The sequence below is a fragment of the Eriocheir sinensis genome, chromosome 39, assembly GCF_024679095.1.
Source record: "Eriocheir sinensis breed Jianghai 21 chromosome 39, ASM2467909v1, whole genome shotgun sequence".
Taxonomy (NCBI): Eukaryota; Metazoa; Arthropoda; class Malacostraca; order Decapoda; family Varunidae; genus Eriocheir; species Eriocheir sinensis.
This window is the reverse complement of record NC_066547.1, coordinates 1,563,985-1,635,791: the sequence shown is the minus strand read 5'-3', so window position 1 is coordinate 1,635,791 and position 71,807 is coordinate 1,563,985. Positions and strand designations below refer to the sequence as shown.

At 47.1% G+C, this 71,807-nt stretch overlaps 1 protein-coding gene across 1 annotated transcript; it reads right to left on the bottom strand.

Annotated features, from left to right (window-relative positions):
- Positions 1 to 16,570: 16,570 nt before the first annotated feature.
- LOC127009115 (rho family-interacting cell polarization regulator 1-like) lies at positions 16,571 to 55,900 on the bottom strand. Its single transcript, XM_050881900.1, has 7 exons — positions 55,891 to 55,900; positions 53,502 to 53,549; positions 52,207 to 52,284; positions 50,257 to 50,595; positions 49,712 to 49,735; positions 19,648 to 19,819; positions 16,571 to 16,577 (listed from the first exon to the last, which is right to left on the bottom strand). Exons 1-7 carry the CDS (start codon positions 55,898 to 55,900, stop codon positions 16,571 to 16,573), a joined length of 678 nt encoding a protein of 225 aa, XP_050737857.1.
- Positions 55,901 to 71,807: the final 15,907 nt, after the last annotated feature.

Below are 71,807 nucleotides of genomic sequence, written 5' to 3'. Positions count from 1 at the left end.
TTAATAATAGGCATAAAGAAGTCACAAGGGGGATGAGTAGGAGGAATATGCCCAGAATCGTCCAGGGTGGAGTTCTTACAGAAAGTTTGAGCGAAGAGTTCAGCCTTAGAGACAGATGAGACGGTAGTGATGCCATCATGGTTAAGGAGAGGAGGGCAAGAGGAAGAAGTGAAATTGGAGGAGATATTTTTGGCTAGATGCCAGAAGTCACGGGAAGAGTTAGAGAGAGGAAGGTTTTGGCATTTTCTCTTAATGAAGGAGTTTTGGGTAAGTCGGAGAATAGATTTGGCATGATTCCGGGCAAAAATATTAAGATGATGGTTGGCAGGAGTCCGAAGGCTCTGATACCTTTTGTGAGCTGCCTCTCTATATTTAATAGCACGAGAACAAGCATGATTAAACCAAGGCTTTTTAGCATGAGGAGGAGAGAAAGAACGTGGAATGTATGCTTCCATTCCAGAGACAATCACCTCTATGATGCGCTGGCCACACACAGAGGGGTCTCTCTCCTGGAAGCAGTAATCATTCAATGGGAAATCGGAAAAGCACATCCTCAGGTCGTCCCACCGAGCTGAAGCAAAATGCCAGAAGCATCGCCTGCTCGGTGGGTCCAGAGGATGTACAGGAGCGATAGGACAGGATACAGAAATAAGGTTGTGGTCGGAGAAGCCCAACGGAGAGAACAGTTTGGCAGAGTAAGCAGAAGGGTTAGAGGTAAGGAAGAAATCTAGTAAGTTGGGCCTGCCTCCAAGACGGTCGGGGATACGTGTAGGGTGCTGAACCAACTGCTCTAGGTCATTGAGGAGAGCAAAGTTGTAGGCTTGTTCACCAGGCTGGTCAGTGAAAGCTGGTGGTGAACACTGAAATCTCCCAAGATGGAGATTTCAGCGAACGGAAAGTAGGTCAGGATGTGCTCCACTTTAGAGTTCAAGTAGTCAAAGAATTTTACATAGTTAGCAGAGTTAGGTGAGAGATAAACAGCACAGATGTATTTAGTAGTAAAATGACAATGAAGTCTTAGCTAGATGGTGGAAAATTCTGAGTAGTCGAGGTCGTGGGCACGAGAGCAAGTGATGACATTGCGCACGTAGGCGCAACATCCAGCTTTGGATTGAAATTTAGGATTGATATAGTAGGAGAGAACAGAGTAGAGATTGCTGTCAGTAGCCTCAGAAACCTGTGTTCCGGTGAGGAAGAGAAGGTGAGGTTTAGAGGAGGAGAGATGATGTTCCACGGAATGAAAATTAGAACGAAGACCACGAATGTTGCAGAAATTGAGAAGAAAAAGGCTCGATGAGTCATCAAGACACCTCTTAGGTCGGCAGCCAGAGGGGGAGTCCTTCCTTGGGGAATCTGTGGTCCCCCCCAGGCGGGGACTCCGAGGCATGGTTATTGAACGCCATTTTGAATTCTGAATTTTGGGAAAAGGTGTGTGTGTTGTGTGAATGTAGTGTGGTGTGGATAGAAGAGGATCTGTCTTTAGAGAGCATGCTGAACTACTCTCCGGTGTTGATGAGACAATAGGGAAACGGTTAGTGAGGTAATGGGAAGAGTCTTTGGAGTGTGTGTGTGTGTGTGAGAGAGAGAGAGAGAGAGAGAGAGAGAGAGAGAGAGAGAGAGAGAGAGAGAGAGAGAGAGAGAGAGAGAGAGAGAGAGAGAGAGAGAGAGAGAGAGAGAGAGAGAGAGAGAGAGAGAGAGAGAGAGAGAGAGAGAGAGAGAGAGAGAGAGAAGGAAAAAAGGAAGAAAGAACAAAAAAGAGGAGCATGTATTGAAATCTCCCTCTCGTGTTCTATTTCTACATTTTTTTATATTTTTGTGTGTGTGTGTGTGTGTGTGTGTGTGTGTGTGTGTGTGTGTGTGTGTGTGAGAGAGAGAGAGAGAGAGAGAGAGAGAGAGAGAGAGAGAGAGAGAGAGAGAGAGAGAGAGAGAGAGAGAGAGAGAGAGAGAGAGAGAGAGAGAGAGAGAGAGAGAGAGAGAGAGAGAGAGAGAGAGAGAGAGAGAGAGAGAGAGAGAGAGAGAGAGAGAGAGAGAGATACAATCAGACAGGGGATAGGGTGGGGTTAGCAGCTTCAGAAAGGAGGAGGAGGAGGAGAGGTGGGGTGGTGTCATCATGGAGGAGAGCATGTTTTGAAAGAGTACTGTATTGAAAGATTCTGCAGCCCCCCTCCCTCCTACCCACACACACACGGACACACGTTACACACATAGCTGGACGTTATCGCGATAAGTTATCGCGATACTTTATCGCTGATAATAAAATCGGGTTATCGGCCATCCGCTACTTATTTAAATATATATATATATATATATATATATATATATATATATATATATATATATATATATATATATATATATATATATATATATATATATATATATATATATATATATACATATATATATCGGTATCTACGCTACTTTTGTAACTAAACTAGCGATAATCGTTACTTTTTTCCGCCTCTCAGAATAAAAAAAAACGTTGTTTCCTCCCTACTGCGCATGCGTGGTCCGGGCACCCTGTGTTGTATGAAAAAACTTCGGGGTATGAAATATCTTCGGTGAAGAGATATCATACTTAGATCATCAATATTAAAACACTAGGTTATTTTTTATGTTAGACTCAAAAATCGATATATCAAAGAGATAAATCATTTAACTTTGCCCCAAAAAAGATTATTCACTGCCTCAAATTTGATATTCCGTATTCGTTTGTGACCATGCCATGGTATTGAAGGCACCCGGTGTTTGTTATTTGAGAACTTATCAAATAAAGCTGGCGTTTTGTTTACAAACACTGGTCTCTAGGATTTACGCATGTTCAGACCAGTAAGCGTATTTTGTTCAGTCTCACAAAGCTTTTTAACACATTACGAGTTGCTAGAAGGCTGAATCAGACATACAGTACTACCATCCTCGTTGTTTCTAGAATGACTCTCTGTACATATAAATACAACTCGTACAGAGTGTCGTTCTAGAAACAGCGGGGATGGTGGTAGTGGTACTGTATGTTAGATTCAGCCTTCCAGCAATTTTTAATTACGGTTAAAAAGCTTTGTGAGACTGTACAGGTCTAGGCTTGCTGGTCTGAGCATGCGCAGTTCACGAGAGACCAGTGTTTGTAAACAAAAGCGCCAGCTTTTGACCAAGGAGACTATATAGTCTCTTTGCTTTTGACGGTGGGGACGCCAAATAACACAACACCGGTTCAGGCGTTTCTAGTAATACCGTCTATATATACGTGTCAACGTGTGTTTTTCAGGTTTTGTAAGTTTTCTAAAATACAGATAATGAAAATTTGAATTCATCTATGTTTTTTTTCATTTGAAATATCAATATAGTATCGTTTTCGCCTATCGGATTTATCGCTAGCTAGTATCTGAATTATGGATTTATATCGGCTATCGGTTATCGCCTAGATTTGTGTCTCCAGTTAACGAATATCGGTTATCACGGATAGGGTTGTCCATTATCAGTTATCGGTTATCGGGAATAAGGTTTTCTGTTATCGTACCCAGCTATGGTTACACATCTCTGCAATTTTTCTTTGTGGGTGTACGAGAGAGAGAGAGAGAGAGAGAGAGAGAGAGAGAGAGAGAGAGAGAGAGAGAGAGAGAGAGAGAGAGAGAGAGAGAGAGAGAGAGAGAGAGAGAGAGAGAGAGAGAGAGAGAGAGAGAGAGAGAGAGAGAGAGAGAGAGAGAGAGAGAGAGAGAGAGAGAGAGAGAACATAAGAACATAGGGAAACTGGAAGAGGCCGAGTGGCCTACACAGGGCAGCTCCAGAATTAGTCACGATGGGTGAGGTGTAGTTTCAGGGGTTACAGGTAGACTGGTAGAGACTTGATCATCGTTTACCTTCGGTAACCTACACACACACACCTTACTACCACCTGTCATCCTCGTCCATGTAGCTATCCAGTCTTCTCTTAAAACAAGCTATCGTCCCTGTACTAACTATGTGATTGCTGAGTCTATTCCATTCCCCCACCACCCTATTACTAAATAAATGCTTGCCTATGTCTCTCCTAAATTTATACTTCTCTAATTTAAATCCATTACTGCGTGTTCTATCCCGCTGGCTAATTCTCAGTACTTTACTTACATTGCCTTTATTGTAACCCTTGACCCATTTGAATACTTCTATCAGATATCCCCGCACACTTCGTCTTTCTAGCGAATGTAGGTTGAGATGGTTCATCCTATCTTGATACGGGAGGTTCCTCAGCCCCTGAATCATCTTGGTCATCCTCCTCTGAACTGATTTTAGCAAGTTGATGTCCATTCTGTTGTGTGGGCACCAAAACTGGACAGCATAATCTAAGTGTGGCATAACTAACGCTAAATAGAGTCTGAGGATGATCTCTGCACTCCTGTTGATTACCGTCCTGTTAATAAAGCCTAATACCCTGTTAGCCCTATTCCTCGCACTAATACATAGCTTCCTTAGTTTTAGGTCAGAGTTCACTAACACTCCCACATCCCTTTCACACTCTGATCTGCCTATCGCTGTGGAGTCTAAACTATACCCGTGTAAGGGGTTGCGTGTTCCTACACTAAGTACGCTACACTTGGCGATGTTAAAATTCATCTGCCATTTCTCTGATCAAGCTGACAGTTTGTTGAGATCCTCCTGCAGAGAGAGAGAGAGAGAGAGAGAGAGAGAGAGAGAGAGAGAGAGAGAGAGAGAGAGAGAGAGAGAGAGAGAGAGAGAGAGAGAGAGAGAGAGAGAGAGAGAGAGAGAGAGAGAGAGAGAGAGAGAGAGAGAGAGAGAGAGAGAGAGAGAGAGAGAGAGAGAGAGAGAGAGAGAGAGAGAGAGAGAGAGAGAGAGAGAGAGAGAGAGTAATAATAATAATAATAATAATAATAATAATAATAATAATAATAATAATAATAATAATAATAATAAGTTTATTTCCACCAGAAGTGGTTATTCTTACATCCAAATACATAAAAAGTACATAGGTTATTGCAATGAAATAATTAGTTATTCATCAGTTGTTTGAGTTTCGATTAAGTAAGAACTCTTTCAGAATATATTTGAATTTATGCAAGGTGTGGGCAGTGCTTATATGTGTTGGCAGGGAGTTCCAAAGTTTAGGCCCGTGTACAGAAAGTTGTCTGGCTCCTGTGTCTGTGTGTGTTCTTGGTACATACAGATTACCCTGCTGGCGTGTTGTGCTGCTGGTGATGCTGTTTACAGAGGGGAGAGGCATTAGATATTCAGGGTATTGACCGTGTAGATGTTTATATATTTTCACTGCTGTGTCAAAAGTTATTTGTTGTGAAACATTGAGCCAATTGAGTTCCTTAATTATCGGAGTTACATGATCATATTTCTGGGCCTTCCCTTCTACGATTTTGGCAGCGAAGTTCTGTAGTTTCTGTACTTTAGTTAGCAGCGTATTGTTAGTTGTCCCCCATATAGTATTACAATAGTTTAGTATACTTATGACTCTACCATAAGCTGCCTTGTGGGTTTATCAAAACATTGTTTTATTCTATTTGCATACATAAGTGTTCCTTAGATTTTCTTACTGATTTCGGTTATATGGTGATCAAACACTAAATATTGGTATATATACAATCCTAATTTTTTTACATTGTTTGAGGGTTCGATCTTACTGTCATGGAAGAGAATGGTTGTGTTATCAGGTATTCTTGAGAGAGAGAGAGAGAGAGAGAGAGAGAGAGAGAGAGAGAGAGAGAGAGATAGAGAGAGAGAGAGAGAGAGAGAGAGAGAGAGAGAGAGAGAGAGAGAGAGAGAGAGAGAGAGAGAGAGAGAGAGAGAGAGAGAGAGAGAGAGAGAGAGAGAGAGAGAGAGAGAGAGAGAGAGAGAGAGAGAGAGAGAGAGAGAGAGAGAGAGAGAGAGAGAGAGAGAGAGAGAGAGAGAGAGAGAGAGAGAGAGAGAGAGAGAGAGAGAGAGAGAGAGAGAGAGAGAGAGAGAGAGAGAGAGAGAGAGAGAGAGAGAGAGATTTACATAGAATTACATAGATAACCAGACCACACAGGCCCTAAGGCCCAAACTAGGTGGTCTGTCCTAAGCCTAAGTGACAGCTGTTATGCGGCCATAATAACGTTGAAACTAACCTAGTGAACATTGAGTTGGAGGAAATAGCGGTCAAGATTATTCTCAAACGATGCAGTCGAGTTACACTGTACCACTGATGGTGGTAATCTGTTCCAATCTCTAACGACAGCATTAGTGAAGAAGAATTTTGTGCAATCTGAATGAACTTGTCTACATTTGAGTTTAGCGCCATTATTTTTTTCGTTCGCGTCGAATCATCCATCACAAACAGCTAGGTCGGATCCACGTTGGTAAAACCGTTAAGTATTTTAAAGCACTCGATCAGTTTTCTTCTTAGGCGGCGTTTTTCAAGAAAAAAACAGGTTTAGATGTGACAGCCTTTCCTCGTAGGGTTTGTTTCGTAATGAAGGAATCTACGCTGAACACATTCTAATTTAGCAATGTCAGTCGCATGGTGGGGAGACCAAAACTGCACGGCATACTCCAAATGAGGTCTGACGAAACTATTATACAAAGGTAGTATAACATATTTATTCTTGAATGAAAAATTTCTCTTAATCAAATCCATCATCCTGTTTGCTTTTTTAACGGACTCGTTACACTGCTGGGAAAACTTGAGGTTAGACGCGACTGTGACGCCAAGATCTTTGACCGAGTGAACGCTTTTAACTTTAACGCCGCACATTTCATAGTCCTTCATTATATTTCTAGATCCAGCCTGCAGAATCTGGCACTTGTTTTTGTTAAAAGGCATTTCCCATTTTATTGACAATCTGATATTTTACGCAAATCTTCTTGTAGGCTCTGCCTGTCACATTCTGTAAGTACCGCATTGCCGATTTTCGTGTCGTCCGCAAATTCATTAATGAAATTATTGAGACCAAGGTCAATGTCGTTGATGTAAATGACGAAGAGAACGGGTCCCAGGACAGAGCCTTGGGGGACACCACAAGTGACTGGCATCCACTCAGAGGTCACTCCATTTATTACAACTCTTTGCTTTCTATTGCTTAGCCAGTGCTTGATCATTCGTGAAGCTTACCCCCGATACCTATTTCCTTGATTTTATGAAGCAACTTGTAGTGTGGGACTTTATCAAACGCCTTCTGGAAGTCCAAATAGATAATATCAAGTGATTTAGAAACATCATAGACTGCAAAAAGCTCGTTATAGAACGTTAATAGATTCGACACACAAAATCTTTTGTTACGGAAGCCATGTTGCGAGTCCATGATTAGCGAATTACACTCTAGGTAGTTAACTACTTTATCTCGAATAATTGTCTCAAATAATTTACCAATAATTCAAGTTAAGCTGATTGGCCTGTAATTATCCGGTAATTTTCGGTCGCCTTTTCTGAAAATGGGTGCTACGTTAGCCATTTTCCAATCACTAGGAACGATACCATGGTGCAAAGACATATTAAACAGCACTGTTAAAGGTCTGAGTATCTCTCTTGATATTTCTTTAAGTAATTTTGGATATATTTTATCGGGTCCTGGACTTTTGTTAGTTTTAAGTGACTGCAGCGCTTTGAGAACCTCATCTGTACTGATTTCAAAGTCAGGGAGGGAATGACTGGGATTTTCAATTAGGAACAGCAGCAGTATAGGTAGAATTACTATTAAAAACCGAGGCGAAATAAGAATTTAACGTGTTCGCTGTGCGTTGGCTGTCTGTCACGATGTTGCCCGAATTATCAGTTAATGGGCCAATCCCACTTCGAATCTCTTTTTTTGTTGTTTACATATCTAAAAAAAACTTTTAGGATCTGACTTGCAATTTACCGCAATATTTACTTCGTACCTCTGTTTCGCCTGTTTGATTAAACTTTTGACTTGTCGTCCTGCTTCGTAGTACCGTGTACTATTTTCGGTAGAGTTATCGGTTTTCTTTTACCTATATAACAAGTTCCTCTTTTGGAGAGCAAGTTTGATTTCAATATTAAACCACGGAGGATTTTTAACTTTTCGGTGCTTTTCACAAGATTGCACGGATTTATTTTGTTCAGCTAGTAATTGAACTTTAAAATCTTGCCAAGATTCTTCGTAGTCGATGTTGGATACTAATTAAAAGTTCGTTAATGACTGTCTTATTCTTTCAAAATCCGCTCTTTTAAAATTGGGAACCAATATCTTATTCTATGCAATCCTTGTTTGAGCTCTTATGTCGAGACGCACCAGTCTATGATCGCATGATCCGAGGTGTTCGCCAACGCTAACATTGTCAACTAAGTTCTCTTGGGTTACTAATACAAGATCAAGAATATTATTATCGCGCGTTGGTTCACTAACCATTTGGCTAAAGCAGTTATTTTCAACGAAGTCTAGCATCCTGTGCGATTCCCCCTCGGATCCCGTGAGTGTCTGCCAGTCTACAGTATATGCGGTAGATTAAAATCGCCCAAAATCAATGCATCACTGTTTCGAAGTGTTCTTTGCAAAACGCTATACATTATTTCATCATCCTCGCGTGATTGGCCTGGAGGCCTATAAGTGACGGATATGTTGATTTTAAATTGATCGGTATTTGTACTCACGCTCACGTGTTCTACATTACTGTCCTTTGGTGTTTTATCAACGGGCTGTAAGCTACTTTTGACGTAAAGAGCCACTCCCCCACCTCTGCGATTACGAGAGAGAGAGAGAGAGAGAGAGAGAGAGAGAGAGAGAGAGAGAGAGAGAGAGAGAGAGAGAGAGAGAGAGAGAGAGAGAGAGAGAGAGAGAGAGAGAGAGAGAGATAGATAGACAGAGAGAGAGAGAGAGACAGAGAGAGAGAGAGAGAGAGAGAGAGAGAGAGAGAGAGAGAGAGAGAGAGAGAGAGAGAGAGAGAGAGAGAGAGAGAGAGAGAGAGAGAGAGAGAGAGAGAGAGAGAGAGAGAGAGAGAGAGAGAGAGAGATCAGATTATGCCAGACTGCGGTGGCACCAGCGAGTTCTGCGAAGGCGGACTTGTCAACTCTGAATTATCCACCAAACCTGTTTCTATCTATATTCCTTGACTTGCTAAACTACTGATGTGACAGACTTTTTAACACCAATAGAAATCATATGGAACCTTAAGCATTTTAAAAAGCACTAGGTTCAACTGGCACCATATGGTATAAAAGGAGTTAAATTTATCGAACAAGCTTAACCTAACCTCCTCACCCTGTCAAACATGGTGCTGCCCTCTAGGTGAAATTTGGATAACTAGTCTGCTTCCTCCATCTCGTGGGCAACGTTGCCCCTCCTACTTTTCTAGATTTCTTGGACGTGTCTCTGGGGAAGCGCAAGCCGCTAGGGTAGGCCTATATATAGAACAGTGGCAGGGTAGGTGGGTGTAGGAGGAAAGGGAATGCTGTGTAAACAAATGGATACTCTAACTGTGGCAGGATATTTTAAATATTAATTCATGACTGAACGTAATATTACTAATATATAATATCAATCTAATCTATCTCATATTATTAATATGGCCTGGTCGTAAATATGAGAGGTTGTAAGTCACATACGTTGTAAATCAAGGACTATCTGTAACAGAAAAGTTCATGGATGAAATATTTTTTTACATATAAAATTACATTCTAAATTATGGCAATGGATAAAAACTACTATATTTTAAATAAGTGTCTACTGTATAGACCTAGCTCTGCTTGAAAAATGCTGAGGGGAAAATATAAGTAGCCTTACCAGTATTGGTGAGCAGTGCTACACATTCTTCGAAGGAACCAAATACGTCTTTCTCTTCACAGTAATGTCTGCTGATGTCCGCATTCCATTTATGCAAATTATGTATTCCTCCCATAATACTAAAACAGCCACCAATCTGCAAAATCAACAATCTTACTTACTATACCCTATTTTACTTGCTATAACCTTCAAGCATATTTAGTGTTGTATAAGGTTATTCAGTATTGTATAACTACCAGGCATGTAGGCAGGAGGTAAAACTGTTCAAGCAAAGTCCCCTTCCCCAATAAAGATTGACTCTTGGATAATTGTTTATTGTTTATTCATTTATTTATTTCTGGAAGCATTTGTACATTGCTAAGACAGAATACTACAATGATGTCTGAAATGACTGGGGAACTAAGGACCCTGTCACACGACCTCCTTTCATTCACTTGGACTCACACTCCACAGTCTTTCTCCTCCCTCTTGCACACCTTCCACTAGAAGCAGCTCTCTCCCTCTGCCTTGTATGAGAGAGAGAGAGAGAGACAGAGAGAGAGAGAGAGAGAGAGAGAGAGAGAGAGAGAGAGAGAGAGAGAGAGAGAGAGAGAGAGAGAGAGAGAGAGAGAGAGAGAGAGAGAGAGAGAGAGAGAGAGAGAGAGAGAGAGAGAGAGAGAGAGAGAGAGAGATTTACATAGAAATTCAGACCACACAGACCGTATGGTCCAGACTAGGTGGTCTGTCCATAAACTTAAGTGATTCTACATTAGTCGCATAGCTCCAAACCTTTGCATTTCTACTATAGTTAATATTAAGTTGGAGGAAATGTCGGTTGAGCTTGTTTTTAAGGAGTCAATCGTGTTGCACTGGATCACTAAAGGTGGGAGTTTATTCCATTCTTGCACTACAACGTTGGTGAAGAAAAATTTGGTGCCGTCTGAATTTACTTGTTTAAATTTAAGTTTTGTGCCATTATTTCTCATTTGCAAAGTGTCATCGATCATAAACAATTTTGATTTGTCTACATTTGTGAAGCCATTATGTATTTTGAAACATTCGATCAGTTTTCCTCGGAGGCGACGTTTTTCAAGAAAGAACAAGTTGAGAGTTGAGAGCCTTTCATCATAGGGTTTGTTGCACAAGGAAGGGATCATTTTTGTTGCCCGACATTGAACACCTTCTAATCTAGCATTGTCCTTTGCATGGTGGGGAGACCAAAACTGTACCGCGTATTCCAAGTGAGGTCTGACTAAACTACTGTAAACCGGAAGTACAATATCTTCATTTCTGAATAAAAAGTTTCTTTTAATGAAGCCCAGCATTCTGTTCTCCTTATTTGCTGCATCGATGCATTGCTGTAAGAACTTGAGGTTTGACACAATTTTGACAACCAGGTCCTAGACGCATTGAACGCTTTTGAGTTTAACGCCACATATTTCGTAATCAAACCTCTTATTTTCTTGTTCCAACTTGAAGAGCCTGGTACGTATCTACTTAAGAGTTTGGGAAAGATATAGGAGTAGGTAAAGTATTTCATATGAGACAAGGGTGTGTGACCATCGAGAGGAAATATGCATATTGAATCAGTAGGGAGGAGACTGAAAAATGTATAAAAGCAGCAGCATAATATCTTTGAGGTGATATCAGCTGGATAGAGTACTTTTAGGGAAAGACATATAAAAGCAGTTTTAAGATATGTAATGAAAATGTGTAAGAACCACATTTCATTTCAATATACTCCCATACGACCTCTGCGTGTAACGGAACACACAAGAAATTAATCCAGACAAGAAAAAGTTTTGCCGGCGCCAGGGATCGAACCCGCGACCAGCGAGATGGCAAAGTCACTCCTTAACCAGCCGGCCAAAGAGGTACCCCTCTCACAGAGTGAGTTATGGGAGGCTCGCCCATCAGGTGGGTCATAGCACTACGTACATGACTTCTCCGTTTCTAGATTAATTCCTGTGTATTTGTCACTGAAGCTTCCCATTTTCTATGTACTCTTCGGAGAGCATGGGCCATCACTCTTCTTGTTATCCACTCAGGGAGACACAACTGAAACACAGGAGAGGATCCCACTGCTGCCACCAGTAATGACCGAATTTCACTTTACTATAATCCCACATGACCTCTGCGTGTAATGAAACACACGACTAATTAACTGAGAAAATGACTGGTTTTGCCAGCGCTGGGGATCGAACCCGCGTCCAGTGAGATGGGAAAGCCACTCAACCAGGCGGCCAAAGAGGTACCCGCCTCGCGGAGTGAGTTATGGTAGGCCCGCCCATCAGGCGGATAATAGCACTACAAATGGAATACTCATGATTAGAATAAAAGGCATACTTGTGGAATATAAAGAACAGCAAATGGGCAAAGAAATGCGGTTGTATGATACATAAAGTTTGCCAGTTAGGTGGGAGTATTAACCTTTTAAAGATAGGCAGAATGTGGTTAAATGGAGACTAACAAACAGAAAGAGAGGGGTTTGAGAGGAATGGGTGAAAGTGAAAAAAGGAGACAGATAAAGCAGTGCAAGATAAAGAACTGATCAAGTGGAAGAATAAGACGGAAAGTTATTAAACTCTGGACTGATACTAGAAGAAAGAGGTCCCAAAGTATGAAGAATGGTATGAGGAAAGCCTGGGAGGTGATCTTCTTTTCCAAGCTAGAGCACATTGTTTGGATGTGAATGCAAAGAACCACACACAGTCTGAGTCCCGTAGCAAAATGTGTCAGATGTGTGACAGGAGTGTGGATGAGACTGTGGAGCATGTTAGAAGTATAATAGAGAGAAAAAAATGATGTCAAGTGTTTTTCACTGAGATGGGAGGTGAAGTGGATGTATTTTTTGAGAAGACTAAAAGAAACTGAATGATGTTGATGATGGGGCTGAGTGGAAAGACAAATGGACCTGTGACATCAATATTAATGTGGAACAGGTTTCAAGTGTCAATGTGTATAGTGTAACTTGAGAAAAAAACGTGTTCTGATAAGGGAAAAAGATGAGATGAATAAATATAGCACTATAGTCTTATTGAGTATAAACAATATGGGTATCAGAACAAAGTGTATCAAGTACAGTGTTATTGAGTAGTTAAGTATAGCAATGGGGTGATTTAGACAATTATATAGAACTGAAAATGGTGGGTAGAATGTTTGTAAAAAGAATGAAAGTGATCAAAATTTAGGATTTGGTATGAAGAAACCAATAAAATGGTCTATGAGAATAAAGGAACTAAGATAGGGAGACCTTAAAACCAGAACTCCATGAAACTCATTGATCCTCTTGAGAGGGTTAGAAAATGAAATTATAAATGAATAATTCCATGACACCTGAAACTTATACAAAAGAAGATTTAATTAGATTTCTGTTAGATTTTTGTACAGCTAAGGAAGGTATCATAGTCAGTGGTTTCAATTTGCCACTACTACTAAAAAAAAATGCGTTTCAGGGGCCTTGACACACAGTTTTTCGAATATAACATTTTAACAAAGCGTCGGACAAGGCTGGTATTTTGGGAGACGATGATTGAGACCCCGACCTAATTGGCAAAAATAGGCTGAGGTGCAAAATGTTGATGATTACGACATTTGTAGGAGTAACTTTAAGGTAAACTTCACTAAAATATACAGGCACCAGTAGCGAGGCAAGGTGCCGTCATCATGTATGCACCGCCTCTCGTTCAAGTCGTGACGTCAATGTGACGTTTCACTATGAAGTAGTAGTAATCACTGACTCAACCGGTAGTTCTCACACACACACACACACACACACTACGTAGTTCAGTCCATATACATAGTGATGATGCTCATTTGAAAATATCATATATTTGCGAAAAAGTTTCACTCGCAGGAAATTACTTATCCTTTGCACGGAAAATACGGTCTTTTGTACAACATGCTGTAAGTATATAACATAGTGGAGTGGCTGAACTTTTGTTGCTGTGTTTGTGTGTGTGTGTGTGTGTGAGAGAGAGAGAGAGAGAGAGAGAGAGAGAGAGAGAGAGAGAGAGAGAGAGAGAGAGAGAGAGAGAGAGAGAGAGAGAGAGAGAGAGAGAGAGAGAGAGAGAGAGAGAGAGAGAGAGAGAGAGAGAGAGAGAGAGAGAGAGAGAGAGAAACTGCCGGTTGAGTAGATGACCACTACGTCATAGTTACAAGTCACATGGACGTCACGAATGAGAGGCCGAATGATGACGGCACCTAGCCTTGCTACTGGTGCCTGTATATTTTAGTGAAGTTTACCTTAAAGTTATTCTTACAAATGTCGTAGTCATCAACATTTGGCACCAAAGCCTATTTTTGTCAATAAGTCGGGGTCTCAATCATCGTCTCCCAAAATACCATCCTTGTCCGACGCTTTGTTAAAATGTTATATTCGAAAAACTGTGTGTCAAGGCCCCTGAGACGCATAGTAAGTACTTTTCAACTAGCATTTTCAGTGCAGATAATTTATCTACACAACCCTTCCATTTCCTAAAAACCCTTGGTGTTGATTTGCTCTAACCTATCAATGTTTCTGTGTGTGTAAGGATGCCACACCATGGAGCAGTATTTTAGTGTTGGTCTCACAAGTGTGTTATACGATAAGTGTTTTATGTCAGGAGTACAGTTATGCAAATTTCTCCTCAGGAACCTATGTAAGTGTTCAGTTGACTGTGGCACTGATATGTTCTATGTGAGTGTTGAATTTTAAGTTAGTGGAGAGGTGGACACTGAGGAAATTGTGTGTGTGTATAGATTCAAGGTCTATATGTGGAGAGTGTACATGTGCTGGATGGGGTTGTGAGCTCTCGTGAATCTTAACAGTTTACATTTGTCAGGGCGGAAATTCATAAACCAGGTGCGTTCCCACTGCTGGAGGAAGTCCAAGTATTTTTGTAGAAGTCTGCAGTCGTCAGTAGTTTTTACTGTTCTAAACAGTAAACTATCGTTGGCAAACAGTCTAGTGGAAGAGTTAGGCGTTCAGAGAGGAAGATTCTTAATGAACAGGAGGAAGGGGACCTAGAACAGTGCTTTGTGGGACACCTGAAGAAACAGCGACAGTGTCAGATGATGATCCAATTAGAAAATGTTGAGTCCTGATAGTGATAAATACATTGATCCAGTGAGAATTGGTTCTGAAATACCGTAGTATATCAATTTTAATGTGCGGGACTTTGTCGAAGGCTTTAGCAAAATCTAAAACAATAGTGTCAACTTGTTTAATGTAACGTTGGTCAAGTAGCCTCATTATGTCATGAAATGTAGTAATGAGTTGCAATTCACATGAGTGTTTAAGTCGAAAGCCGTGTTGTGAGTCAGTAAGGATGTTGTTTGTGTCAAGGAGATTCATAACGTGTTTATGTATTCAAAAATCATACATGGAATCAATGTTAGTGAGATGGGGCGATAATTGGCTGGGTCAGTCCGGTCACCTGTCTTAAATAAAGGTTTGATGTTTGCCAAAAGCCAGTCAGAAAGTAATGATGTGGATGATATGGATTGGATGAAGGAAGGCGGGAATGTTGTCGGGCCCAGTGGATTTACTAGTGTCAAGCCCTTCAAGTAATATTTTAATACCGTTAGTGGTAATGTTAAGGGGGGCTATTGGAGGAAGGGGCTGTGTGGCATGTTTGGTGTTAGATTCTGTTCTTGTGTGTAACCTACACTAATTGGAACTGTGGTGACTATTTGTTCCGTGTTGTGGGCTGGTTACTACTGTGATATTGTTGTCTTTCAGTGATGTAATAGTGTTAGTGTCATGTTTACGCGCCTTAAAAGAATTTGAAAAAAAGTTTCGTATGTTGTTTCTTACATTGCCTGCGAGGTAAGTTGCTATGTGTTTGTGTTTCGCTAATTTTATGTTTTTGGCAAGTGTCTTTTGGTGTTTTTTTGTAAGCGGTCCAATCGTCTGTTGTGTTGTATGTCTGCGTACATCTGTAGAGTCTTGTGATGCTGTCTGCATAGATACCTGGAAAACCAGGGAAGGGTGTACCTATAAGAAAGTGTTTTATGTGGTATGTGTGTTCAATGTGGCGTGTGCAATGAGTTTCAGGTTGTTCTATTTATCTCCTCACTCCCTCTCACAAGCACCCCATCTCTCCTCTTCATGCTAGAAATGTCACTCTTTCCTCCCCCATTCCTCTGTTACCTTCTTTCCAGAAAAGCTTTTTGTTGCAATATTATCAGGTACTAAGATAATACTCATAATTTTGTAAATGATCTCTATGTAATTAGCCATACATATATTTATGCAAGAAATTTTGGAGCCTTCTTTGACCCTGAACTCAATTTTGGATGGGAAATTAATATGGTTGTTAGACTAGTATTTCCCAAAGGAAGATCTTGCAACATGAAGAACTGGGGACTTCATTGTGCCCATGGAAGGGGGTTGGAAGAGGAAAGACATGTACCAAGGTAAGGAAATCATGAACATGAAGAACTAGGGACTTCCTTGTTCCCATGGGAGGGGAGGAAGGGGAAAGACATGTACCAAGGTAAGGAAATCATGCAACATGAACTGGAAACTTCCTCTGTGCCCTTGGGAGGGGAAGAAAGGGAAAGACATGTACCAAGGTAAGGAATCAAAATCTTACAACATCTAGAACTGAGGACTTCCTCAGAGCCCTTGGGAGGGGAAAATTTAAGTTAAAAGATGTATCAGGGAAGATCTTACAACATTAATTATTGCAAACTAACTTGGTGCCCTTGGTAGGGAAGAAAAATAAATACAAATGGATAGTTCCCTGGGACCTAATATATTCTTAAATTGCTATTTTTCCAGTTAGAGACTTCCTGAAGATAATCAAACCACCCATATCATAGTGTAATGTAATTATGATTATTCTGAGTTGCTACACTAACGGGGCATGTAGTCTAAGTAAATGTCAAACATATTATCATTATACAAAACCTTAGCAGCTTCTCTGGGAGAGGGTTAATAACCTCACAGTGTCAATTTTCATAAAAATACAAATGGAGTCGTCTTTAACCAAGCAGAATGTCGTTAACAAAAAATTACCCTTATGTGGCAGTTTTGAGCTTAAAATATAGCGGATGCTCAATTTTGATTCAGAAATGTCCTGTGGCCAGGAGATGGACCTGACCACCTCATATAAAAGAATGCAATCTCTCAAGCAGTTATCATATCAGGGCCGTAAATTATATATATATATATATATATATATATATATATATATATATATATATATATATATATATATATATATATATATATATATATATATATATGGGGTTGAGTGTGCAGGAGCTGCCTTGTATAGGCCAACCGGCCTCTTGCAGACTCCTTACGTTCTTATGTTCTTATACAGAGAGAGAGAGAGAGAGAGAGAGAGAGAGAGAGAGAGAGAGAGAGAGAGAGAGAGAGAGAGAGAGAGAGAGAGAGAGAGAGAGAGAGAGAGAGAGAGAGAGAGAGAGAGAGAGAGAGAGAGAGAGAGAGTTCCCCCAATATTTTCTATATCAGCTTCAAAATGCCTTTAAAGGTGCTTATCTAACAAAATAAAAATGCACATCTGCATACTCAATTCGCTCGCCCTCATACCCCCCCCACCCACCCCGCCTCCTCATGAACCTATGATGCCCTATAGCACCCCCCCCCCCCTCAAAAAGAAAAAATCTGCCAAAATTACGGGTCTCATAGGCTATGCATATCAAGACATTTTTTTTTCTTCTAATATAGCAAGATGCTATTTTCCGTAAATTTACTGATGATTCTCTGCATGAAAGCTATTTATTGGTCCTTTAATTCACCTATTAAAAAACAGAGCGCTGTACTGTATTCATTGCTGTTTTCCCATGAAAGAATAAAACAATATGCCATCCCATGCTGGAAAACACTGGGAGGACAGCCAGGTACACTCGACCAGCTGCGTACACGGATCCATGAACCTTGCAGTCCGCCTTTTTGTTTGTAAACAAAACGGGCGGCTAAGGATAGGAGGGCGCGGCGGAACACGACACCGGTGTTGTGTTATTTGGCGTCCCCATCGTCAAAAGCATGTTTACAAACACTAGTCTGTCGTGAACTTCGCATGCTCAGACCAGCGTAGACTGAACAGTCTCACAAAGCTTTTAACCGTAATTAAGAGTTGGTGGCAGGCTGCATCAGACATACACATTATTATTATCCTCGCTGTTTCTAGAACGACACTCTGTACGAGTTGTATTTATAAGTACAGAGTGTCGTTCTAGAAACAGCGAGGATGGTGGTATTGTATGTCTGATTCAGCCTTCCAGCAACTCTTAATGTGTTAAAGAGCTTTGTGAAACTGTACAGGGCTACGGTTACTGGTCTGAGCATGCGCAGTTCACGAGAGACCAGTGTTTGTAAACAAAAGCGCCAGCTTTTGACGATGGGACACCAAATAACGCAACACTGGTTCAGGCGTTTCTAGTATTACCATCCATATGTAGGCTACGTGTCAACGTGTGGTTTTCAGTTTTTGTAAGTTTTCTAAAATACAGATAATGAAAATTCGAATTCATCTATGTTTTTCTATTTGAAATATCAATATAGTATCGTTTTCGCCTATCGGACTTATCGCTAGCTAGTATCGGAACTGTGGATTTATATCGGATATCGGTTATCGGTTATCGCCTACATTTGTCTCCAGTTAACGAATATCGGTTATCACCGATAAGGTTTTTCATTATCAGTTATCGGTTATCGGGAATAATGTTTTCGGTCATCGTGCCCAGCTATGCCTATAGATTCCGTGCACGCCCACTACAGACGAAACCCTTTCCTAATCAACAGTTTCAAATCAACAATTAACGTGTTCCCCAGCTTAACCAGCAATACGAGTCTTGACTTTTGCTTGCAGCATGACCTTGAATGTGTCGATTCCCCTCACACACACACACACACACACACACACACACACACATGCACACTTTGCACACACACATGCACACTTTACACACACACACACACACACACACACACACACACACACACGCACACACACACACACACACTCACTCACTTTATAAACCCACACACTTTAGAGAGAGAGAGAGAGAGAGAGAGAGAGAGAGAGAGAGAGAGAGAGAGAGAGAGAGAGAGAGAGAGAGAGAGAGAGAGAGAGAGAGAGAGAGAGAGAGAGAGAGAGAGAGAGAGAGAGAGAGAGAGAGAGAGAGAGAGAGATATAGATAGATATATATATATATATATATATATATATATATATATATATATATATATATATATATATATATATATATATATATATATATATATATATATATATATATATATATATATATATATATATACCTGTCAAGCTACTGTGGTGTCTTGCCATAAGATTTTGCGTTAGAAACCATAAGTTTGTGTAGAAAAAACGTAAGACTTGACAGGCATAGTTCCGACGGACTCAATCAGGGTGCTCGAGGTACCTTTGTAGCGGCAGCCTAGGCCGCTACAGCGAAAACCAAACATTTCTGTTTGTATGTTTTCGAGGCAGCATACGTTGTAGCTGGTACAACGCCGTTTGGATCCGCTAAGGCCGCCTTGTAGGTTAAAAGACACAACTAATAACCAGTGGTGACTCCATCGACAAGTGAATTTATTTCCAAGAATATACATGTTTTTACGAACGGCGATTGGTAATTTACAGAAGTTCGTGTGCGCTAATATTTACAGTAATGGCTTTATGGTGATGCAGTTTCAGTATGTTAACGTTTGTAATAATAGGAGTGATTGTATACATATATTTACATGTAGTGACTTGCAGTCTGATGAATATAAAGACAAGATATTACAGTGTGATGAGAGTGGAAGAAGTGAAAGAGGACAAGGTGATTTCAGGGCAGACTGAAGAAATAAAGGTGGAGGAAACGAGAAAGAAAATGGTATGTTTAATGGGTCACTACATAACTCCCCCCCTAGTGACGAGGTAGGAGGAACGTTACGTGTTTTTTCTTGTGGGACTGGAGTTTGTATGCAATCACTGGAGTGGGGGACACTGACACGGTGTTGGTGGGTGAAGGATCCGGCTGCAGGAGGTACGCGGGCTTGACCCGGTCGATGGCGATGACATCGGATTTGCCGTGGCGGTCAATGGTGACGTTCTTCCGCGTCCTCTTGATGACGGTGAAGGGGCCATCGTATGGTTGCTGCAGAGGCTTCTTTGTGGCGTCCACTCGCACGAACACGTGTGTGCAGGTGTCGAGGTCCTGGCTCACGAACGTTTTGGATGGTGATGTACGTGGCGGCACTGGCTGGAGTCTCTGCATTGCGTTCTTGAGGTTCCTGGCGTAGTCCTGTATGTCGCAGGGAGGGCCAGGGGTGGGCGAGAGAACCTCTCCTGGGAGGCGGAGAGTGGTGCCGTACAGGAGCTCTGCAGAGGAGTGGCCGAAGTCTTCTTTGAGGGACGTCCGTATGCCGAGGAGGGCTAGAGGCAGAGTCGTAGTCCAGTCGCTGCGGTCCTGAACTGTTGCTGCCAGCGAGGCCTTGAGTTGGCGGTGGAAGCGCTCGACAAGGCCATTTGACTGAGGATGGTAGCTGGCGGTTCTGATCCGCTTAATCCCCAGGATGGACATGACCTTGTCCCAAAGGCTCGACTCGAACTGGCTTCCACGGTCGGATGTGAGGCTGAGAGGCGTACCGAAGCGCGACACCCAGGTGTTGACGAAGGCTCTGGCGATGGTGTCCGTTGTTATGTCTTCGACCGGGACAGCTTCGGGCCAGCGTGTGAACCTGTCAACGCAGGTGAGGAGGTACTTGTAGCCGTTGGAGTGTGGAAGTGGGCCGACGAGGTCGACGTGGACGTGTTCGAGTCTGGAGGATCGGGGCGTGAACGCTGCTGGAGGCGAGACGGTGTGGCGCGTCACCTTGGAAGCCTGGCACTGGACGCAGGTGCGGGTCCAGTCTCTGACGTCCTTGTTGATCCCCGTCCATATGAAGCGTGAGGACATCATCCGTTGTGACGCTCGGATCCCGGGGTGAGAGAGGTTGTGCAGCTGGCGGAAGAGTGGGTACCGGTGGTTCTTCGGCAGGTAGGGCCGGATGGTGCCGGTAGATGAGTCAGCGTAGAGGTGCACGTTGGTCCCGGGGAACTCGACTCGCCTCATCGACAAAGCGGGGTTATCCCTCAATTGCTGCAGCTCGGCGTCGTCGACTTGGTCTGCAGCAATGGCGGCATAATCGATGAGGGAGGAGGATGTTGCAGAGATGTTACGGGAGAGAGCGTCGGCGGGGATGTTGTCTTCGCCTTTGACGTACTGGATGTCTGTCGTGAACTGAGAGATGAAGTCGATGTGGCGCAGCTGCCTGGGAGAGTAGGTGGACTTGTTGTTGATGAAGGTTGTGGCAAGAGGCTTGTGGTCGGTGTATATGTGAAATTCCCGGCCTTCGACGAAGTATCTGAAGCGCTTGACAGCCTTGTAGATGGCTAGAAGTTCTCTGTCGAAGGCGCTGTACTTCTCGGCGTTGTTGAGTTTCTGTGAGAAGAATGCAATGGGTCTCCAGGCTCCGTTTACGTGCTGCTGCAAGACTCCACCAACGCCGGTGTCTGAGGCATCCGTGGAGATTGAAGTAGTGGCGTCTGGAGTAGGGAAGCTGAGTGTGGTAACAGCCTTCAGTGCCTCCTTGGCTTTGAGAAAGGCGTCGTCAGCTTCGAGAGTCCAGGCGAGTGTGACGGACTGGCCTCTCTTGCAGGGCTTGATCATGGAATAGAGTGGCTGAAAGATGAGCGCGCAGTGTGGAATGAAGCGGTTGTAGTAGTTGATCATCCCGAGGAACTGCTTGAGCTGGCGCTGAGTTGTCGGCTTCGGGAACTGTTGAATGGCGTCGCAGCGGGAAGGGATGGGAGTGATGCCTGAAGGAGAGACGGTGTGGCCGAGGAAGTCGACGGAGGTAACACCAAACTCTGACTTCTCAACGCTTATCTGGATGCCGTAGTCCTGGAGACGGGTGAAAACTTGCTCTAGATGTCGGTGGTGTGTGTCAGCGTCAGGACTGGCGATGACGACGTCGTCGATGTAGGCGAAGCAGAATGTCAGTCCTCGCAGCACTTCGTCCATAAACCTCTGGAAGGTTTGGGCAGAGTTCTTGAGTCCAAAGGGCATCCGTACGTACTCGTACAAGCCGAAAGGTGTAACGATGGCTGTCTTCGGGATGTCTGCCGGGTTGACTGGGATCTGGTGGAAGGCTTTGATGAGGTCGATCCTGGAGAAGATGGTGGAGCCAGCAAGCTGTGAGGAGAACTCCTGAATATTCGGCACCGGATAGCGATCCATGACGGTGCGCGAGTTGAGGGCTCTGTAGTCGCCGCATGGGCGTATGTCACCGTTCTTCTTGGGCACGACGTGGAGGGCAGACGACCAGTTGCTTGAGCTGGGGCGGATAACACCTTGGCGCATCAGCGACTCGAACTCGTCCACGTCGACCTCGTTGGCCCACTTCCGCACTCCAACGGCTACAAGTACCTCCTCACCTGCGTTGACAGGTTCACACGCTGGCCCGAAGCTGTCCCGGTCGAAGACATAACAACGGACACCATCGCCAGAGCCTTCGTCAACACCTGGGTGTCGCGCTTCGGTACGCCTCTCAGCCTCACATCCGACCGTGGAAGCCAGTTCGAGTCGAGCCTTTGGGACAAGGTCATGTCCATCCTGGGGATTAAGGCCGATTCAGACTATACGGTTCGTCTCCGTACGGTTCCGTTCCGTTTGCGTTCCGTCAAAATGTTGCTGTGTTCACACCATACATCTAGGATGCGGTCAGTCAGCGTGCGGCTGTTGCTCCGGCATGGCGTCAAGAAAATTTTGTGTGCAGGAGCTCACTGCAATTGCTCTTCTTTTAGATGAAGACGAGGAGGATAGAGTTAAAGCTAAGAAGAAGAGATTATGAGTACACGAGTGCCTAAGGAAAAGGAAGTCAGAGGGTGAATTTTGGACTCTGTACAATGAATTAGACGACGATGAAACGAAGTTTTATCAGTATTTCAGAATGACTAAATCCAAGTTCAACTATTTGCTTCAGAAAGTTAACGAGGATTTGATCAAGAGCAACACCTGCCTTCGGGAGGCTATTTCACCGAGGGAGAGGTTAGCTGTTTGCTTGAGGTTAGTGGCATACTCAATTTGTTTGTAAATTAGTTTATTACACAAATCACCATGAAAACTATCAGAACACATAGCCTCAAAAAAGTTATTCCTTTCAAACTTTAAATAAAACTTTATGAACTGGCACGTAGAAAATAAATTTTAGTTCCATTTAAGCTGCTATGTTCCCATGTACTCTTTTCATGATTACCGGTAATATTTTCTTGATTTCTTATAATAATAGACATCAAGAACCATTCATAATAAAATAAAAAATGTTTCATTGCTACACACTTCAAAATAAAAAATAAAACATTTAAAGGTATGCCTTGCACGCTGTCAAGTAGCTACTTTTTGCCACGAAATAGCACAAAAGAAAGTTTGTTTTTATACCATTATACTAGCATGACTGCAAGGGCTTTTCTTCATGATTACTATTATATTTACCATGATTGCTTAAAATAGTAAAGACATCCAGAATCTTTCACAATAAACTAAAGAATGTTTTTTGCCACATATTAATTGTTTATATCATTGACACTTGAAGCTGTGAACAAAATAGTAACAAAACTTACTTTACATCATGTAATACTGGGCATCTGAGCTACAAGCTGATGTGTTTCCTGGTGACTGAACTGGGACTTGAACCACTGTCTCAGTTCCTGTGTTTAATGGCACTTGGGCATCAAGTTGTTTCATTTCTAAATCAGAGACTATTGAAAGCACTTGTGTTTTACATATATTTTTATAATAAGGTGAAAATGTTTTTACCGTTGAAGCCATACTTTGGAAGAATAAGTCAATCGGGTCTGTAGGCTTTTCTTTATTCTCACTGTTGTTTTCCACTAAATATTTCATCAAAACTGATGAAGCTGTTTCAGGTGTGTTTACGTGCTTACTAGATGAACGTCTAACTGTGGCTTTACTTTTGATACAACCCTTTGATGAGTTCACTACGTGACGTGTTTGAGATGGAATATTTTCACATTGTTCCTGTTCTGTAGCACCCAATAATATTATATCATCTTCTCTTTCGGAATTCTCTGGTTCAACGTTACTACCATCATCAAGGTTGCCCACGGTGTCTCTCTCACGTAGATAAGGTTTGACAAAAGAAATTTCGTCAGCATATCTCCATTTAGGTACGCTGACTGCTTCCTGGCCGCTCTTTGTAGTGCATCTTTTCAAATATCTCCTATACTGGTCTCTAAGTGAGTTCCATCGTAATTTGCATTCCTGACCTGAAAATGATAAGAAATCATTCAGTATTTACATAATTAAAAATTTTAGCGTTTGATACGTAGAATATCACTTCGGACATAATAATACCTATACCGGAAGAAAAAATACGCGGTACTGTATGGTCTACTACTACTACTACTACTACTACTACCACTACTCTCTCTCTCTCTGTTCAGTAACTGCATCTTTGATTTCTTCTCCAGGTTCCTGGCGACCGGCGATAGCTTTAGAACCATAGCGTTTAGCTATCGTCTTGGTCACTCTACTGTTCACAGCATTGTTCAGGAGGTCTGTGCATCTATTATCAAGAGGCTAAAAGCTGAGGTTATGCCCAAGCCTACAGAGGAGACATGGAAGAACATTGCTGCAGAGTTCTGGAATTTATGGCAATTTCCAAATTGTGTTGGTGCCATAGATGGAAAACATGTAAAGCTTCAGGCACCACCAAACAGTGGTTCACTGTTTTATAACTACAAGCATACTTTTTCTGTTGTTTTGCTTGCACTCGTGGATGCCAATTACAAATTTGTAGTGGTTGATATAGGGTCATACGGAAAGAACAGTGATGGAGGCATCTTCTCTCATTCAAAGTTCGGTGAACAGTTAGAAAAAGGCGCTCTCAACATACCCCCTCCTGCACAGCTACCTGACTCATCTTGCATGACACCTTACGTCATTGTTGGAGATGAAGCTTTCCCCTTGAAAACTTACCTCTTGAGACCTTATCCCGGCTCACAAGCCAGTGATGATGATCAGAAAAGGCTCTTTAATTTTAGGCTCTCACGTGCAAGAAGGGTTGTTGAGAACGCGTTTGGGATACTGAGCCAGAGGTTTAGAATATACCAAAGGACACTAAATTTGTTACCTGATAATGCAGATAATGTAATATTTGCAACTTGCATTTTGCACAACTACTTGCGTGACAATGCTCCTGATGTCACAAACATGAATGTCACTAATAATGGAAGCTCTTTAGAGGAAATAGCTAGACAGGGAGGAAATGCTCCACAAGGTGCATTCCTTGTACGAGAGAAATTTAGGGAATTCTTGAACAGTCCTGCTGGTTCTCTTCCATGGGCTTAAGCATGATTGATAGATGAAGGTAGCAATTGCAGAATGTAGAAATGAATAAGAAATAGAAGCGGATATAGAATGATAAGGAATAAGATACAATTAGGCTATGATTTTGTGTAATAAAGTTTACTGTCTTACCTGATTTTTTTAATTCCTCTCCAATGGATTTCCATATCTTTTCTTTCACATAATTGTCAGTGTATTTTCTGTTGCTCATGTCATAGAGCTCCTCGTAGCCTCTGACCAATTCTATTAACTTTTCGTCGCTCATGACTGCTTCACTGCAAAGTAAACAAAAAGTTTTCACAGACTGAAGGTAAGTCGCGTCCTCTCCCCTCTGTAACCGCAACGTGACTGATACGTAACGGTGTTCACACTTGCGGCTGGAATGCGGAACGTTTCCGTTACGTATACGTTCCGTCCGTCAGAGATTTCTTCCAGACGTATCCCATACGTACGAACGGAAGCCGTACGGAAGACGGACGGAGACGGAACGTATGGTGTGAACAGCTTCATTTGATTTCAGTGTAACAATAATTAACGAACGGAAGCCGTACGGAAACGAAACGTATCTGAACCGTATAGTCTGAATCGGCCTTTAAGCGGATCAGAACCGCCAGCTACCATCCTCAGTCAAATGGCCTTGTCGAGCGCTTCCACCGCCAACTCAAGGCCTCGCTGGCAGCATACGTTGTAGCTGGTACAACGCCGTTTGGATCCGCTAAGGCCGCCTTGTAGGTTAAAAGACACAACTAATAACCAGTGGTGACTCCATCGACAAGTGAATTTATTTCCTAGAATATACATGTTTTTACGAACGGCGATTGGTAATTTACAGAAGTTCGTGTGCGCTAATATTTACAGTAATGGCTTTATGGTGATGCAGTTTCAGTATGTTAACGTTTGTAATAATAGGAGTGATTGTATACATATATTTACATGTAGTGACTTGCAGTCTGATGAATATAAAGACAAGATATTACAGTGTGATGAGAGTGGAAGAAGTGAAAGAGGACAAGGTGATTTCAGGGCAGACTGAAGAAATAAAGGTGGAGGAAACGAGAAAGAAAATGGTATGTTTAATGGGTCACTTCACCTTCTCCTAACCCCCCCCCCCCCACACACACACACTAATAACCGTAACAGTAACCGTTACTCAGCACGCTCACATGAATTTAAATATGGCGCGCACGATATACGTATTTCAAATTGTTTAAAACATATGTATTATAAAATAACCACATCGCAAGCGGAGAAGAAACGTAAGATTTTCAACTTACGCCATAAAACTTGAAAATCACCGAAATTACGTAAGACACGCAAAAAACGTAAGACTTGACAGGTATGTCAAATATATATATATATATATATATATATATATATATATATATATATATATATATATATATATATATATATATATATATATATATATATATATATATATGGAAACTGAACCTTCAGGCACTGCTTAGCTGAACTTACTTTGTTAGGAGATGACATATTGAAGTACAAGATTGAGTGCGAAGGTGTTCGGCAGAGGTTGTCTTTCTCTGGTGTGTCGAGGAACTTAGTGGAGGCTCCCGGAGTCCCAGTGTAGCAGGGCAGAATGAAGATCCCGGCCAAAGTGAAGACTTACCAATCATGGAGCTAGAATTCAAAGTATCGTACCGCAGCCTGGCAGCAACAGAACAGACCGAGATGGGAAAACGTTCTTAATCCGCCTTAATGCATCTGAGATTTTTTGAAGAAAGGGTGTATATGCTCTATGCTCTTGGGTCGCTGAGATTTATATGCGTATCATATAAACATGTGTTATATATATATTCTCTCTCTCTCTCTCTCTCTCTCTCTCTCTCTCTCTCTCTCTCTCTCTCTCTCTCTCTCTCTTGTCTTCTTTTAAATGTGTGTGTATGCAATAATATTAATATAAATAATAATAATAATAATAATAATAATAATAATAATAATAATAATAATAATAATAATAATAATAATAATAATAATAATAACAATAATAATAATCGGTTTATCTCTCTCTCTCTCTCTCTCTCTCTCTCTCTCTCTCTCTCTCTCTCTCACACACACACACACACACACACACACACACACACATGTATTATCCTAAAGATGTGTGTTATAATAATAATAATAATAATAATAATAATAATAATAATAATAATAATAATAATAATAATAATAATAATAATAAGTTTATCAAGTAAATCCCCTGTGGGAAGAAACGTATTACAGCATATGTCATGTCCGTGCTTTTATCATAGATTTATAAATGTCAGTATATTGATAGTTATCTTGTATACCTCATACGCTCGTGAATGAAAACAAGAACATGGGACATGTTTGAATTATTAGTAGAATGTAAAATTGCGATCCCATTTTTCAAAGTAGTAAAATTCTAATTGCAGTTTGGTGCAATATACGATTATTCTTTAGCAAACCGAGTTATTATTACGTTAATGAAGAAAAAAGAGCTCCTTAAAGAAGGAAGTTGATTATACATAAGTATATGAATAATCAAAATAACCGCAAGGCCAGGGAGCCAAGAGCGAGGCGCAGCCTCATGCAAGGCAGCCGCGGGTCTCCTCACCCCGTGCGGGCAGGCCAGGTCGTTGCTCCCGTCCACGCACTCGCTGTGCCCGTCACACCCACCTCCACCAGGAGTAGATGCACCTCCGCGTCGAAACACACTGGTACATGCTCGATGGGCACACCCGCTGCGTTTAGGGACCACGGGGAAGGAAAAACGGACTAATCAATCAATCAGTCACTAGGGATATACGCTAGAGTGCTTATTTTTTTTATTATTTCGCCTTAGAGCTGCCCCCTTAATGGAAAAAATATATATATATAATGGCGCGTTGTCTTGCCAACCCGACGACTCCATCCCCATGGGTTCCTCCAATAAGACTCCATGCAAGCCCAGACTTCTTGCCCCTGGGTAAAAACATATTACAGGTAACTCTTGATTTACGCGAGTATTGCGTCCTTGAAGAGGTCGCGTAAATCAAAAACAATGTAAATCAAACAAGAGGTAGGTTTCTGTTGAAAAATAAATATTCACTTCATTCAGTGGAGAGAGAGAGAGAGAGAGAGAGAGAGAGAGAGAGAGAGAGAGAGAGAGAGAGAGAGAGAGAGAGAGAGAGAGAGAGAGAGAGAGAGAGAGAATGAATATCTATATCACCGATATATCCACTCAGGCACTCAGTCTCAGCCTCACTCGTGTGAGGAAGAAATGAGGGACACCATGAGCGACTGGCTAGTATTGGTACCGATACCGAGCAGTCTGGTACCGGTACCGTATCGTATAGCTGGTACAGGTAACTCTCGATTTACGCGAGTATTGTGTCCTTGAAGAGGTCGCGTAAATCAAAAACAATGTAAATCAAACAAGAGGTAGGTTTTTATCAAAAAATAAATATTTACTTCATTCAGTGGAGAGAGAGAGAGAGAGAGAGAGAGAGAGAGAGTATAAAACCTGAGTTATGTCATATGTCACGTCAGTCTCTCTCTCTCTCTCTCTCTCTCTCTCAACCAACTCCTCCACCCACCACCATCAACATCACCACCACTACCGCTATACCACCATCATCACCACCACCACCAACAACAACATCACCACCACCATCACCACTTACCTCCACTTTGAAGTTGCTGCCTACCTTGCTTCACTGTTACTTGCGTCATCTTTCTCGTTCTTCCAAGTAATAAACTACTACTACTACTACTACTACTACTACTACTACTACTACTACCACTACTACTACTACCACTACTACTACTACTACTATTACTGTTATTACTACTAAAGGTACTCTCCAAATTAACTTGCATATGCTGCATCCTGTTTCTTAACTTATTTTTGACAATATTCATTTGGGAAACTACTCGTTCTACGGAGGCATTGCTTATTGGGGGAGCTATAGCAGCGACAAAGCAAACCATCCCTATATATATCCCGAAAATCTTGTTCTCCTGAGGCGTCCCTATGATCGTACACAACATTTTCTTATGTTTTGCTGTGTGACTATGCTTGACAAGATCTGTGATGTGCTCTTTATTGTACTTTTGCAAAATTTGCAATTAAGCTGCATGCGTATCATCACCGGGGATATACTCCTTATCCACTCTTTGAGACCGTCCGCTGCTTCCCATTCTTTACAGTACTTTTTGCTGTACTCAGCCCACTTGCTTATGTTCACTTGCACACGTATCTAGTAACCAGTCACTTGTGAGAGTCCGTTGTTTCTCCCTCGATCACCAGCCACAGGCAGGTACGACTTTCTCTATATATACGAGGCTGAGAATAAATTGGCTGTGTCAGTGTGTGTACTGTGTGGTGTGTGTGGAAATGATGGGTGTAAGTATTTGGGATGGGTCAACGACGGTCTTAATGAGGTCGTGCCCTCATGATAATCCCCCTAGAAATGGGAGAGACTTCACACCCACGCCACTCCTTGTCATTTGAGTGAGTCCATTCCCTGACGTGGCATGTTAAGCTGGGCCACAGTAAAAAGAGCCCAAAAAGCGCCAACCCGCGGACACCATCTTTTTCCCGCGAAATTCCACGAAAAAGAGCCCAACTGGGCGAGAAAACCGCGGACCTGGCAAATCTGTCAGACAAAGATGAGCTCCGGTGTCGTGTTCCTGGCTGTCCCCCTGTTCCTATAATAGCTACCCTACCGTGATCTGCACATGCTCAGAAGCGCATATAAACAAACAATGACTTGTTGATAAACAGAGCTGTTCTCATGCATCCCCCGACAGCATGACTTTGCTCACTTCGCTCGCCACCCCCCCCCCCCCAACTCATGAACCTAAGATGCCCTCTGCCCCGCCCCCCCACCAAAAAAAAAAAAGTCTGCCAGAATTACTGGCCTAACTATGCACATCAAGACAGTTTTGTTGTGAAAAGAGCAAGATGCTTATTCCCGTAAATTTACCCCTGCATCACTGCATGTCAGTGCATGAAGGCTATTTTTGGCCCTTCACTTCACTTTGAAAGAATCAAAAAATATGCTGTATGCTGGAAAACTGGGGAGACAGCCATGTAGGCTACAGGCGACCAGCTGCGCACACGGATCCGTGTTCACGGCGATCTATCTTTTGTTTGTAAACAAAGGGGGGACAGCCAGGAACACAGCCAGGAACAGAGGGCAGCCAGGAACACGACACCGGGAGGAAGCATCAGCCAAGCAAGATGGTGCCAATATAAACACTTACTTGCGCCGTAACGGGCTAGAGCCGACCATCAAGCCCTACCAAGAAAGCTTACTGGCACCATTGACCGAAACGTATAAAAAAAGACTTAGTCTTGGGAGACATTAGATTTTATGTAATTTAACTTAAGTTTCGTATTCTGGTCATGGCAGCCGGCCTCTCTCTTTTTTTTCACAGCAAAGGAGATAGCTCTAGGGCACAAAACAAAAATTCAGCAAAAAAGATCTCTAGGCGCTGCTCCAACAACAGAAACAAAACAAGTTGCCAAAGAATAAGAAGCTAATTTCTGGAGAAGAGGTGTCTTGACACTCCTCTCTTGAAAGAGGTCAAGTCATAGGCAGGAGGAAACACAGACAAAAGAAGGCTGTTCCAGAGTTTACCATTGGAAGGGATAAAAGAATGAAGGTGCTGGTTACTCCTGCATAAGGGATAATGGACAGTATAGAGATGAGCAAGAGTAGAAAGTGAGTGCAGCGGGGCCGCGGGAGTGGGGGAGGCATGCAGTTAGCAAGTTCAGAAGAGCAGTCAGCATGAAAATGTCGATAGAAGCTAGAAAGGGATGCAACATTGCTGAAGAATTTAAGAGATAAAAGACTGTGAGTATGAGGAGAGGAGTTGATGAGACGAAGAGCCTTACGGCGGGATTATCAGTAAACTTCTTCCCTCTTCGTCGAAGCGTTTCTTAGAGTGTGTTTCCGTTAGAAGGTATTAGCAAACGCTCGCTTCTCGCGGATCAGCTTAGGAGACCTCTATAGAATAAACTGTTTTAACTTTCCAAAACTGTCGTGCCGTTCATGGGCACTCTTTTAATTAATTATGTAGGTTCATTATATCTCAAAGTAGAATTAATTGTTGATCATTTAAACCACAGAGTAAAATAAGTAGTTTATTCACCCAGTCTTATGAGGCATCCTTATCGCACACAGGATCATCACCTGCCCAAGTAATATAGGTAACACGACTTTAAGAAAGCTACTTGAGGTAATTATTGTTTAGAGATTCTGATGGTGAACTAAGGGTCATAGGACAGGGTCCACTCATTAGAGGTTAGCTTACGTATCTTACATCACTAATTACATTTGTAAATACCATGAATACAGGTTAATATTAACACCTTAAACTAACATGCACACATGGCAATAAGTAGCACCAACATAATAACTGTTTCCACCCACACGGGGAAACACAGACTCCACCATTCTACATCTTAATTAAGTCCTAACTAAAACTAGTAAGTGTTTGCGCTTATCCATTGTTACCCCTGAGAACGACACACATACCACCCTTTTGGCCTTCTCCTTCCTTCCTCTCTTCACACACCCTGCCACCGGCAATCCCCCACAACGCAGCTTCAAAAGTGTTTACTGCTGCATGTTGGCCTTGGTCTGGGCGACGCCCAGCTTCCTATCTGTCAGGCTTGCCTTTGGCGCACCTGAAAGGGGCGATGTCGCTCGTGAGAATCCAGTCTCAGTTATAGTATTATAGCCAAAGTCAGTTGAACACCGTGAACGGCTCTTTCCTCACCTGAAAGGAGCGATGTCGCTCGTGAGAATGAGCTCGCTCCCACAACCTAGTGCGAGGAATGGGCGTTAGTCTCGGCCCCAAAATGCCTTGGTGTGACGTCACGGAGTGACAAACTGGTCGCAGGGTAGGCCTGCTTGAGACCTGAGATTTCCTTGGTAGGCCTCCAATATCAATACAAGGTCACTGGTATTTTATTTCCATTATAAATATTTACCGTTCTCCCGCAATAATTAAAAGAAGGCAGATTGACCACTTTTGGCAGCGATTTCCTGTTTTGACCCCTGACACCTCTGAATTTTGTTGACACGACAGATTGTAGGGGAGATATGGGAGCACAACGGGCCTCTTTGTTTCAACACCCATCTCTTCCCTCTCTCTCTCTCTCTCTCTCTCTCTCTCTCTCTCTCTCTCTCTCTCTCTCTCTCTCTCTCTCTCTCTCTCCCTTCTTTCTCAAACTTCTTTCTCTCTCTCTCCTCTCATACTTTTCATTTTTTTCTCCTTCTCTTGTGTACTTCTCTCTCTCTCTCTCTCTCATGAGAAACCCACATACATATATAACTGGTTGCGCAAACACCCCAGGTTAACTCTATTTACATGGGGAAAAATACCATTACAATTGTAGTACATTTCGGGCCATTATATGACCTTCCCCTTCGATTTGGTATTTTTTCCCATAAGTAAATCTAGAACATAGTCATAAGAAATAATACTAAGTACAGGAGATTGGTGACACACCTACCATGGGAGTACAAGGCTAGCAACAACTGCAATACAACATAATATTCAATATTCATATCATCTAGGGTAGGCAGCTAAACACAAAAGACGTGGAAACTTCCACAAACAGGAGTCATTAACAACATATCTGCTCCTACAGGGTGTACTCCAAATACTGCCTCCGCCAACTGCGTGAGAACAGTTTCTGTGCCTAGACTCGGCTAAAAGCGTTCCTTACGGACCCCTCCTCGACTTGAGCTGCCAATTCCAGTATCCCTCTTGGGTAACAGGTTGGATGAGCGTCCGCAACAGGGACAAATTCGCCTCTCTCAGCGACAGGAAACGGCACCAAGGGGTCCTGTTTAGCGCGCAACATCCGCCCCAAAAAAATCCAGAAAAGAAACAGAATCGTTCAACCCCCAGACATACTTCCTAATCACACAATTCATCCGTTTCCGCAGCAGGAAATGCACCCATAGGTATATAACCGAGAGCCTGCTTGACGCCTCATGAAGAGATTCTACCAGGTCCTGCACACGGGGATCTGTCATACGTGCCTACTAGCATCCACGCCGGGACAACTTAAAACCTGAGCTCAAGTGAGGTGTTCCCCCTCTGCTAAATATCCACATTATACTGCATCCCTTCCCAACCAATTACAAATCATCCCCCAAGAATAGACACCAGCCACACCAAGCTGGAATGCGTAATACCAGCAGAAGGGTAAGGGAGAGGTAGAGCTTAACCCATCATGCCTAGGTGTCCCTCAGTTAACAACCCCTCCCCCTCGACATATCCGGCTAACACCTTGTACAACCCAAAATCCTAAAATAAACATACATTGTAGTACCATTGTAAAAATCCTTAAGCTAACACTGATACAAGTTTATGAACTATGGACACAACATTCCTCCACATATCGCCTTGGTGGTCGACGCACTCGGGGTGGTAAAGGTTCAGGTTCAGTTTCTTCAGGGATTATTACCTCTCTGGGAGCGGTGATCCACTCCTCACTACCACAATTATGTTTCACCTTCTCTGCAGCCCTTTGCAGTATTCGTCCATCAAAAACATTCTCAAGTACATAAGCAGAACCATCCCTGATCACTTCAACCACTCTGTAAGGGCCCAACCATTTCAGATTAATTTTCTTACAAGTACCAGGTAGGCTACCCTCACGTTTCACCCACACCAGAGAACGCACACCGACCTTTTGGTTTCTGCGCCCACGGTTAGCTACTGCCCGAAACTTCCTTGCCATTTTCTGGTGTGTCTCCCTGAGGATACCATGAGCTTCTGCTATACCCTCCTCTGTACCTTCAATTTCTGGGAGACGAACACCCACCTGGCGTGGCGGACGACGCGAGAAGGCAAAGTACGGCTGCTCACCCGTAGTGGTGTGCACTGCCAGGTTCAGTACCTTCTGGCATGCTGGGAGCAACCTTGGCCACCGAAGAGGGTGTCCTTGACATAGGGTGGCCAACACAGACTTGAGCGTTCGGTGGTAGCGCTCGCTGATGCTGTTTCCTTGGGAAGGTATGGGGTGGTGTGGCAAAGGGTGATATGGTTAGTGCGGCAGAGGTTTTGGAAGGAGGCCGAACTGAACTCGCCACCATTATCCACCAGGACAGCCTTAGGAGCTCCAAAGTCTGCAATATAACTCGAGAAAGCTTCACCTACTCCCTCTGTGGCCTTAGTCTTCAGGGGAAAGAATTTAGTGTACCTACTGTAGTGATCTAATACAGTCAATACATACCTAAAGCCTTGTGTACCTGCTACCATATCAACTACATCCATACTGACTCTTTCAAGAGGCTTATCTACTGCTGGCATTTCTTGCCACTGCTGCTGTAAACCTGCAGAATGTCTCAGTTGTTGACAAGTGGAACAGGTTTTAACATAATTACATACATCAGTCTTCATATTACACCATAAAAATAGACTCTGCCGTGGTGAGGATTTTCTTTTGACCTAAGTGACCTGACTGGACATGTGCATGATGGAGTCACCTCAGCAGCAAACTGGGTTTTTAGGAACAGTTTCAGGTCCTCCCAAGACTGGCAACTATTTTCCCCCTGCTGATTATGAATAAGCATGGTGAGCTCTGAACTAACTCTTGTTTTAGCCACCTTCATTCTATCCCCATCCTCGGTGGTACATTGTTCGACAAGGTCAAAGAAGAGAGTGAGTTTCCCTGCAACCTCTCAATCATCCAGTTCATGTAACTGCAGGATGGGTATGTCCCTGGGCTTAGTAGAAATAGTTTTGGGTGGAGGTGAGGTTCCTACTTCTGTCTTGACAAGGGTCTCATTACCTAGTTGGGTGAGAATTTCCCCCTGTGCAATAATAATATCCCCCAGCTCTTTCAATTTGTTCTCAAATTCTACAATCCTCACTTCTGGCTCTTGGGGTAATCCTGTTGCCCCTGAGGACTCAAGTTTTACCTTATCTCCAGGCGTGTTGACAATTTAATATCACTTCTACTGACACTAACTCTCAACAAGTGAAGCCCGTCCCGAGCCTGTTGTTCACACCATCAAAGTAAATCATCCCACCGCTGCCACCATTTTGTCGTGCCGTTCATGGGCACTCTTTTAATTAATTATGTAGGTTTATTATACCTCAAAGTAGAATTAATTGTTGATCATTTAAACCACAGAGTAAAATAAGTAGTTTATTCACCCAGTCTTATGAGGCATCATTATCGCACACAGGATCATCACCTGCCCAAGTAATATGGGTAACACGACTTTAAGAAAGTTACTTGAGGTGATTATTGTTTAGAGATTCTAATGGTGAACTAAGGGTCATAGGACAGGGTCCACTTATTAGAGGTTAGCTTACGTATCTTACATCACTAATTACATTTGTAAATACCATGAATACAGGTTAACATTAACACCTTAAACTAACATGCACACATGGCAATAAGTAGCACCAACATAAAAACTATTTCCACCCACACGGGGAAACACAGACTCCACCATTCCACACCTTAATTAAGTCCTAACTAAAACTAGTGAGTATTTGCGCTTATCCATTGCTACCCCTGAGAACGACACACATACCACCCTTTTGGCCTTCTCCTTCCTTCCTCTCTTCACACACCCTGCCACCGGCAATCCCCCACAACGCAGCTTCAAAAGTGTTTACTGCTGCATGTTGGCCTTGGTCTGGGCGACGCCCAGCTTCCCATCTGTCAGGCTTGCCTTTGGCGCACCTGAAAGGGGCGATGTCGCTCGTGAGAATCCAGTCTCAGTTATAGTATTATAGCCAAAGTCAGTTGAACACCGTGAACGGCTCTTTCCTCACCTGAAAGGGGCGATGTCGCTCGTGAGAATGAGCTCGCTCCCACAACCTAGTGCGAGGAATGGGCGTTAGTCTCGGCCCCAAAATGCCTTGGTGTGACGTCAAGGAGTGAAAAACTGGTCGCAGGGTGGGCCTGCTTGAGACCTGAGATTTCCTTGGTAGGCATCCAATATCAATATAAGGTTTCTGGTATTTTATTTCCATTATAAATATTTACCGTTCTCCCGCAATAATTAAAAGAAGGCAGATTGACCACTTTTGGCAATGATACCCTGTTTTGACCCCTGACACCTCTGAATTTTGTTGACACGACAGATTGTAGGGGCGATATGGGAGCACAACGGACCTCTTTATTTTAACACACATCTCTTCCCTCTCTCTCTCTCTCCCTTCTCTCTCAAACTTCTTTCTCTCTCTCTCCTCTCATACTTTTCATTTTTTTCTCTTTCTCTTGTGTACTTCCTTCTTTCCTCTCTCTCTCTCTCTCTCTCTCTCTCTCTCTCTCTCTCTCTCTCTCTCTCTCTCTCTCTCTCTCTCTCTCTCTCTCTCTCTCTCTCGGTATGCGGGTGAATTGTTTTCACCTCAGGGAACTAGACGTCCCTGCCCTGCATAGTCTCAGGTCACCCTTGGACAAGGTGTAATACCTGATCTGTCTCCCGTGCCAGGGTCACGGTGAAGCCTCTGGACAGCAGCAGTGGTGGATTGGACTGCAGGCAGAGGATCTCTTTATGAGACAATGGCTGGAGTTCCAGGGTCCTAGTCAGCTGGACCGTGCCTAATTATTTAGGCCAGCGGTGTAGAGGAGTGTGGCGACCTCTACACTAAAAAAAGCCTCCCTGGGAACCAGTTGTCGGTGTGAGCTCCCCGTCCCTCCCCTCTATCGACGGTACTCCCATCTCTATTCTGCATAACAGCTGGTTCTTGTTTTCTCCTGAAAGAGATGTCTTCCGTGGGCCATTTGAGGTTGTACCTCCCGGCTTCTAGGTGGAGTTTCTGAGGGTTTTTCTTATACTCAAGGAATATTTCAGTCTTTTGGTCTCTCAGGAAGGGCGTCTGATACTCTCTAGAGTTGGTGGAGAACACCTGGTGACAGGTGCCACTGGCCAGGCCTCGAAAGGGTCGCAGAGTTGGGTTAGACGTTTCGGAAAGTGGGAACGAATTGCTGGTTCCTCTCCTACCTTGCCAGCTCTGCTCTGTGTGACTACGCCGGCCCCGTGCTATGGGACAAAACTTCGAGGACAATAGCTGAAAAGCGCCGGGTTGTGAAAGTCTCTCTCGTGACCGAGGCTCAGGACAAGCGATTGGTCTTTGAGGCGTTTTCAAGACCCTGTGGGAGCGAACTCCCAGTGTTGGAGGCATCTAACACAGCAGTATCTATTTTCCATGCACAATTTTTATACAATTCAATTTATGGTCACAATTTAAGTTATTTCGAAAGCGCTTTTAATATTTGCCCAAACTGTTAACTCGCTTAAATTTCTAACAATGCCTTCGAACCTTAAGTGTGACGTCTGTCCCGGACGTTTTGCAGCTCAGTTCTTCCAGCTGAGTAAAACTTGCCGCCTCTGCGTTCAAAGATTACATCTTCAGAAGGCTGTGACTGAATGGAAAGTCAAGCACAATGATCGTGAAAAGAAATTTGTAGCCCTTCAGGAATTTGTTTTAACTAATGTGGCAGTGACTCCACCATCGATGGTGGAGAGGCCTTCCACTGAGACTGTGCCCTCTCCAGACGACCCTCCTGCTTCACGGGAGGACGTGTTACCTGCCTCACAGGTTGACTCCCAGCCTGCCTCACAGGATAACCCCCAGCCTGCCTCACAGGCTAACCCCCAGCCTGCCTCACAGGCTAACCCCCAGAATGCCTCACAGGCTAACCCCCAGCCTGCCTCACAGGCTAACCCCCGGCCCGCCTCACAGAACAACCGCCAGCCTGCCTCACAGGCTGACCCCCAGCCTGCCTCACAGGCTAACCCCCGGCCTGCTTCACAGGCTAACTCCCAGCCTGCCTCACAGGACAACTTCCAGCCTGCTTCTCTTCCTGCTTCACAGGATGTCGGGTTCCAACCTGTAAGGAATGGAGCCAAACCGAAGCAGGCAACCAAGGATTTACTGACCCCCACTACCTTCAATAGGTTCCAGGTGCTGGCAGACACCATGGAGGATGAGTTCGAGACTCGCCTAGTTGGGGACTCCATGGTGCGTGGCCAGCTGGTTGAGTTCTGTGGTCGTTCATCAAACGGCCGCAGAAAACGTTACTGCTATCCAGGTGCCAGACTGGACGACATCACCGCAGCGTGCGATGATGTCACGAGAAATGCCGACCGAAACACCCTCTTTGTCATTCACGCGGGGACAAATGACGTAAAGACAACCCTTTCTGAGGAACTGCTTGAGAAATACCGCCGCATGATCAAGCAGTATAAACGTAAAACGGATGCCAGTAACATCATAATCTCAGGAATCCTCCCGAGGGTCGGTGCCGAATCTAACTTTTACAGTAAGGCCTTCAGCACAAACAACAGACTGCAGTCCCTTTGCTCACAAGAAAACGTCCAGTTCGCTAACTTGTGGAACAATTTTTACTACGATTCAGACTTGTTCCTTCCTGATGGCATTCACTTAAACCCTGTTGGAGCAGCTCGTTTCGGGAGGCTGCTCTGTGACCAAGTGGCTCTTCGAAAGCCAAAAAACGCGGAGGCGAGAACACCAGCAGCTCCACCGTAAGGGTGCACTCAACCCGCAAAATTCCCGACTCGAATCACATTAAAGCTTGCTATGTAAACGCTCGTAGCCTACGTAACAAATTTGAAGACTTAGAAGTCCTCGCAGCTATAAATCATTATCACATCATCGGAGTCACAGAATCTTGGATAGACACTTCAAATAGAGATTTCATTGCGGAATATAGATTACCGGGTTATACCGTTTTTAGTCATGAAAGAGAGAACAGAAAGGTTGGAGGCGTTATCTTTTATATCCACAACTCTCTCCATCCAGTATCCGTGAAAACAGATATTATAACCAATGTAGACACGGTCTTCATTGAAATTAAAAATAAATCTCGTAAAATAGTAATTGGACTTCTCTACAGACCGCCAAGGCAGACTCTTGATAGCGACCACGCATTAAGTGAATTATTATTAGAAACAAGTAGCAGTTGCGAGGCAGTAATTGTTGGGGACTTTAACTTGCCAGTGAAAAGATGGGGTGAACCGTTGAACTGTCATACAGGGCTCGACCTGTACACAAATTTACTAGAAAGTGATTTGCATCAACACGTTCAAGAACCGACTCGGGAAAATAATATACTTGACCTTATCTTTTCAACGACAGCTGATCTAGTTAACGAAGTAAATGTTGGTCCAATTTTTAGTTCTAGCGATCACCGAACAATCACATTCAGCATCAATATGAAAGAAAGTAAAGTAACTCCTAGTAAAGAAAAGGTGCCTGATTATCAGAGAGCAAATTTCGTAAGACTCCGATCAATTCTAAATAATTCTGACTGGACTGAAATCACGGCGGAAACAGATATTGATAAATCTTGGGGGGCCTTCACCACAATATTGAACAATGCCATAAGCATATGCGTACCCTATCGTAACAGACGTTCAGCTTCTAAGAAGAAACCCAAATGGTGGAATAACGAAATTCAAAATAGCCTATCTCTTAAAAAACGCGTATACAGTAGGTACATATCATCTCAGAGTGAGGCTGACAAACTAGATTTGGACAGAATTCGCCGCGAAACCAAGAAATTAATAAAACGAAGCAAGACAAATCTTGAAGAATATATAGCGGAAACAAGTAAATCTAATCCTAAAGAATTTTTCATCTATGTAAATAATAAAAAGTCACTCACTTGTGGTATCGGACCGCTTGCTAATGAAAATGGTAACCACACGAACGATGAAAATGAAATGGCTACAATCCTAAATAACTTTTTCGCATCCGTATTTACCGACGAAGATTGTTTATCACCTCAACCGCCGGAGGTTAGAAGGACCGAAAAGATGTTAAGTGGCGTGCTCATCGTAGAAAGTGACATTTTACGCACAATTGAAAAGATTAAAGTAAGCAAAGCTCCTGGTCCAGACAAAATTAACCCTAGGGTCTTAAAAGAAATCAAACATCATCATATTCAATAATTCTTTAAAAGCTGGAAAAGATCCGTCGGATTGGAAACTTGCAAATGTCACACCAATTTTCAAAAAGGGGGACAAGTCTCATCCAGGAAACTATCGACCAATTAGCCTGACATCTATTGTTTGTAAGTTAACGGAGACTATCATTCGCGACAATATGGTGAAATTCTTCGAAGAAAATAATATAATAAATAATTCGCAACATGGCTTCCGTAGTAAACGTTCGTGTTTGACTAACTTACTTGATTTTTTTCACTATATTTTTGAGGTGTTCGATGAAAGCAGATCAGTAGATATCATATATCTGGATTTTCAAAAGGCATTTGATAAGGTCCCCCACCAACGATTGCTCAGCAAACAACTGGCGCACGGTATCTCGAGTAACATTCACAATTGGCTTGCGGACTGGCTCTCTGAGCGGAAACAGAGAGTAGTTCTAAACGGTGTTACATCTAACTGGCTCGATGTCAAAAGCGGCGTACCTCAAGGATCAGTGCTTGGCCCCATGCTCTTCTTAATTTATGTTAATGATATCGATGATGGGCTCACTTGCAAAGTATCAAAATTTACTGATGACACAAAAATTGCTAGTAAAGTAACTGCGATACTCGACGAAGAAGCTTTACAATCAGATATAGATCGACTTGCACGTTGGGCCAATCAATGGCAAATGAAATTTAACGTTGAGAAATGTAAAGTGTTGCACATCGGAAAAAATAACAATCGCGTTCGGTACGTAACGAATGGCCAACAGCTTTCCGCAGTAAGTAAAGAAAAGGATCTTGGAATCACTATATCAAGCGATTTAAAGCCCGGTCAGCATTGTTCAGAGATAGTTAAAACTGCAAACAAATTGGTTGGCTTCATCGGACGAGTCTTTAAAAATAAATCGGAAAAAGTAATATTAAAACTGTATAATTCGTTGGTTCGACCCCGTCTAGAGTACTGTGTACAGTTTTGGTCTCCCTACTACAGAAAAGACATAGAAAAGTTGGAACGGGTCCAACGAAGAGTAACAAAGATGATTCCTAGGTTGAGAAATTTGTCATATGAACAAAGGCTTAAAGAAGTAAATTTATTCAGCCTATCAAAAAGAAGAATGCGAGGCGATCTAATAGAAGTGTTTAAAATGTTCAAAGGATTCAGTGATATTAATGCGGAAGATTACTTTACAATTGATCGATCAAATAGAACAAGAAGAAATCACAATTTGAAGATAAGTGGTAAAAGATTCTCGTCGCACGAAGCTAAACACTTCTTCTTCAATCGAGTTGTTAATGTTTGGAACTCTCTACCTTGTGATGTCGTTGATAGTACAACAGTTACGGCCTTCAAGAATAGATTAGACAAGTGTTTTGAATCCAACCAGCAACTAAGATATTACTCATTGTCGTAATAACGTTAAGTTCTTTCGAACACTGGTGTCCTTGTCCGCTTTTATCGCCCGGTTAGTGGTAGCAGTAATGGTAGTACTTTCCTCTTTCCTACATAAATTCCATGCAGTTTTTCCATGCTGCATGGTTCTTTTTCCTTTCCTGCCAGCTTTGGCTGGAGGGATGGGGGGGTGGGGAGGAGCCTTCACCTTTGCTGTCCTTCATATTCCACCTTTGATTAGATAGTTAGTGTAGCTTGTCACAAACAACCTCATAAGGACCAGCAGGTCTGCTGTTGTTTGTTCTTCCTTTCTGTTCCTTTGTGTTCTGTGTGTGTGCTGGGAAGTGTACCAAAGGTGCTGAGGGAGTGCCTGTGGTGTGTGGGGAGGGGGCAGTTGTAGGAGTGTGCTGTGAGGTGTTCCTAGGGTGCTGAGGGGGTGCCTATGGTGTGTGTGTGGGGAGGGGGCAGCAGTAGGGGTGTGCTGGGAGGTGTACCTTAGGTGCTGAGGGAGTGCCTGTGATGTGTGCGGAGGGGGCCGCTGTTGGGGTGTGCTGGGATGTGTACCTAGGGTGCTGAGGGGGTGCCTGTGGTGTGTGGGGAGGAGGCAGCTGTAGGGGTGTGCTGGGAGGTGTACCTAAGGTGCTGAGGGGGTGCCTGAGGTGTGTGGGGAGGAGACGGCTGTAGGGGTGTGCTGGGAGGTGTACCTAAGGTGCTTAGGGGGTGCCTGTGCTGTGAGTGTGGGGAGGAGGCAGCTGTAGGGGTGTGCTGGGAGGTGTACCTAAGGTGCTGAGGGAGTGCCTGTGGTGTGTGGGGAGGGGGCAGCTATAGGGGTGTGCTGGGAGGTGTAACTAAGGTGCTGAAGGGGTGCCTGTGGTGTGTGGGGAGGGGGCAGCTGTAGGGGTGTACTGGGAGGTGTGCCTAAGGTGCTGAGGAGGTGCCTGTGGTGTGTGTGTGGGGAGGGGGCAGCTGTAGAGGTGTACTGGGAGGTGTGCCTAAGGTACAGAGGGGGTACCTGTGGTGTGTGAGTGTGGGGAGGGGGCAGCTTTAGGGGTGTGCTGGGAGGTGTACCTAAGGTGCTGAAGGGGTGCCTGTGGTGTGTGTGTTGGGAGGGGCAGCTGTGGGGTGTACTGGGAGGTGTGCCTAAGGTGCTGAGGAGGTGCCTGTGGTGTGTGTGTGGGGAGGGTTCAGCTGTAAGGGTATGCTGGAAGGTGTGCCTAAGGTACAGAGGGGGTACCTGTGGTGTGTGTGTGGGGAGGGGGCAGCTGTAGGGGTGTGCTGGGAGGTGTGCCTAAGGTGCTGAGGGGGTGCCTATGGTGTGTATGTGAGGAGGGGGCACCTGTAGGGGTGTGCTGGGAGGTGTACCTAAGGTGCTGAGGGAGTGCCTGTGGTGTGTGAAGAGGCTGCAGCTGTAATGGTGTGCTGGGATGTGTGCCTAAGGTGCTGAGGGGGTGCCTTTGGTGTGTGGGGAGGAGGCAGCTGTAGGGGTGTGCTGGGAGGTGTACCTAAGGTGCTGAAGGAGTGCCTGTGGTGTGTGGGGAGGGGGCAGCTGTAGGGGTGTGCTGGGAGGTGTCCCTAAGGTGCTGAGGAGGTGCCTGTGGTGTGTGGGGAGGGGGCAGCTGTAGGGGTGTGCTGATAGGTGTACCTAAGGTGCTGAGGGGGTGCCTGTGGTGTGTGGGGAAGAGGCAGCTGTAGGGGTGTGCTGGGAGGTGTACCTAAGGTGCTTAGGGAGGGCCTGTGGTGTGTGGGGAGGGGGCAGCTGTAGGGTTGTGCTGGGAGGTGTACCTAAGGTGCTGAGGGGGTGCCTGTGGTGTGTGGGGAGGTGGCAGCTGTAGGGGTGTGCTGGGAGGTGTACCGAAAGGTACTGAGGGGGTGCCTGTGGTGTGTGTGTGTGGAGCGGGGGCAGCTGTAGGGGTGTGCTGGGAGGTGTACCTAGGGGGTAGAGGGGGTGTCTGTGGTGTATGTGTGGGTAGGGGGCAGCTGTAGGGGTGTGTTGGGAGGTGTACCCTAAGGTTCTGAGGGGTGCCTGTGGTGTGTGGGGAGGTGGCAGCTGTAGGGGTGTGCTGGGAAGTGTGCCTAAGGTGCTGAGAGAGTGCCTGTGGTGTGTGGGGAGGAGGCAGCTGTAGGGGTGTGCTGGGAGGTGTACCTAGGGTGGTGAGGGGGTGCCTGTGGTGTGTGTGGGGGGCAGCTGTAGGGGTGTGTTGGGAGGTGTACCTAAGGTTCTGAGGGGGTGCCTGTGGTGTGTGGGGAGGATGCAGCTGTAGGGGTGTGCTGGGAAGTGTGCCTAAGGTGCTGAGAGAGTGCCTGTGGTGTGTGGGGAGGAGGCAGCTGTACGAGTGTGCTGGGAGGTGTGCCTAAGGTGCTGAGGGGGTGCCTGTGGTGTGTGTGGGGAGGGGGCAGCTGTAGGGGTGTGCTGGGAGGTGTACCTACGGTGCTGAGGGGGTGCCTGTGGGGCGTGGGAAGGCGGCTGCTGTAGGGGTGTGCTGGGATGTGTACCGAAGGTGCTAAGGGGGTGCCTGTGGTGTGTGAGGAGGGGCCAGCTGTAGGGGTGTGCTGGGAGGTGTACCTAAGGTTCTGAGGGGGTGCCTGTGGTGTGTGTGTGTGGGGAGGGGGCAGCTGTAGAGGTGTGCTGTGTGGTGTACCTAAGGTGCTGAGGGGGTGCCTGTGGTTTGTGTGTGTGGGGAGGGGGCAGCTGTAGGGGTGTGCTGGGAGGTGTGCCTATGGTGCTGAGGGGGTGCCTGTGGTGTGTGTGTGTGGGGAGGGAGCAGCTGTAGGGGTGTGCTTGTTGGTGTGCCTAAAGTGCTGATGGGGTGGCTGTGGTGTGTGTGTGTGTGTGGGGAGGGGGCAGCTGTAGGGGTGTGCTAGGTGGTATGCCTAAAGTGCTGAGGGGGTGCCTGTGGTGTGTGTGTGTAGAGGGGGCAGCTGTAGGGGTGTGCTGGGAGGTGTACCTAAGGTGCTGAGGGGTGCCTGTGGTGTGTGTGTGGGGAGGGGGCAGCTGTAGGGGTGTCATGAGTATTGTGCCTAAAGTTCTGAGGGGGTGCCTGTGGTGTGTGTGTGTGTGGGGTGGGGGCAGATGTAGGGGTGTGCTGAGAGGTGTACCTAAGGTGCTGTGGGGGTGCCTGTGGTGTGTGTGTGGGGAGGGGGCAGCTGTAGAGGTGTGCTGGGAGGTGTGCCTAAGGTGCTGAGGGGTTGCCTGTAGTGTGTGGGGAGGGAGCGGCTGTAGGGGTGTGCTGGGAGGTGTACCTAAGGTGCTGAGGGAATGCCTGTAGTGTGTGGGGAGGGGGCAGCTGTAGGGGAACACAAAGAAACACAAAGGAAGAACAAACAACAGCAGACCTGCTGGTCCTTACGAGGTTGTTTGTGACAAGCTACACTAACTATCTAATCAAAGGTGGAAGATGAAGGACAGCAAAGGTGAAGGCTCCTCCCCACCCCCCCATCCCTCCAGCCAAAGCTGGCAGGAAAGGAAAAAGAACCATGCAGCATGGAAAAACTGCATGGAATTTATGTAGGAAAGAGGAAAGCACTACCATTACTGCTACCACTAACCGGGCAATAAAAGCGGACAAGGACACCAGTATTCGAAAGAACTTAACGTTATTACGACAATGAGTAATATCTTAGTTGCTGGTTGGATTCAAAACACTTGTCTAATCTATTCTTGAAGGCCGTAACTGTTGTACTATCAACGACATCACAGGGTAGAGAGTTCCAAAAATTAACAACTCGATTGAAGAAGAAGTGTTTAGCTTCGTGCGACGAGAATCTTTTACCACTTATCTTCAAATTGTGATTTCTTCTTGTTCTATTTGATCGATCAATTGTAAAGTAATCTTCCGCATTAATATCACTGAATCCTTTGAACATTTTAAACACTTCTATTAGATCGCCTCGCATTCTTCGTTTTGATAGGCTGAATAAATTTACTTTTTTAAGCCTTTGTTCATATGACAAATTTCTCAACCTAGGAATCATCTTTGTTACTCTTCGTTGGACCCGTTCCAACTTTTCTATGTCTTTTCTGTAGTAGGGAGACCAAAACTGTACACAGTACTCTAGACGGGGTCGAACCAACGAATTATACAGTTTTAATATTACTTTTTCCGATTTATTTTTAAAGACTCGTCCGATGAAGCCAACCAATTTGTTTTCAGTTTTAACTACCTCTGAACAATGTTGACCGGGCTTTAAATCGCTTGATAGTGATTCCAAGATCCTTTTCTTTACTTACGTACCGAACGCGATTGTTATTTTTTCCGATGTACAACACTTTACATTTCTCAACGTTAAATTTCATTTGCCATTGATTGGCCCAACGTGCAAGTCGATCTATATCTGATTGTAAAGCTTCTTCGTCGAGTATCGCAGTTACTTTACTAGCAATTTTTGTGTCATCAGCAAATTTTGATACTTTGCAAGTGAGCCCATCATCGATATCATTAACATAAATTAAGAAGAGCATGGGGCCAAGCACTGATCCTTGAGGTACGCCGCTTTTGACATCGAGCCAGTTAGATGTAACACCGTTTAGAACTACTCTCTGTTTCCGCTCAGAGAGCCAGTCCGCAAGCCAATTGTGAATGTTACCCGAGATACCGTGCGCCAGTAGTTTGCTGAGCAATCGTTGGTGGGGGACCTTATCAAATGCCTTTTGAAAATCCAGATATATGATATCTACTGATCTGCTTTCATCGAACACCTCAAAAATATAGTGAAAAAAATCAAGTAAGTTAGTCAAACACGAACGTTTACTACGGAAGCCATGTTGCGAATTATTTATTATATTATTTTCTTCGAAGAATTTCACCATATTGTCGCGAATGATAGTCTCCATTAACTTACAAACAATAGATGTCAGGCTAATTGGTTGATAGTTTCCTGGATGAGACTTGTCCCCCTTTTTGAAAATTGGTGTGACATTTGCAAGTTTCCAATCCGACGGAACTTTTCCAGCTGTTAAAGATTTATTGAATATGATGGAAAGCGGTTTACAAATTTCATGTTTGATTTCTTTTAAGACCCTAGGGGTAATTTTGTCTGGACCAGGAGCTTTGCTTACTTTAATCTTTTCAATTGTGCGTAAATTGTCACTTCCTACGATGAGCACGCCACTTAACATCTTTTCGGTCCTTCTAACCTCCGGCGGTTGGGGTGATAAACAATCTTCGTCGGTAAATACGGATGCGAAAAAGTTATTTAGGATTGTAGCCATTTCATTTTCATCGTTCGTGTGGTTACCATTTTCATTAGCAAGCGGTCCGATACCACAAGTGAGTGACTTTTTATTATTTACATAGCTGAAAAATTCTTGAGTATTAGATTTACTTGTTTCCGCTATATATTCTTCAAGATTTGTCTTGCTTCGTTTTATTAATTTCTTGGTTTCGCGGCGAATTCTGTCCAACTCTAGTTTGTCAGCCTCGCTCTGAGACGATATGTACCTACTGTATACGCGTTTTTTAAGAGATAGGCTATTTTGAATTTCGTTATTCCACCATTTGGGTTTCTTCTTAGAAGCTGAACGTCTGTTACGATAGGGTACGCATATGCTTATGGCATTGTTCAATATTGTGGTGAAGGCCCCCCAAGATTTATCAATATCTGTTTCCGCCGTGATTTCAGTCCAGTCAGAATTATTTAGAATTGATCGGAGTCTTATGAAATTCGCTCTCTGATAATCAGGCACCTTTTCTTTACTAGGAGTTACTTTACTTTCTTTCATATTGATGCTGAATGTGATTGTTCGGTGATCGCTAGAACTAAAAATTGGACCAACATTTACTTCGTTAACTAGATCAGCTGTCGTTGAAAAGATAAGGTCAAGTATATTATTTTCCCGAGTCGGTTCTTGAACGTGTTGATGTAAATCACTTTCTAGTAAATTTGTGTACAGGTCGAGCCCTGTATGACAATTCAACGGTTCACCCCATCTTTTCACTGGCAAGTTAAAGTCCCCAACAATTACTGCCTCGCAACTGCTACTTGTTTCTAATAATAATTCACTTAATGCGTGGTCGCTATCAAGAGTCTGCCTTGGCGGTCTGTAGATAAGTCCAATTACTATTTTACGAGATTTATTTTTAATTTCAATGAAGACCGTGTCTACATTGGTTATAATATCTGTTTTCACGGATACTGGACGGAGAGAGTTGTGGATATAAAAGATAACGCCTCCACCCTGTCTGTTCTCTCTTTCATGACTAAAAATGGTATAACCCGGTAATCTATATTCCGCAATGAAATCTCTATTTGAAGTGTCTATCCAAGATTCTATGACTCCGATGATGTGATAATGATTTGTAGCTGCGAGGACTTCTGGGAGCTGGGAGGTGTGCCCAAGGTGCTGAGGGGGTGCCTGTGGTGTGTGTGTGGGGAGGGGACAGCTGCAGGGGTGTGCTGGGAGGTGTACCTAAGGTGCTGAGGGAGTGTCTGTGGTGTTTGAGGAGGGGGCAGCTGTAATGGTGTGCTAGGATGTGTACCTAAGGTGCTGAGGGGGTGCCTGTGGTGTGTGGGGAGGAGGCAGCTGTAGGGGGGTGCTGGGAGGTGTACCTAAGGTGCTGAGGTAGTGCCTGTGGTGTGTGGGGAGGGGGCAGCTGTAGGGATGTGCTGGTAGATGTACATAAGGTGCTGAGGGGTTGCCTGAAGTGTGTTGGGAGGGGGCAGCTGTAGGGGTGTGCTGGGATGTGTACCTAAGGTGCTGAGGGGGTGCCTGTGGTGTTTCGTGAGGAGGCTCTGTAGGGGTGGGCTGGAAGGTGTACCTAAGGTTCTGAGGGAGTGCCTGTGGTGTGTGGGGAGGGGGCAGCTGTACGGGTGTGCTGGGAGGTGTGCCCAAGGTGCTGAGGGGGTGCCTGTGGTGTGTGTGTGGGGAGGGGACAGCTGTAGGGATGTGCTGGGAGGTGTACCTAAGGTGCTGAGGGGGGTGCCTGTGGTGTGTGGGTAGGGGGCAGCTGTAGGGGTGTGCTGGGAGGTGTACCTAAGGTGCTGAGGGAGTGCCTGTGGTGTGTGGGGAGGGGGCAGTTGTAGGGGTGTGCTGGGAGGTGTGCCCAAGGTGCTGAGGGGGTGAAAGTGGTGTGTGGGGAGGGGGCAGCTGTAGGGGTGTGCTGGGAGGTGTACCTAAGGTGCTGAGGGAGTGCCTGTGGTGTGTGTGTTGGGAGGGGGCACCTGTAGAGGTGTGCTGGGAGGTGTGCCTAAGGTGCTGAGGGGGTGCCGGTGGTGTGTGTGTAGGGAGGGGGCAGCTGTAGGGGTGTGCTGAGAGGTGTGCCTAAGGTGCTGAGCGGGTGCCTGTTGTGTGTGTGTGGGGAGGGGGCAGTTGTAGGGGTATGCTGTGAGGTGTGCCTAAGGTGCTGAGGGGGTGCCTGTGGTGTGAGTGTGGAGAGGGGGCAGCTATAGGGGTATGCTAGGAGGTGAGCCTAAGGTGCTGTGTGTGTGGGGAGGACTCAGCTATAGGGGTGTGCTGGGAGGTGAACCTAAGGTGCTGAGGGGGTGCCTGTGGTGTATGGGGAGGAGGCAGCTGTAGAGGTGGTATGGAAGGTGTGCCTAAGGTGCTGAGAGGGTGCCTGTGGTGTGTGTGTGTGTGTGTGGAGAGGGGGCAGCTGTAGGGGTGTGCTGGGAGGTGTACCTAAGGTGCTGAGGGGGTGGCTGTGGTGTGTGTGTGCGGGGGAGGGGCAGCTGTGGGGTGTGCTGGGAGGTGCCCTAAGGTGCTGAGGGGTGGCTGTGGTGTGTGTGTGTGGGAGGGGCAGCTGTGGGGTGTGCTGGGAGGTGTACCTAAGGGTGCTGAGGGGTGCCTGTGGTGTGTGTGTGGGAGGGGCAGCTGTAGGGGTGTGCTGGGAGGTGTACCTAAGGTGCTGAGGGGTGCCTGTGGTGTGTGTGTGGGGGGAGGGGGCAGCTGTGGGAGTGTGCTGGGAGGTGTACCTACGGTGCTGAGGGGGTGGCTGTGGTGTGTGTGTGGGGAGGGGGCAGCTGTAGGGGTGTGCTGGGAGGTGTACCTAAGGTGCTGAGGGGGTACCTGTGGTGTGTGTGTGGGGAGGGGGCAGCTGTAGGGGTGTGCTGGGAGGTGTGCCTAAGGTGCTAAATGGAGTACCTGTGGTGTGTGGGGAGGGGGCAGCTGTAGGGGTGTGCTGATAGGTGTACCTAAGGTGCTGAGGGAGTGCCTGTGGTGTGTGGGTAGGGGGCAGCTGTAGGGGTGTGTTGTGAGGTGTTCCTAGTGTGCTGAGGGGGTGCCAATGGTGTGTGTGTGGGGAGGGGGCAGCTGTAGGGGTGTGCTGGGAGGTGTACCTAAGGTGCTGAGGGGGTTCCTGTGGTGTGTGATGAGGGGGCTGCTGTAGAGGTGTGCAAAGTGGTGTACCTAAGGTGCTAAGGGAGTACCTGTGGTGTGTGGGGAGGGGGCAGCTGTAGGAGTGTGCTGAGAGGTGTGCCTAAGGTGCTGAGGGGGTGCCTGTGGTGTGTGTGTGTGGGGAGGTAGCAGCTGTAGGGGTGTGCTGGGAGGTGTACCTAAGGTGCTGAGGGGGTGCCTGTGGTGTGTGTGTGTGTGGGGAGGGGTCAGCTGTAGGGGTGTGCTGGGTGGTACCCTAAGGTGCTGAGGGGGTGCTTGTGGTGTGTGTGTGGGGGGCTGGGGCAGCTCTATGGTGGTGCTGGGAGGTGTGCCTATGGTGCTGAGGGGGTGCCTGTGGTGTGTGCGTGTGGGGAGGGGGCAGCTGTAGGGGTGTGCCGGGTGGTGTGCCTAAGGTGCTGAGGGATTGCCTGTGGTGCGTGGGGAGGGGGCAGCAGTAGGGTTGTGCTGATAGGTGTACCTAAGGCGCTGAGGGAGTGCCTGTGGTGTGTGGGGAGGGGGCAGCTGTAGGGGTGTGCTGGGAGGTGTACCTAAGGTGCTGAGGGAGTGCCTGTGGTGTGTGGGGAGGGGGCAGCTGTACGGGTGTGCTGTGAGGTGTTCCTAGTGTGCTGAGGGGTGCCAATGGTGTGTGTGGGGAGGGGCAGCAGTAGGGTTGTGATGGGAGGTGTGCCTATGGTGCTGAGGGTGTGCCTGTGGTGTGTGGGGAGGGGGCAGCTGTAGGGGTGTGCTGTGAGGTGTTCCTTGTGTGCTGTGGGGGTGGCAATGGTGTGTGTGGGGAGGGGCAGCAGGGTTGTGCTGAGGGGTGTACGTAAGGTGCTGAGGGAGTGGCTGGGGTGTGTGGGGGGGGGGCCGCGGTGGGGGTGTGCGGGGAGGTGCCCAAGGTGCTGAGGGGTGCCTGTGGTGTGTGGGGAGGAGGCAGCTGTAGGGATGTGCTGGGAGGTGTACCTAAGGTGCTGAGGGGGGTGCCTGTGGTGTGTGGGTAGGGGGCAGCTGTAGGGGTGTGCTGGGAGGTGTACCTAAGGTGCTGAGGGAGTGCCTGTAGTGTGTGGGGAGGGGGCAGTTGGTGTGTGCTTGGAGGTGTGCCCAAGGTGCTGAGGGGGTGAAAGTGGTGTGTGGGGAGGGGGCAGCTGTAGGGGTGTGCTGGGAGGTGTACCTAAGGTGCTGAGGGGGTGCCTGTGGTGTGTGGGGAGGGGGCAGCTGTACGGGTGTGCTGATAGGTGTACCTAAGGCGCTGAGGGAGTGCCTGTGGTATGTGGGGAGGGGGCAGCTGTAGGGGTGTGCTGGGAGGTGTACCTAAGGTGCTGAGGGAGTGCCTGTGGTGTGTGGGGAGGGGGCAGCTGTAGGGGTGTGCTGTGAGGTGTTCCAAGTGTGCTGAGGGGGTGCCAATGGTGTGTGTGTGGGGAGGGGGCAGCAGTAGGGTTGTGCTGGGAGGTGTACCTAAGGTGCTGAGGGAGTGCCTGTGGTGTGTGGGGCGGGGGCAGCTGTTGGGGTGTGCTGTAAGGTGTTCCTAGTGTGCTGAGGGGGTGGCAATGGTGTGTGGGGAGGGGGCAGCTGTAGGGGTGTGCTGGGAGGTGTACCTAAGGTGCTGAGGGAGTGCCTGTGGTGTGTGGGGAGTGGGAAGCTGTAGGGGTGTGCTAGGAGGTGTACCTAAGGTGCAGAGGGGGTGCCTGTGGTGTGTGGGGAGGAGGCAGCTGTAGGCGTGTGCTGGGAGGTGTACCTAAGGTGCTGAGGGGGTGCCTGTGGTGTGTGGGGAGGAGGCGGTTGTAGGGGTGTGCTGGGAGGAGGCAGCTGTAAGCGTGTGCTGGGAGGTGTACCTAAGGTGCTGTGGGAGTGCCAGTGGTGTGTGGGGAGGGGGCAGCTGTAGGGGTGTGCTGGGAGGTGTACCTAAGGTGCTGAGGCGGTGCCCGTGGTGTGTGGAGAGGGGGCAGCTGTAGGGGTGTGCTGGGAGGCGTACCTAAGGTGCTGAGGGGGTGCCTATGGTGTGTGTGTGGGGAGGGGGCAGCTGTAGGGGTGTGCTGCTAGGTGTACCTAAGGTGCTGAGGGAGTGCCTGTGGTGTGTGGGGTGGGGGCAGCTGTTGGGGTGTGCTGTGAGGTGTTCCTAGTGTGCTGAGGGGGTGCCAATGGTGTGTGTGTGGGGAGGGGGCAGCAGTAGGGTTGTGCTGGGAGGTGTACCTAAGGTGCTGAGGGAGTGCCTGTGGTGTGTGGGGAGGGGGCAGCTGTAGGGGTGTGCTGTGAGGTGTTCCTAGTGTGCTGAGGGGGTGGCAATGGTGTGTGTGTGGGGAGGGGGCAGCAGTAGGGTTGTGCTGGGAGGTGTACCTAAGGTGCTGAGGGAGTGCCTGTGGTGTGTGGGGAGGGGGCAGCTGTAGGGGTGTGCTGGGAGGTGTGCCCAAGGTGCTGAGGGGGTGCCTGTGGTGTGTGTGTGGGGAGGGGACAGCTGTAGGGATGTGCTGGGAGGTGTACCTAAGGTGCTGAGGGAGTGCCTGTGGTGTGTGGGGAGGGGGCAGCTGTAGGGGTGTGCTGGGAGGTGTACCTAAGGTGCTGAGGGAGTGCCTGTAGTGTGTGGGGAGGGGGCAGTTGTAGGGGTGTGCTGGGAGGTGTGCCCAAGGTGCTGAGGGGTGAAAGTGGTGTGTGGGAGGGGCAGCTGTAGGGGTGTGCTGGGAGGTGTACCTAAGGTGCTGAGGGGGTGCCTGTGGTGTGTGGGAAGGGGGCAGCTGTACGGGTGTGCTGATAGGTGTACCTAAGGCGCTGAGGGAGTGCCTGTGGTGTGTGGGGAGGGGGCAGCTGTAGGGGTGTGCTGGGAGGTGTACCTAAGGTGCTGAGGAGTGCCTGTGGTGTGTGGGGAGGGGCCAGCTGTAGGGGTGTGCTGTGAGGTGTTCCAAGTGTGCTGAGGGGTGCCAATGGTGTGTGTGTGGGAGGGGGCAGCAGTAGGGTTGTGCTGGGAGGTGTACCTAAGGTGCTGAGGGAGTGCCTGTGGTGTGTGGGGAGGGGGCAGCTGTAGGGGTGTGCTGTGAGGTGTTCCTAGTGTGCTGAGGGGGTGGCAATGGTGTGTGAGGGGAGGGGGCAGCAGTAGGGTTGTGCTGGGAGGTGTACCTAAGGTGCTGAGGGAGTGCCTGTGGTGTGTGGGGAGTGGGAAGCTGTAGGGGTGTGCTAGGAGGTGTACCTAAGGTGCAGAGGGGGTGCCTGTGGTGTGTGGGGAGGAGGCAGCTGTAGGCGTGTGCTGGGAGGTGTACCTAAGGTGCTGAGGGGGTGCCTGTGGTGTGTGGGGAGGAGGCGGTTGTAGGGGTGTGCTGGGAGGAGGCAGCTGTAAGCGTGTGCTGGGAGGTGTACCTAAGGTGCTGTGGGAGTGCCAGTGGTGTGTGGGGAGGGGGCAGCTGTAGGGGTGTGCTGGGAGGTGTACCTAAGGTGCTGAGGCGGTGCCCGTGGTGTGTGGAGAGGGGGCAGCTGTAGGGGTGTGCTGGGAGGCGTACCTAAGGTGCTGAGGGGGTGCCTATGGTGTGTGTGTGGGGAGGGGGCAGCAGTAGGGGTGTGCTGATAGGTGTACCTAAGGTGCTGAGGGAGTGCCTGTGGTGTGTGGGTAGGGGGCAGCTGTAGGGGTGTGCTGTGAGGTGTTCCTAGTGTGCTGAGGGGGTGCCAATGGTGTGTGTGTGGGGAGGGGGCAGCAGTAGGGTTGTGCTGGGAGGTGTACCTAAGGTGCTGAGGGAGTGCCTGTGGTGTGTGGGGAGGGGGCAGCTGTAGGGGTGTGCTAGGAGGTGTACCTAAGGTGCTGAGGGGGTGCCTGTGGTGTGTGGGGATGAGGCAGCTGTAGGCGTGTGCTGGGAGGTGTACCTAAGGTGCTTAGGGGGTGCCTGTGCTGTGAGTGTGGGGAGGAGGCAGCTGTAAGGGTGTGCTGGGAGGTGTACCTAAGGTGCTGTGGGAGTGCCAATGGTGTGTGGGGAGGGGGCAGCTGTAGGGGTGTGCTGGGAAGTGTACCTAATGTGCTGAGGCGGTGCCTGTGGTGTGTGGGGAGGAGGCAGCTGTAGGGGTGTGCTGGGAGGTGTACCTAAGGTGCTGAGGGGGTGCCTGTGGTGTGTGGGGAGGGGGCAGCTGTAGGGGTGTGCTGGGAGGTGTACCTAAGGTGCTGCGGGGGTGCCAGTGGTGTGTTGGGAGGGGGCAGCTGTAGGGGTGTGCTGGGAGGTGTACCTAAGGTGCTGAGGGGGTTGCCTGTGGTGTATGTGTGTGGGGAGAGGGGCCGCTGTAGGGGTGTGCTGGGAAGTGTACCTAAGGTGCTGAGGGGGTGCCTATGGTGTGTGGGGAGGAGGCAGCTGTAGGGGTGTGCTGGGAGGTGTGCCTAAGGTGCAGAGGGGGTGCCTGTGGTGTGTGGGGAGGGGGCAGCTGTAGGGGTGTTCTGGTAGGTGAACCTAAGGTGCTGAGGGGTGCCTGTGGTGTGTGGGGAGGGGGCAGCTGTAATGGTGTGTAGGGTATGCTGTAGGGGTGTGCTGGGAGGTGTACCGAAGGTGCTGAGGGGGTGCCTGTGGTGTGTGTGTGGGGAGGGGGCAGCTGTAGGGGTGTGCTGGGAGGTGTACCTAAGGTTCTGAGGGAGTGCCTGTGGTGTGTGGGGAGGGGGCAGCTGTAATGGTGTGCTGGGATTTATGCCTAAGGTGCTGAGGGGGTGCCTGTGGTGTGTGGGGAGGAGGCAGCTGTAGGGGTGTGCTGGGAGGTGTACCTAAGGTGCTGAGGGGGTGCCTGTGGTGTGTGGGGAGGGGGCAGCTGAAGGGGTGTGCTGGGAGGTGTACCTAAGGTGCTGAGGGGATGCCTGTAGTGTGTGGGGAGGAGGCAGCTGTAGGGGTGTGCTGGGAGGTGTACCTAAGGTGCTTAGGGAGGGCCTGTGGTGTGTGGGGAGATGGCACCTGTAGGGGTGTGCTGCCAGGTGTACCTAATGTGCTGAGGGGGTGCCTGTGGTGTGTGGGGAGGGGCAGCTGTAGGGGTGTGATGGGATGTGTACCTAATGTGCTGAGGGGGTGCCTGTGGTGTGTGGGAAGGGGGCAGCTGTAGGGGTGTGCTGGGAAGTGTTCCTAAGGTTCTGAGGGGGTGTCTGTGGTGTGTGTGTGGGTAGGGGGCAGCTGTAGGGGTGTGTTGGGAGGTGTACCTAAGGTGCTGAGGGGTTACCTGTGGTGTGTGGGGAGGAGGCAGCTGTAGGGGTGTGCTGGGAAGTGTGCCTAAGGTGCTGAGGGAGAACCTGTGGTGTGTGGGAAGGAGGCAGCTGTAGGGGTGTGCTGGGAGGTGTGCTTAAGGTGGTGAGGGGGAGCCTTTGGTGTGTGGGGAGGTGGCAGCTGTAGGGGTGTGCTGGGAGGTGTACCTAAGGTGCTGAAGGAGTGCCTATGGTGTGTGGGGAGGGGGCAGCTGTAGGGGTGTGCTGGGATGTGTACCTAAGGTGCTGAGGGGGTGCCTGTGGTGTGTGGGGAGGGGGCAGCTGTAGGGGTGTGCTGGGAGGTGTACCTAAGGTGCTGAGGGGGTGCCTGTGGTGTGTGTGTGTGGGGAGGGGGCAGCTGTAGGGGTGTGCTGGGTGGTGTGCCTAAGGTGCTGAGGGGGTGCCTGTGGTGTGTGTGTATGGGGGGAGGGGGAGCTGTAGGGGTGTGCTGGGAGGTGTACGTAAGGTGCTGAGGGGGTGCCTGTGGTGTGTGTGTGGGTAGGGGACAGCTGTAGGGGTGTGATGGGTAGTGTGCCTAATGTGCTGAGGGGGTGCCTGTGGTGTGTGTGTGGCGAAGGGGCAGCTGTTAGGGTGTGCTGGGAGGTGTACCTAAGTTGCTGAGAGGGTGCCTGTGGTGTGTGTGTGGCGAAGGGGCAGCTGTTAGGGTGTGCTGGGAGGTGTACCTAAGTTGCTGAGAGGGTGCCTGTGGTGTGTGTGTGGGGAGCATGCAGGTGTAAAGGTGTGCTGGGAGGTGTGCCTAAGGTGCTGAGGGGTTGCCTGTAGTGTGTGGGGAGGGGGCAGCTGTAGGGGTGTGCTGAGAGGTGTACCTAAGGTGCTGAGGGAGTTCCTGTGGTGTGTTAGGAGGGGGCAGCTGTAGGTGTGTGCTGGGAGGTGTGCCCAAGGTGTTGAGGGGGTGCCTGTGGTGTGTGTGTGATGAGGGGGCAGCTGTAGGAGTGTGCTGGGAGGTGTACCTAAGGTGCTGAGGGAGTGCCTGTGGTGTGTGTGGAGGGGGCAGCTGTAATGGTGTGCTGGGATGTTGTAACGTACCTGCCGGCATACCAACACCGCAGAAGCCAGTTAAAAGCCAACTGGGAAAGTTGGGAATAATCCCTTGTACATGGCCATGGTTATATACCGGATCCAGTTTCTCCTCAGCCGAAACAATACCCGTAGAGGTCAATATGTCATAAGTAGATAAGGGAAGAGAGAAAGCTTGCTTGGCACCTGATATAAATCAGCAGAATCCTATATATATATATATATATATATATATATATATATATATATATATATATATATATATATATATATATATATATATATATATATATATATATATATATATATATATATATATATATATATATATATATATATATATATATATATATATATATATATATATATATATATATATATATATATATATATATATATATATATATATATATATATATATATATATATATATATATATATTTATACGTTAGGACTTAGAAATTAAGGGAAAATTAAGTTTAGAATTAACATACAAAAAGACAACCTCAGAAAGGCAGAGGAAGGATAGATTAATGTACCAAGCTGAAAGGCGAGAAGGAAAAGTGTTGGAACCTTGAGGTGGCCACGTCACCAGGAGAGGTAGCGAGGCAACCGCTCTGCCTGGCCAGATTCATTCTGGACTTAACCTTTCCGCACGGCACTGGTAAGCTCACCGCTCGCTAGAGTCCTGAGTGCCTGGGAGTGAGATAGCCCTAGCCGGCGTTCATCAGTGATTCATTCTGGACTTAACCTTTCCGCACGGCACAGGTGAGGGCGCGAGACAAGCTGAAGGCCGGTGTCCAGGGGTTAGACAAGGCGAGTGGCCCGCCACCTTGAAGCCGCCCCCATTGAGAGTCGGGAATGGACCCAGACGCCAGTGATGGACAAGGGTCATGCCCTCAGTCATGAGTGCCTGAATTGAGCCAAGGTAAGGGCGAGCCAGTCCAGTCCCTGCCCCCCCCGCGACCAGCAGGCTGGTGATGGGAGTAGAAGCGGCTCCGAAGCCCCCCTTTAGGCACGGCACAACAACATAGTGTAGCTCTCAGGCCTCCACCCAGCCAAGGAAATTGTCTAAACCGGGTAAGGGGCACCCGCTTGGTGGACTAGGGGCAAACAGTGACCTCACCCCCCCTTTAGCTGTAACAGTCTGGTCTTTCTCTCACACTTACTCTTGTCTTCCTGTTGTTGTTATGAGTGTTTTTTTTGTGTGTGTGCACGCCGGTGCAGGCAGTTGAAATCGGAGTGTCTAGCCAATCGTGCGGTAGCCCTGTGATATATCCCGACATGTGTTCATCTCTCTCGCGTGTAGCATTTGTCAATAAGAATATTAGGGGATTAGAAGAAAGGTTTTCACGTTTGTAAACAATACATGCTACACTTCCTTCGTCTAGTGAGGATATGGTTAGAACCAGAGACCCCTAGACGACTTTTTCTGGAAGAGGCTTAAGCCTTTGACTCCAGCTCCATAGCCTCAGTCAAAATATTAGGTAGGGTTTTCTTTTTTTTGGTGGATATTTTGAACTGTGTATTTAAATGCAATTGTGTATTAACCAAAACATGCTACACTCCCATCGGGAGTGAGGATTATTGTTAGGGGGAAGGGAACTTGGGAAGAAAATCAATAAATTGTCTTCTGCCTATGTCCTGTATTAATGCATACAGCCTTCCTAGCCTAAGGTGCAGTCTCGCAATCTCCCCCACCACGACCTCCGAAGGTAACCATGACCCCACACTACCACACTTGGGACTGAGGATACCATCTACCTCAAGGAACAACCCATAGTAAGCTGGGGAGCGACGGACACTATCTATCAGGTGGGACAGTTGTTAAAGTCAAGTGTTGCCAGGCCTGCCCGTGGCAGGGAGAGTCTGGGGACTAAACAGTTAGTTTAGTTCCGCCCCACCTGGTTCATAGAACTGCCGTTCCTCACTTACAGGCTTTGGGGGTTGTGCCATATTACAACCTCCTGGTGGCAGCTTACAGAGAGGGAACAGCAGGGAATCGAACCCAGCTGTACACTCTCTGAGGTTGAGGAATCTTAGCGTCACTATTTTTCCTCTTCCTCCCTTTTTTTATTTTTTTCAGCCTGTGATGGCCAGGGGTCGAACCCGGGGCTGTTCTATTGGTGTTTCAGCGGTGGGATTTCACTTTAACTAGTTGAGAATTGAACCATTGTGGGAAAGTAACTTATTAGAAACTCATTTTCGGTAAACTTTACAGAGTGAGTTCATGGTGGTTAGGTGTTAGACTGCACCTGAGAGGAAGGTTAGAATATAAGATTTTTTTGGTGTGCATTTAACCTTATATTATCTGTCTGGATTATGCCAAGGGTTGCCTTAGTGGGCCATAGTCAATTACCGGCACACTGGGAAAACGTGTCATGGGAATTGGAAGTATTTAGGGCTCCAGGAGGACATGCGTGTTCTTTCTTCGCAGACAGTCGGTTGACGGATGTGTTAAATAACAAATATGATGTTGTGTTACTGTGGCTAGGTAGCAATGACATTAAGGGTGATACAGTTGCCCAGATCTGGTGGATGAAATAATTAATATAGTCTATATCCTGGAAGAAAAGTGTGAAGCTGAAATAATACAAGTGCTTCTCGAGCCCAAGTTTTACCCATCTGAGTATCCGGTCGATAACAACCAGTATAGGCTCATTCAAAACGGGGTAAATAAGTGACTAAAAACAGTCCTCTCCAATTATTCGTTTCTAAGGTTCAACTCGACATTCTGGCAGTCTAATTTAGCCGCAGATGGGGTACACTTTACTCAGGAAGCCCAAGGTCTGATTAAAGAGAGAATTATACAAATTGTCAATAGTAAACTAGGAGGCGAAGAAAGTGAAGAAAGTAACGATTAATGAAGGTAAAATCAGACCATGGAGAACACCTGTCTTTTGGCGAGGTCTGTGACCTAACCTAACGTCCCTGCGGACCAATGGTAGACTGGGATCGAACTCTAATTCACAGGTCTCTCCAAAACTCGGCTGTCTCCCGGGAAAATTCTTCCCTGTTGTAGTAATTGTTATCATGTCAGACCCATTGGAAAACATGGAAGGAGCTGTCGGTGGTAAGGAGTGGCAGGGAGCCCCTGAACAGGAGTCATTCGAGGAGGATGCCAAAGCCCCTAAACAGGAGTTAGTCGAGGGGGATGCCAGGGCCCAACTAGAACGTACGCAGGAAGAACTTAGACAACTGAGGGGCATAGTCATAGAGCAGGTCAGGGCCATGCAACTGTTGGAACAACGGGTACAGGAACCACCCCAAAGGGTCGCCTCGCCTGCGAGAAGGTACACGAGTATCAAACCGAGGGACATCCCCACGCTACAACTTAGTCAGTTGGATGGAATCAAGGCCGCGGGAACATTGAGTCTTTTTTTTTATCAAATCGAAAGCTGTTCCATTCATGATGAAGGAAGGGTGAACATTGCCAAGGTTAGAGTCGATTCCGAGATCGCCTTGTTGTTAAGGAATGTACAGGAGAAGGGAAGGGCAAATACATGGGCCGGAGTGAAGACATTCTTTAGGGGAGAGTTCGCGGCGGACATCGCCTTTGATAGGGGATGGAAGGAAGTGGAAGGAATGAAGTATGATTGGGCGAAAAGCCCACAGGCCTTCACTAACGCCCTCATTTGTAAATACGCCCTGTTAGAAAGTACTTACCCCAGGGAAACCCTGCCAAATCGCAACCAATTTATCAAAAAGAAACTCTGGAGGGGACTAACCAAGGACACCAGAGACCGGGTCGAAACGTTCCTAGACCAGGAGTATCCCTTAAATAAGTTTGTAGATAGAATGGAATATGAAAGGCAGTTTCTGCTAGACAGAGCCAAGGCCTATGTCTGCACGGTCCCCGAAGACCGACCTAAGACCCTGCCAGAACCACAGGTAGGCACCACAGAATCCCCTATCGCAGGAAAAAGCGAAATGGGAGAGTTAAAAGAGACCATTAAGGGCTTAGCGGATAAGCTGCAAAGGTTGGAGTTCAACTCCGTGTATTGCCCCTATTGCAGAATCAACGGTCATTCGTATCGGGATTGCACTAGGCGCCCTCCTCCAGGGGCCTGTTTTGACTGCCTCAGGCAAAATTGTAGGCGCGGCTCGTCAAACTGCCCGGCGAGAACAAATCGTAGAAATTGATATACGGAGAGTCACACGTCACCTACTATCTCGGTAGTGGTCAATGGTCGGGTAGTACAAGCCTTAGTAGACACTGGTAGTGGGTATACCCTAGTTCGTCATGCAACAGCTTTGAGACTGGGAGCAGAGATCAATGAGAGAAGAATTCCTCCCAACCTTCAAGGAGTCACAGGATCCCCACTAAGAATCCTGGGAATGGTGTGCCTAGAAATAGGAATAGGTGAACAAGGCACCTCCAGGTTGTGGTTACCAGTAGTTCCCGACAATTACATCGGAAGTGATCTACTATTAGGATGTGACGTGTTAGGACAGGCCCCCATGACATGGAATAATAAGCAAGGTACTTTGGGGCGGTACAGTACACCCAATCCGCTACGTAGCCAAACGACACGGTAAAGTAGAACGAGTTCGCATAGTACCGGGGACGATCGAACCCTTCAGGCCCACCTTGAGAGTAAACAACCCGATCGAGATTCCATCCTTCCGGACTGAGTTGTACCCTCTCACGGTATCGGAGCTTCCGGGAACCATTTTGCTGGTATCCCCCCATCAAACCCCTAGGCACGATTTTGTCTGCAGAGTGACAGAGGAAAGGCAGGTGTTTGTTCCCATATATAATCCAAACAAAACTCACCAGATTTTCCGAAAAGGTACCTACCTCGGCTCCTACGAACCCGTGCAAGTCATAGAAGAGCTTAACTCACCGGGAAAAGGCCCAGATGTGGCGGAGAATAAGGTTCACGTGAACATTAGTATCGGTAATGATTTGCTCCCCCATGCTGACCACCCCAGGGACAAGGGAAGCCGAGAAGACAAACTGAAATCCCTGTTAGCTCTCCAAGATTTCAGCCATCTGTCGGAGGAGGAAAAGAAGGTCCTTTTTCATGTTATTAAGGAAAATAACGAACTATTCATTTTACACCCCTCAGAGATCGGGAAGATAAGAGCTCCACCGGTAAAGATTGCCGTAGAAATCCCTATTCCGGTTAGAGGACCCAAGTATAGGTATCCTGAGAAGGCCAAAGCAATCATAGAGAAATTAGTAGGGGACATGGAAGAGAAGGGGGTGATCGAGCCCTCTACAGCAGCCTGGTTGAGCCCTATCGTCTTGGTATCAAAACCAGACGGCTCCAAAAGGATGTGTTTGGATTATCGAGGAGTAAACAAACACTTAGCTACGGACATTTACCCATTACCCCGTCTAGAAGAACTAGTAGAGGTTGCGTCAGGGAACAAATACTATGCTACCCTAGATCTCAAGGAGGCATATTTTCAAGTAGAGCTGGAGGAAAACAGCAGAGATCTAACCACCTTCAGTGATGGAGTGTCCTTATACCGCTTTAAAAGACTCCCCTTCGGGTTGAGCTGTAGCCCAGCCATTTTCTCCAGACAAATTGCCCAGGTATTAACTCCTCTAATCAAGCAAGGATTGGTAAAGAACTATTTAGATGACATCGTTATTTTTGGGCCAGATTTCCAGACCTTGGTGGAACGGTTAAGTCAGCTCTTCGACACCCTCAGAGAAAAAGGGGTTAAGGTTAATATTAGTAAAAGCAAATTTGGGCAAAGACAAGTAAAATTCTTGGGGCACATCCTGTCCGAAAAGGGATGTCAACCAGATCCCGCTAATATCGAGGCCATAGTGGCCCAAAAGCCCCCAAGCAACATCAGGGAGGTGAGAAGATTCCTCGGCATGTGCGGGTTTTACAGGGAACATGTACCGAGCTATGCAGAAATTACCGCCCCTCTAACAGACTTAACCAGAAAAACACCCTTCCTGTGGACACAGAAATGTCAAAGGGCCTTTGAGCAAATGAAGGAGAAACTTACGCAGGCTCCTATACTGGTGAGAGCTGATGTAACCAAACCATTTTATGTCACCACCGACGCCAGCAATACCCATGTAGGAGGAGTACTAAGTCAGATAGCACCAGACGGCACCAATAGAGCCATAGGATATTTTTCAAAGAAGCTAAAGCCCACAGAAATTAGATACGCTACTGTGGATCGCGAGGCTCTCGCGGTCGTCCTCACCTGTCGGCAGTTCCATCATTATTTATGGGGAACCAAATTCACTATCATAACGGACCATCAACCCCTAGTTAGTATCTTCAAAAGGAAAACAAAATCTCCCAGAATGAACAGGTGGATATTAGAAATGAGAGAGTATAGCTTTAAAATTCAGTACATAAAGGGGAAATATAATGTGGCTGACCAGCTTTCTCGCCCGGTGCAATTAATACCTCCACCACCAGCAGACACCATCTTAGGAAAGACTAAGGAGGAAATCAGAACCTTGCAATTAGAAGAAGGCCGGTGGGTTCAGATGATTGAATATTTAGAGGGAGGAAATGTGCCCAGGAGGAATTTCCCACGTACCACCTTAAATCAGTTTGTGGTATGGGAAAGGGTTTTATATTATGCCATTACAAAAAAAGATGGAAGTGAACAGTTTTGCCTAGTTGTCCCAACAGCTCTTAAACAACAAGTCCTAGAACAGACCCATCCTCAGAAGGGACACCTAGGGATCGAGAAGACTTTGGCCAAGGTACAGGGCCTATACTACTGGCAAAACATGAAAGTAGATGTGATCATGTATGTGAGAAATTGTCTAATATGTCAACAGTATAAAGGCACTACTGGACTACAGCAACAATGGCAAGAGCTCCCCCCAGTGGAAAAGCCACTGGAGAGAGTTTGTAGCAGTCACCGCTCGAATCGCGTGTTCCTTCCCCTCAGTGACACATAAGAAAATGGTGCACTGCATAGAAGACTTTAAAATTCTGTGTGTTCATGTTCATCGTTAGTACCTGTCTCTGTCCGCGTCGTGTCTTCAATGTTTATCTTTCTTGTACTCGTTTACCTTTGACTGTCCGTCTATGTCCTTTTGTTGTCCACCGTTACACATTGCTATACACATACACCAACACTTAAATGTTAACCTACACAAACAATATTCACACAAACGCATACCCACACAAACACCTTTTCCTTGTGTTGTGTTTGTCTCAATGACTTGATGTATATTTTTCCAATAAAGCAACCCTAACGGATATTGAGTTTCTCTATCCGGGAACCTATTAGCACTTGCGAACACTCGCTACCACCAACAATTGGTGACCCTGCAGTGTTGCTAAGGTTCTAGGTGGCTTAAAACCAGTGCCGTTGAAGGGCACTTTCTCCCAGAGGGTGGACCTGAGTCAGAAGTATCTGATTCATTCGTCCTACCCTCTCCGGGGGCAATAAATCTCACCTCCGCTTGGGGTTCGTGGGATTGAGCCACGGGTCGGGAGAAATATTACGCCGTGGGCGTAGTTGCCACCTACAGGGTTTCTCCCCCGCCCTCCCCCAGGCGCCCTCTGTGCCCCTTCCCCCAGGCGCCCTCTGCGCCCCAGGCGCCCTCTGCGCCTTCCCCCAGGCACCCTCTGTGCCCCCTCCAGGCACCCTCTGTGCGCCTCTTCCAGGCACCCTCTATGCGCCTCCTCCAGGCTTCCTTAGTGCCCCCTGGTGCTCCTCCCAGCCCTCACCCACCCACCCACTCACCTCCTTCCTGCCTTTCCGCTGGTCCGGTGACTGAGACACGCACACCGTGTGACACACACACTAGACTCGGTGAACACTCAAAGACAGTGCGACACATTAAGACACAGTGCCACACACTCAGTGTACACGCCACACACAGACTCAGTGTACACGCCATACAGACTCAGTGTATACGCCACCACACACCGCAGACTCAGTGTACACGCAGACACAGTGTGACACCCCACTGGGATTACTATATCTGCCCCCTGGATTAACCACCGCCTCCTGGATCTACCACCGCCCTCTTGGATTATCCTACACTTGTGGATCTATGTGTACAGTGCAGTGTGTCCAGAAACAGTTCAGTGCAGCAAGTCCCCAGCAGCAGTTAGTGTCACAGTGTTCCCACTAAGTGTACAGTGTTGTTTTACAGTGCTTTCTTGGACATTGGTTCACTCCCCGGGCCACTGAGGTCCCTAGCACGCGCCAGTGCCTATACTACACGCAGTTCGTTCTACTCTCACGGACTGCCGTGGCTCCTGGCCCGTTGTACGCCAGCGCCCTTGCCAACACCGTTCAACTTCACCATGTCTGACGACGACAACTCTTCCGCTGCGGCGGCGGTGTCCTTCAAAGCGCCGCCCTTCTGCTCACATGACCCGTCCATATGGTTCTCGATTTTGGAGTGCGGATTCAAGACTGCCAAAATTACTAACAGCCTTACTCAGTACACTCACGCTGTTAGCCTCCTGCCCGCCGACGTCCTTCCACAAGTCTCTGACGTCATCGCCTCAGCCTACAACTTTGATCATGCCTATGAAGACCTGAAGACTGCCCTACTCCAACGCCTTCAGTCTTCTGTCGCCACCCGCCTCCGTGAACTCCTCTCCAAAGAAGAGTTGGGTAATGAGAAACCGACGGACCTCCTACGCCGCATGAAGCAGCTGCTCGGCGAAAAGTACCAGTCTTTCGACCCAGACTTGTTCAAACAGCTGTTTTACCAACGTCTGCCCCCTGCTGTCCAGCGCAGCCTCTTCAGCGTTAAGGACGACCTGAAGCCCGACGCCATTGCCAAGTTAGCAGACGAATTCATGGCAACTCTACCTGGACCGCTAACTTCCTCAGTGTCTTCCGTCGTCTCCGAAAGGACCACTCAATTTGACGAACTCGTCAAGGAAGTCTCCCTGCTCGCGACGAAAGTCACCTCTCTTGAGGAGCGGCTCGATCGCCGCCGCTCGCTCCCCCACTCCTCACCGACGTCGGCGCCGCTCCCGCTCGAAAAGCCCAGGACTCCGCTGGTACCACAACAACTTCGGCGAGAAAGCTACGAGGTGTACCACCCCGTGCACTTACAAGGCGTCAAACTCCAAGGACGAGCACTAGTGCAGCATAGCGCTCGTCATCAACCCTCGGCGCTGCTCCACCTTCATGATTGCCGTTCCAACACAAAGTTCCTGATTGACACCGGCGCTGATGTCAGTATTATCCCAGCAACCGCCAGTCAGCGAACTCTAACTCCACTCTTGCACCTGTACGCCGCCAACGGTACCAAAATACCTGTCTACTCGCGACACACCATGCAAGTGGACCTTTACCTACGACGTTGCTTCGAATGGACCTTCTACGTCGGGAACGTCTCGCAGGCAATCCTCGGAGCTGACTTCCTAAGGCACTTCAACCTCTTAGTCGACGTCAAAGGACGGAGGTTGGTTGACCCGCTCACTTCCATCTTCTCCAATGCTCAACCAGCACCAGGTGACAGCTCGCAACTTGCCGTCGTTCACAAGGACCACCAGTTCGCCGCCCTGCTCAATTCCTTTCCCACGCTGACACAACCCTATTCAGCCAGCCTGCCCGTCAAGCACCACGTTACGCATCACATAGAGACTACAGGACCTCCAGTACACGCCAAGGCCCGTCGCTTAGCTCCTGAACGCTACCGTCAAGCCAAGGCCGAGTTCGAGTCTCTGTTGCGTCAAGGTATTGTACGGCCCAGTAGCAGCAACTGGTCATCAGCCCTCCACGTCGTCCCCAAGAAGAACGGCGACATACGTCCCTGTGGAGACTACCGAGCCCTTAACTCGCGCACTAAGATGGACAGATACCCGGTGCCAAACATCCAGGAATTCTCGTCTCAACTTGCTGGTTCCACCATCTTTTCACGTGTGGACCTCGTCAAGGCCTTTCACCAGATTCCAGTCCACCCTGACGACATACCGAAGACTGCCGTCATCACGCCCTTCGGTCTTTTTGAATATGTCAGGATGCTGTTTGGACTCATGAATGCGGCCCAGACCTTTCAACGCTTCATCGACGAAGTTCTCCGCGGCTTACCCTTCTGCTTCGCCTACATAGACGATCTACTCATCGCTAGCCCGGATGAAGCCTCTCACAAACAGCACCTTCACCAAGTCCTCACCCGCTTGCAAGACTACGGAGTACAGATCAACGTGGACAAGTCTGAGCTCGGTGTTACTTCCCTCACCTTCCTTGGCCACACTGTTACTCCAGAGGCCATCGCTCCACTCAACTCGAGGACTGAAGCCATCCAGCAGTTCCCGAAGCCGTCCACCCAGCGCCAACTGAAGGAATTCCTGGGTATGGTTAACTTCTACAACCGCTTCGTCCCACACTGCTCTTTCATGCTCCAGCCCCTCTACGCCATGGTGAAGCCCTGCAAGCGTGGCCAGTCTCACTCTCGCCTGGACTCCGGACGCTGACGCCGCCTTTCTCGCTACTAAGAAGGCTCTCAGCGACACAGTCATGCTGTCCTTCCCTACCCATGACGCGGAGATCTCCATAGCAACAGACGCCTCCGACACTGGGACTGGTGCTGTCCTACAACAGTTCATCGACAACGCCTGGAAACCGATCGCCTTCTTCTCCCGTAAGCTCTCTAAGTCTGAAGCCAAGTACAGCGCTTACGACCGGGAACTTCTCGCCATCTTCAAGGCTGTCAAACGTTTCCGCTACTTCATTGAAGGCCGGCGTTTCCACGTGTTCACCGACCACAAGCCCCTCACTACAACCTTCCTGAGGAACAAAGACTCTTATACCCCACGTCAACTCCGCCACATGGACTACATCTCGCAGTTCACCACTGACATCCGGTACATCAAAGGTGCGGACAACGCTCCAGCTGACGCCCTCTCACGCAACATTACCGCTGTGACGTCCTCTTCACTTGATTACGCCGCCATAGCCGCCGATCAGTCCGGCGACGCAGAGCTGGAGAAGCTTCTGGACAACCCGGCGCTTAAAGTGAAGAAAATCACACTCCCAGGCACCAAGGTCACTCTCTACGCTGACGTCTCCACGGCCACCATCCGTCCCTACCTGCCACAGCGACACCGCTACCAGGCCTTCCGTCAGCTTCACGACCTCTCTCATCCTGGCATTCGAGCCTCGCAGCGCCTGATGACGTCCCGCTTCATTTGGGAGGGAATTAACAAAGACGTCAGACTATGGACCAAAACCTGCACTGACTGCCAAGTCTCCAAGGTGACGCGACACACACACTCTCCACCCGGCACCTTCACGCCCGTCACGGAGAGGTTCGACCATGTCCACATCGACCTTGTTGGTCCCCTGCCACCCTCCGCAGGCCACCGCTACATTCTCACCTGCGTAGATCGTTTCACACGCTGGCCCGAGGCCGCCCCCATCGCTGACATCACTACGGACGCCGTCGCCCACGCCTTCATCACTACTTGGGTCTCCAGGTTCGGCGTCCGTCTCAGCCTCACCTCAGACCGCGGCGGCCAGTTCGAGGCTAACGTGTGGAACAAAGTTATGACCCTCCTCGGCATCCGCCGCTACAGAACGTCAAGCTATCACCCGCAGGCTAACGGCATGGTCGAGCGCTTCCATCGGCAGCTGAAATCCTCCCTCATGGCATCCACCCAACGCGACAACTGGTCCTTGGCTCTTCCCTTGGTCCTCCTCGGCATCAGGTCCTCCCTGAAGGAAGACCTGCACCACTCCTCGGCTGAGCTAGTGTACGGCACCAACCTCCGGCTCCCAGGCGAACTGCTGGCGCCCACACCTGACACCGCCCCCTGCGGCGTCCAGGACTTCGCCGCCCGCCTCAAAGGTGCCATGAGGAGCCTCCAGCCGGTGCAGCCTCGCTCTTCCCCGAAGAAGACCTTCGTGAACCAGGACCTCGACACCTGCACCCACGTCTTCGTGCGCGTGGATGCCGTTCGGCGGCCCCTGCAGCAGCCCTACCAAGGACCCTACCGCGTCCTGAGACGGACCAGAAAGACTGTCACGATCGACAAACATGGTTCTCAGGACGCGGTCTCCATAGACAGGGTCAAGCCGGCGTACCTGCTGGCCCCAGAACAGGCGCCCCATCTCTCCGTCGCCGAAACAACACCGTCTGCACCAGTCCGCACCAGGAAGATATCGTTCCTTCTATGAAGTCACTGGGGGGGGAATATCTGTAGCAGTCACCGCTCGAATCGCGTGTATCTTCCCCTCAGTGACACATAAGAAAATGGTGCACTGCATAGAAGACTTTAAAATTCTGTGTGTTCATGTTCATCGTTAGTACTTGTCTCTGTCCGCGTCGTGTCTTCAATGTTTATCTTTCTTGTACTCGTTTACCTTTGACTGTCCGTCTATGTCCTTTTCTTGTCCACCGTTACACATTGTTATACACATACACCAACACTTAAATGTTAACCTACACAAACAACATTCACACAAACGCATACCCACACAAACACCTTTTCCTTGTGTTGTGTTTGTCTCAATGACTTGATGTATTTTTGTCCAATAAAGCAACCCTAACGGATATTGAGTTTCTCTATCCGGGAACCTATTAGCACTTGAGAACACTCGCTACCACCAACAAGTTAGCCTCGATCTGACTGACATGGTTGCTGGAACCCAGGAGTACCGCTATGTATTAACCATCTGTGATCATTATTCCCGTTATGTAAAATTTTATCCACTTAAGACCAAACATACGGATGGCGTCTGTGAAGGATTTAAAAACTATATCATGGATTTCGGAACGCCAAAAACACTGTTAACGGATAATGGGAAAGAGTTTACCGCGCAAAGTTTTCGAGACCTGTGTGGCAGATATAAAATCACGGCCGCTCTGATGACCCCGTACCACCCTCAAGGAAACAGTATTACGGAACGTATGCACCGCACCATGAAAAGTGTGTTAGCCTGTCTATGCCAAGGGTACCCGTTAAGGTGGCCAAAACTACTGTTACAGTGTCAATCCATATTGAACACAGCCGTACACACAACCACCGGTGTCTCCCCTTATTATGCGTTCTTTTCACGACCCCCCCCTCGCTTGATTAGTAGTGATTTACCGGACACGGGAGCGAGTGAGGAAGGTATCCGTGAAGCCCACGAGATAATCAAAGAAACTCACCAGAAAATGGCTCGCAGATACAGAGCAGTCGCGAATAGAACGCGTAAGAACCAAAAGGTGGAAGTAGGTACCTTGTGTGGGTTAGAGGAAGTAACACAACCAAGCACTAGTAGAAAATTAAATGTGAAGTGGAAAGGACCATACCGGGTTGTGGAAGTTATGAGAAATGGTGGTGCATACGTGTTGACCAATGTGTTTACTGGACAGGAGATTCAGAGGGCCGCAGAAAAGGTAAAACCGTACAATGGGTCGGAAGAGTGGTTAGTGGAGGCACAGGAGATAAATCTTCCTGAGGAGAAAGAAGAGGAAGAACCATCACCCCCTAGAGTCCGTAGACCGCCACGTAGATATATTGAAGAGTGTTGAGGGAGTTTGATGTTAACCTAAACTGTAAGAGGTAGGATTGCTGGAAAGAAAGATACGGATGTAACCAATGTTTTATGTTATGGGTTGTAAGTGGTAAAGAAAGGGAGTGTTGATAAGTAAGTACGGTAAGGAAAAAACCTTTGGAGACGCTAATGAATTACCCTAACGTCCTGGGGACTGATGGTAAAGTGGGATCGACCCCATATTCATTAACCTCCCCAATGCGTTTCCCTCCAAGATTCAGATGATGATTATACTTCCCCCTTTCTTAGCCATAAAAATGAACAGGATGTTTTGGAAGAATAGTATCGTTCGTCCTAAGGTATCTAGTGTTCTATGTTATCTATGGTATTGTAAGTAATGAAAGATTATATTCTCAACCACCTATATCAACGTCAGGCAAACCTGTGCACATGTAGATGTTTTGGAATGAACTGGGGTTAGGCAAGGGTGAAGCTGAAACTCCTGGAGAAAGAGTAATAGTTCACTAGTGGTAGTGTATCCACGAATGTGACCTTTGTATTAGGGTGAAACTTCCGTCCGCCTCGATTTATTAATGTCATGAAATCTACTGCCTTAATTATAAGTCGGCAGCAGCACGCAGCTACAGTCTACCCAATCTGGTACGGGGACATTCACTTCAGGACTTCCTAGGCGCTGAACTAAACTTTGCACGCCTTGCTGCGGAAACGGATGGCGAAAATGTCAGTGGGTGTATGAACCGATTTATGTGTTTTGTTTTTGTATATGTGAGGATTATTTATATTTTGTGTTTTGAATTATAAGTGTATTCTGTTACAATTTTTGTTGGTTATGTAAGGTCAAGGGTGCACTGTGTTTAATCTTAGGAACGAGAGCGAGGGAGGCTAGTCTCGTCTGACACTCCTTACCTGTAGCCAGGTTACTAAGAGGAAGGCTGGGGCAGTGAACCCATGACAGATAATCGAGCCATGCCAGGTGAGGCATCTTTGCTTTTGTTTAAGCAGGAAACGGGATTCAAGTATAGAATACCCGTAGGAAGTAAGCCCCAGGGTGGCCGTTAGGTTGGGCAGGCCCTAGTTGTATTATGGTACTACCGTGTTAGGGTAGGTGTTGTATTGTTGAAATCATGGAGCAGTGCTAAGTCGCTGTCTCTGTGCCACACGGACGCCTGATAGGAGAAGGAGGGTAGAGTTGGTTGATTAATGATATCCAAAGTATAATAACATAGTGCCTTAGTGGAAGGAAGGTATTAGGCTTCGGGAGAAACTAGGATCTTAAGGGAGGTGACACTATTGTAACGTACCTGCCGGCATACCAACACCGCAGAAGTCAGTTAAAAGCCAACTGGGAAAATTGGGAATAATCCCTTGTACATGGCCATGGTTATTAACCGGATCCAGTTTCTCCTCAGCCGAAACAATACCCGTAGAGGTCAATATGTCATAAGTAGTTAAGGGAAGAGACCGAGAAAGCTTGCTTGGGTTGGCACCCCTGATATGAATCCACTTGCACGCATGTATATTTTTGTATATATTTATACGTTACTAGAAAATAAGGGAAAATTAAGGTTAGAATTAACACACAAAAAGACAGCCTCAGAAAGGCAGAGGAAGGATAGATTAATGTACCAAGCTGAAAGGCGAGAAGGAAAAGTGTTGGAAACATGAGGTGGCCACGTCACCAGGAGAGGTAGCGAGGCAACCGCTCTGCCTGGCCAGATTCATTCTGGACTTAACCTTTCCGCATGGCACAGGTAAGCTCACCGCTCGCTAGAGTCCTGAGTGCCTGGGAGTGAGAGATAGCCCTAGCCGGCGTTCATCAGTGATTCATTCTGGACTTAACCTTTCCGCACGGCACAGGTGAGGGCGCGAGACAAGCTGAAGGCCGGTGTCCGGGTTAGGCAAGGCGAGTGGCCCGCCATCTTGAAGCCGCCCCCATTGAGAGTCGGGAATGGACCCAGACGCCAGTGGTGGACAAGGGTCATGCACTCAGTCATGAGTGCCTGAATTGAGCCAAGGTAAGGGCGAGCCAGTCCAGTCCCTGCCGCCCCCGCGACCAGCAGGCTGGTGATGAGAGTAGAAGCGGCTCCGAAACCCCCCTTTAGGCACGGCACAACAGCATATAGTGTAGCTCTCAGGCCTCCACCCAGCCAAGGAAATTGTATAAACTGCAGGGGCATCCGCTTGGTGGACGAGGGACAAACAGTGACCTCATCCCCCCTTTAGCTGTAACAGTCTGATCTTTCTCTCATACTTACTCTTTTCTTCCTGTTTTTGTTATGAGTGTTTTTATTTGTGTATGCAAGCAAGCTTTCTCGCTCTCTTCCCTTATCTACTTATGACATATTAACCTCTACGGGTATTGTTTCGGCTGAGGAGAAACTGGATCCGGTTAATAACCATGGCCATGTACAAGGGATTATTCCCAATTTTCCCAGTTGTATTTTAACTGGCTTCTGCGGTGTTGGTATGCTGGCAGGCATGTTACATACCTAAGGTGCTGAGGGGGTGGC

Excerpts from the sequence above, each read along its gene's own strand:
- LOC127009115 (XM_050881900.1), bottom strand. Across the intron at positions 52,285-53,501 it reads GCACCCCCTAAGCACCTTAG|CACCTTGGGCACACCTCCCA; the intron begins GTACACCTCCCA and ends TTCACCCCTCAG. Across the intron at positions 50,596-52,206 it reads GCACTCCCTCAGCACCTTAG|CTGCCTCCTCCCCACACACC; the intron begins GTACACCTCCCA and ends ACATCCCTACAG.